This window comes from Neltuma alba, unplaced genomic scaffold, assembly GCF_004799145.2.
Source record: "Neltuma alba isolate B1F8T4 unplaced genomic scaffold, ASM479914v2 tig00010554_pilon, whole genome shotgun sequence".
Classification (NCBI taxonomy): domain Eukaryota; kingdom Viridiplantae; phylum Streptophyta; class Magnoliopsida; order Fabales; family Fabaceae; genus Neltuma; species Neltuma alba.
In genome coordinates this window covers 6,816-76,326 of record NW_021635421.1, presented here as the reverse complement: position 1 = coordinate 76,326, position 69,511 = coordinate 6,816, and the positions used below count along the sequence as shown (strand labels likewise).

The window sequence follows — 69,511 nt, the reverse complement described above, 5'->3', positions numbered from 1 at the left end:
ACTCAACAGCTTGTGGAGGTTTATGAGAAGCTGAAAGCAAAAGGTGAGGGCTTTGAGATTGTGTTGATATCCGTTGGGGATGATGAAGAGTCTTTCAAGGAGGGACTGAAAAATCTGCCCTTCTTGTCATTGCCCCTCAATGACAAGAGCTGCAAGAAGCTTGCTCGCTACTTTGAGCTATCCACCTTGCCCACTTTGGTTATTATTGGGCCAGATGGAAAAACCCTTCATTCCAATGTGGCTGAGGCCATTGAAGAGCACGGCGTTGCTGCATACCCTTTTACTCCCGAAAAGTTTGCAGAGCTCTCTGAGATAGAGAAGGCCAAAGAGGCAGCTCAAACACTCGAGTCTATTCTTGTTTCTGGGGATCTAGATTTTCTCATAGGGAAAGATGGAATCAAGGTATGATTCTTGAAAGCAATTGAACCACTTGTTTTTCTCCGTTGTTTCTTAGATATTTTCGATATCTTGTAATTACTCATCTTCATCCTCATGTCTTGGATGTCATAAAGCATTAAGATTCTTGATTGCATGATGCACTTATGTTTTGATATTACTTGGAATAGAAATAACTGTGAGAAGTTATATCTCTGAAGTTTTAGTTTATTCTCTTAATAAAGGATTAACTATGTTTTGTATGACGGCTTTTGATTTGCCATTCCAGACAAGGAAAATTTGAAGTACACCGAGATATTTGAAGCTGATTTTCATATGAACCATGCTTCAATTTTGCTGTTTCTCCCTTATCCCTCTGCTGTCACCATTCTGTGATAATGACAGTCCGTTTCCTTCTTTTTCAGATTCAAGTGTCAGATTTAGTGGGAAAGACCATACTGCTGTACTTCTCAGCTCACTGGTGCCCACCATGCCGTGCATTTCTACCAAAGCTTATTGAAGCATATCACCAGCTCAAGGCTAAAGACAATGCACTCGAAGTGGTGTTCATATCCAGTGATAGGGACCAAGCATCGTTTGATGACTTCTTTGCTGGAATGCCATGGCTGGCTCTTCCCTTTGGTGACTCCAGGAAGTCATTTCTGAGCCGCAAATTCAAGGTGCAAGGCATCCCAATGTTGGTGGCAATCGGACCCGGCGGCCAGACCCTGACGAAAGATGCAAGAAATCTTGTTGCGCTTTATGGTGCTGAAGCTTATCCTTTCACTGAGGAAAGGGTGAAAGAACTTGAGGCTACATCTGAGGAGATGTCAAAGGGGTGGCCTGAGAAGGTGGCACACAAGTCTCATGAGCATGAACTTGTGTTGACTCGCCGGGGGATTTATATTTGTGATGGTTGCGACGAGGAGGGTCACGCATGGTCATACTATTGTAGCGATTGTGACTTTGATCTGCATCCAAAATGTGCTTTGGAAGAAGAGAAACCTAAAGAAAGTACCAATCAAGAAGAAGAGAATAAACAAGATGGGCGGGTTTGTGATGGGGAAGTCTGCTCAAGAGCTTGAAGAGTTAAGATTCTTGTTTGTTGCATTGAAGTTGTCTGATGGCTTCTTATTATGTGTATTTCAAAATATGTCTGATAGTGTGCTTGCTGTCTAAACAAAATAAACATGTAAAATACAGTATGTTGGATTTTAATATTATAATCCCTTTTATATCTATTTTATTATGCATAATCGGAAAGTAATATATTGCATAATCAAAACTCATTACTCTGATCAAATCTTTATAAAATCATCAATACAAAAAACTATGATTTGAAACTGTGGAAGTGAAAATAAAAATTCTATCAAAATGTAAGAATTAATAATAGTATTAACCTGATTTTGTAAAATGATTTATAAACAGGAGCATATAAAATTGAGAAAGTGATTTATAAATAAGAACGAGAAGGTAGTATGCTTTTCCGAATTTAAATGGCGCATTATAGTTGGCTGCAAGAGAAAATTTATTTGATTATTTCATCAAATTGAGACAAAGCTTTCCTAAATTTTACCTTAAGAAAAAAAACGTTAAAACTGGATCGAAATTTTAGTTTTTGAAGTTAGTTGAATTGAATCAGTTTAAATTATGAAATTAATTAATTTTATACCATAATCAAAGTTATATAACTTATAGTTTAAAGAACATAATTATAATCAAGGGTTAGATTTAGTAGAAGGGATTAGTTTCTCATAATGTGACGAATCAAAATTTAAATCCCTGTCAAAACAAATGGGTTATATGTGATGCATTTGAGTAAATTCTAAAAAGCCCAACAAAAAGGGTCGGCCCATCACTGCAAGAGAAAAAATGGAAACACAAGCAGCCAACACTATAAACAACTGAACAAACGGACATAACGAAAATATAAAGGGGGAAAAAACTTGCAGCTCCATGTTTTGTAACAAGAGTCCCAAAACTTAAATATGCTCAAATTAAACATGCAAGACTGAGGAATTGATGAACACGTCAATCTAACAAGAGTCCTTCATACTAGCTCCCTGAAGAGGACGTTCCTATAATGATGATAAAATAGAGGAGCAATTGCTTTGTGTTTTTTTTTTTCTTTTATTTTTTTTCCCATTCCCAAACTATAAGCGGAGACTGAGATTTGTGAGCTACAATATCATCCAAGTTGCAGAAACTAGTTAAGATGCTCATCACTTCAAATTCATCGTATTTAAATCATCTAAATTTTATTTAGATGGTCTAGATTTAATTTTAATTTTAATTTTAATTTTTTTAAGATAATTATTTTAAGAGGTATAAAATATAAAATAAAGATAATCTCTTAACTATTATTTTTTTCAAAAAATAATTTTTCTATTTAAAAATAATTAATTAAAAATTTAAAATTTGAGCCATTCAAATGATATCTTAATGGTCAAGATCTAATGAGTTTAAGATGTTTATCAATATGATGAACACTGAAACTGGTTTCCGAGTTGCAGAAGTGACACTCATTTTTTTTTATATTTATTTTTGTAATAATTTCATAATTCATCAAACTATTGTTATTCAAAACATGCACGAATATAATTGGTCTAATAATTCAATTATTTTTTTTTAATTGTCACATACAAAGCGTGTAGATTTTTTATTTGTCAATAAGGTGTACATATTGAATTTTTTTGACCAGGGTTGTACATATTGAATGATAGATCCACATATCACATTCAAAATATCTTGCCCATAAAATTATTATTTTTAATTAACTGTAAGATACTTAGAACTTATCTTTCCATTAGATCAAAACTCATCAAACTAGCATCTGACTTTTGCCGTGTTTTCCCTTTTATTCCTCGCACGAATATTTAAGAATCAGTTAACATCATTTTATAGAACACTAAAAAGATTAAAAAAAAACAGTAAATTCCGAGTCAACTCGCGAGTTTTATAGTACTAATTGCAACTTAAATTAAAGAAAAATTTATAAAAATATTTGGAACTTAAATTAGAGAAGGATTTAGGAAGGACAGTAGGATACTATCGAGTTTAGGTGTTAAACCACGTTGCCTGGTATCTGCCATCTGGGTTGCCAGCCACGGGATTATAAATGACCGACGTCTTTTTAATTATATACGAATAATTATATGACATAAGATTAATTATTATAGTTGAATGAACGTCAAGCCGGTAACTTGAGCATTATTATATAATCAAATTGGAATTAATTTCTTATATCAACGTCACGTATAATCTTCCAAGTTTCACCCACGATGAGTGGTATTTGAACATGAAATAAGTAGACCCGGGAAAAAAAAAAAAAGGTACAAAGTTTATATACTAAAAAAATACAACCAAAAGAAAAAAATTTCTCCCTCCGATGCATAGCTAGTTAACTAGTTTGGATAAATTAAAAAAATATTAAATAGATTAATTAATTATGATAAATATGGCTTGATCCCTCTAATACGTACCTTTTTTTATATAAAAAAATTTAAGTGAGTTAGGTCCTAAAAGTTCACTAGCGTTAGGACATGTATTCAGACTCAGAGAACAATTATTGAGGTACTTATAAATTGCCTATTAATAAAGCCTTTACATTAACAACAAGATTCAAATTTAGAACTTTGTAGGTTATAAGTTGATTTCTTATCAACTAGACTAACTCTTGACCTCTCTAAAAGATGCTTTTGTCACATGCTCACGTTATATTATATAGTACCAATTCATAAACTTGGTAAATTAGTTGAAAAAAATAATAAATATAAGAAACAAAATAAATTAAAGTATTAAGACCAAATTTAACTCCCAACAAGTTTACCGCCTCGCTTCCCATTATAAGTCATTTGTAAATTATTCTTGCATGTCAAAGAATTCATTAAATTGATACAATTTTTTTTAAAAAAATTTGTCCTCATTATCTCCTTTTTAATATTTACAAATTATTCTCATCTTTTTCTTTTCTTTCTCTCTTTTCAATAAAAATTAAAAAATAGCTCATAATAACCCTATAAATAATTTATATTTAAAACTAAATTTTTTTCTGCAAATGACTTGCAATAAAATTTTTTTGGACCTTTTGGCTAAAACCAAAGGTATCATTTTCCCCCCCCCCCTTCCTTCTCAGTTTAACATCCGGCTCACTTGATAATATTGAAAGAGTGGAATATTAAAAGTGGGAGGAAGTGACGTATGTTTACGCATGTCACACTCAATACGTCATCTTGTCCGTCATCGTTACAAAAACGACGCGCGTTGCATGGATCATGGACACATGAACGACATTTCTAGTTCGCCCGAATCAGGCTGCTTTGTCCAACGTGCAAGATTTGTTTTCGCTTTCTTTTGGTGCCTTGTTGGTCGGCCTCGATTTCTTGAAGAGCTACTTGGCCTCCAAGGAAATGACACGGCGGCTCGAACCTTCCAGAGATCGTACGGAGAGGAAACCAAACTTGAAAGAGCATGCGCCCCGCATTAGTAGATCTTATCCTCTTTCCTACGCTTTTCTTCCTTTCACACCAGCAGATCAAATTAGATTTAAGTTTTTATAAAAATTTAAAATTAATGATAAATTTAAATTGTTAAAATTTGATCTTAACAGTTTATAACTGTTGTGAAAAAAATTGAAAAAAAATCCACTTTATAATAATGGTCTATAGTTGTGAATTATTTATCATGTTTTGTCTAAAATTATAGTACTTTCCGGTTTTAAATATAAGACCTGCACTATAAAATGAATCTTATATTTAGAATCAGAAGGATAATATTTATTTTTATAAAAATTTAGATCAAGATCATTACAATTTTGATTTAATGGTTATAAAGGGAAGAAGAGAGTAAAACGGGGAGGAAGAGGATAGGCAGAGAATCCTAATATTTTCTTAGTCCTTAATTCTTACATAAAGACTTAGGGGGTGTTTGGATAGAAACCAAACCATGGTTTCAAAAATGCTTTTACGGTTTACGAAGTAAATATGTAGAGGAGTTTGTCTCGTTTTACAAAAAAATACTTCTGAAATTATTAGTTTGGAGGTTGCCAAACACCACCTTAAGATTTTTTTTTACATGGGATGCAGAATACCTAAAAAGGGCTTCTTTGGAATTCTGTCTTTCTATAAATAGCCGTTGGGGTGCGAATCTTTTCCTTGCTCATCGCTACTTCGAGTTTTGTACCGTGTGAGCTTCGAGGTTAAGCAGTCACGAAAATGGCTGGTGGTGAAGATGTTGTTGTTGCTCACGATATTCAGTCTGTTCTCTCTTCTTCGGAGAGGGACTATCTCGTTCGGAACAACGGCGATCAGGTACTTCTTTTGCTTGGTTCTTTCGTTTAGCGTTTTATTCTCTCGGAAAATTATCCTAGTCTGTGATTTGAAAAGCTCGAACTCTGTATTTATTTGCGGATCCATCTTAGGTCCATAAAGACTCTTAACGCATCTGGGGTTTTGATCAACTGCCCTTGCGCTGAATTTTTACTGAATTTTTAGTTCTCTGGGGGAATAGGGTGTCTATACTGGCTGCCTATCTTATTTGATTCCTGTCTATATTTATTTTCTATCATGTTTGATTGATGAATTTCTTTTAATTATGAAACTTGTGAACTATGATACGCCAGCTTCCCCTTGGGAATTTTCTGATGGTCACATCTGATGGACCCTACCATTAGATGTGACTATAGTTATTTTTGGCTCATAGTTATTTTTTGATATGATTATAATCGCATCAATGAAAGATTGAAGAGGTTTTTCTTCGTGCGGGAAACATTCTCAGGTTAAAATCGAGAGCTTAAAGGGGAAGAGGGTTGGTTTATATTTTTCAGCATCTTGGTGCGGTCCCTGCAGACAATTCACCCCTACTTTGGTGGAGGTGTACAACGAAGTCTCTGCTAAAGGTGATTTTGAGATAATCTTTGTGTCAGCTGATGAAGATGAAGATGCCTTCAAAGGTTACTTTTCCAAGATGCCGTGGCTTGCCATCCCATTCTCCGATTCTGATACAAGGAGTCACCTTGATGAATTGTTCGAGGTGCAGGGGATTCCCCACCTTGTAATCCTTGATGAGAACGGGAAAGTTGTCACTGAAGATGGAACAGAGTTTGTACTTGAGTATAGAGCTGAAGGATACCCTTTCACAGCAGAGAGGATCAAAGAGTTGAAAGATCAAGAAGAGGAGGCCAAGAGGAACCAATCTTTGAGATCTCTTTTGGTCTCCAAGTCACGTGACTTTGTTATTTCTTCTGATGGAAAGCAAGTAAGTTTCTGTAACTTCACCCTCTGCGAGATAGACCTGAAGAAGTATTTCCTTTGCTTCAAAAGGCTGTAAACCTTTTGGGGCTGAGTTAGGAAAATCTTATTAACATTTTAATGAATCTATAATTATGGGGACACATGTAGGACAGAGTCTGAATTTCATCTTCCATTTACTTGCAGGTACCTGTGTCTCAACTTGAGGGGAAGACCGTAGGTCTGTATTTCTCATCTTTTTCATTTGTACCATCCGCTGAATTTACTCAACAGCTTGTCGAGGTTTATGAGAAGCTGAAAGCGAAGGGTGAGGACTTTGAGATTGTGTGGATATCCGTTGGGGATGATGAAGAGTCTTTCAAGGAGGGACTGAAAAATCTGCCCTTCTTGTCATTGCCCCTCAATGACAAGAGCTGCAAGAAGCTTGCTCGCTACTTTGAGCTATCAACCTTGCGCACTTTGGTTATTATTGGGCCAGATGGAAAAACCCTTCATTCCAATGTGGCTGAGGCCATTGAGGAGCACGGCGTTGCTGCATATCCTTTTACTCCCGAAAAGTTTGCAGAGCTTGCTGAGATAGAGAAGGCCAAAGAGGCAGCACAGACCCTTGAATCAATTCTGGTTTCTGGAGATCTTGATTTTCTCTTGGGGAAAGATGGGGTCAAGGTACGATTAAAACAATTGAACCTTTTTCCTTAGATATTTTCAATAGCTTTGAAAAAGGTCTTCTTCATCCGGTTGTCTTGGATGTCAATAAACATTTTAGACGCATACATCATACATGGATGTTTTGATATTGCCAGGAGATCGAAATAACAGTGAGAATTTGTCTTTGATGTCCTTGAAGTTTTGTCTTTTCTAGTATAATATTAATATGCTCTGTATGACAGTTTTTGATTTGTCATTTCAAACATGAAATTCTTATATGATATGAAATTTGACACTTGAGTTGATATGAACCAGGAAAAATAACTATGTGAATTTGATATCTGTGAAGTTCATTTTATTCATTTGTATTGAAAGATTAATATGCTTTGAGTGACAGCTTTTAATTCGTCATTCTAAGCATGGAAACTCTGTACTGTTTTAGTTGACACTGGCGTATCATCTGAACCATTCTGCTGCTTCTCTTCTATCCTCTTTTGCCTCCATTCAGTGATAATGACAGTAATTCTCCTTTATTTCAGATTCCAGTGTCAGATTTAGTGGGTAAGACGGTCCTCCTGTACTTCTCAGCTCACTGGTGCCCACCATGCCGTGCATTTCTACCAAAGCTTATTGAAGCATATCACAAGATCAAGGCTAAAGACAATGCACTCGAAGTGGTGTTCATATCCAGTGATAGCGACCAAGCATCGTTTGATGACTTCTTTGCTGGAATGCCATGGCTGGCTCTTCCCTTTGGTGACTCCAGGAAGTCATCCCTGAGCCGCAGATTCAAAGTGCGAGGCATCCCCATGCTGGTGGCCATCGCACCCGGTGGCCGGACCCTCACAAGGGGAGCCAGAGAGCTTGTCGCGCTTTATGGTGCTGAAGCTTATCCTTTCACTGAAGAAAGGGTGACACAACTTGAGGCAGGTACCAACGAAGAAGAGGAGAATGAGAAAGAAGGGTGGGTTTGTGATGGAGAGGTTTGCTCTAAGGCCTGAGCAAAGTGAAGACTGTTTGTTGCATCATTTCTATCTCAGGCATCTTATTGTGTGTATTTCAAAATTTGTGTAATATTATGTTGGGCTTGAATATCATAAATAAATAAAAATGTAGTTACCAAAAAAATAGATGCGATCCTTTTATCTTTCTTATTATGCATTATGGATTGTGATTTCTTATCTTAAGAAGTGAGGGAAGCTCAAGTTAAACCAAGAGGTGTGTTTTTATTAAGTGTGATTAGCATTATGAAATATTTTGTAGTTTATTTAACATCTTGAAATATTTTATTGATGCTTTCAATACCCTAAAAAAATACTGAAATAAATACTTTGTGGTGGTTTAATTGAACAGATTTTTTGAGGAGTTAATGACAAATTTAAAATTACTCATGAAATAATATTTTAACAGTACAATTGCTTTTGAAAAAAAATTAATACTTTAAATAAAAATTATGCTACGAAATATTTCAGAATATTAGATGTATCTAAAAAATATTTCGAGATTTTTCATGTATTATAAAATATTTTAGGATGCTGAATATATTAATAAACACTTTAAGCACCGTACCTTAACCCAACTAAACATTGTAACTGCTGCAACACAAAGTGAACAAGTTGTGTTAGACGGCTCCAAAGTAACTCAAGTAATGTGAATCATATATACAATTTTATGGTTTTTCAGTACAATGGCAGAAATTTTCGTGAAGCTAAGAATTGTGTTTTAATGAAGAGAAAATTTGTTTCATTATTTGATAACTCAAAGCTTAAGTGAATTTTAGTTAAGGAACATTTTAAGAACTTAAGTGAAACATGAGTCATTTCATGAAAAAAAAAATCAGTTAAAATAATTGTGTTTAATTTAATCAATTTCGTATGATCAAAATTATGTCACTTTTTACTAACAAGTTGTTGATTAAGGTGATAAGTGGCATCACTCACTCTTGTTAAAAAAAGAACACAAATTTAAATTTTAAAAAGTACGTGAGATAGACGAAATTTTTTTACTTTCTAAGACTTGAGAGGAAAAATCCTTGATTAACTAAAAAAAATTACATTATTTCTCTACCATGTGACTTTTATGTTCCATTTTATTCATTATTCATGTTTTATCTTTTACTTTTAGCCAGAATTCATGTTTATTTAATTATTTAAGAACTATTCAATTTCAATTTTTCCCCTTAATGATAGATTTTGATTTGTACGTGTTTATGTGGTGGTTATTTCAAATAATTTATTTTATAACTACTATTCTTATATATGTGAAAAATTCTTGTAGATAAGCATCAAACCAAAAATTCTGACACCGTCGTAACACTTACCTTCCCCTTTTAATTGGGCAATCACAGTCAAAAAAGCAAAGGGAAAAAGGGAAAAAGGAGGGAAGGAACAGAAAAAAGAAAAGAAGCCTCACGCCTCTCCTTCCGTTCTGCTTTCCCCAAACGCATCTTCGTCTTCCTCTGGTTTGTTGTGCGCCGTAGTGTATGTGTGTCCAAGCTTCACTAGTTCACCTCCTCTGCTGAACTCCTCTTTTTCATTTCTGCTTCTGGACGTCTGATCATTGACCAAGGAAGGAGTTTGAGCGGATGAGTGATTAAAAGGTTGAAAGAAATGTATTTTGTTTAACAGGTATTATATTTTAAATTTTTCTGGGCCGTTTCTCTATAATTAGTTGAAGTTATAGTTGATTTTTCCAGGCTGAATCATGTTAATAAATTAGGGGTTTTCGCTTCATTAATGAAACTTTGAATGAGGAAGTCTTGTGAAGCTTTGTTGAGATATGGAAGTGGCTTGGATATCGATTTGAGAATCTAAGAAGGTTGTTGTTTCTATTGACTTCATTTTTTCTTGCGAACCGCCTTCTTGTCCGAAGCTACATTTAATTCGGTGCTGTAAGGCCCGTGGCTACGCAGTGACAAAAATGGCCGGTGCTGATGATGTCTCCCATGATATTCAATCGATCCTCTCTTCTTCGGAGAGGGACTATCTCGTTCGGAACAATGGCGATCAGGTGCTTATTTGGTTCTTGCATTTAATCAATTGAGCCGCTATCGGATTTTTTAATTTCTCCGAAAATTATTCAAGTCTGGGATTTGAGGGCAAAAACACTGTATTTCTTCACGAACCCATCATAGGTCCATGGATTCAAGAATATCTGAAGTTTTGATTGACGGCCTCCGCACTAGATTTTTAGTCTTCTAAGTGAATAGGGTGTGCAATTTTCTATTTCCTTGTCCGTACTTGCTGCCCATCTGATTTTATCACTGTCTCTCTGTATTTTCTATCGTGTCTGATTCCCGAATTTCTTTTAATTACCAAGCCTGTGAATTATGATACACCAGCTTCTTCTTCAGAATTTTCACGGGTTAAAATAGGCTGGTAAATCAAAAAATGAAATGCAAAATGATCTTTGAGCGCGAATGCTGGCAAACTCTACAATTAGATATGATGTTTCATTGGAAATTTATAGATCATAGGTGGTGTTTCAAATGATTAACTTGTATCTTGAGGAAGTCATTGTTTATGCTGTAAACATTTTCAGGTTAAAATTGAGAGCTTGAGTGGGAAGAAAGTTGGTTTATACTTTTCAGCATCTTGGTGCGGTCCCTGCCGACAATTCACTCCTACTTTGGTAGAATTATACAATGAAGTCTATACTAAAGGTGACTTTGAGATGATCTTTGTGTCGGCTGATGAAGATGAAGACGCCTTTAAAGGTTATTTTTCCAAGATGCCATGGCTTGCCATTCCATTTTGTGATAATGACATACGCGATCGCCTTGATGAATTGTTCAAGGTGAGGGGGATTCCCCACCTTGTAATACTTGAGGAGAGTGGGAGAGTTGCCACTGAAGATGGAGCTGAGGTTGTACGTGAGTATGGAGCTGAGGCATACCCTTTCACAATAGAAAGGATCAAAGAGCTAAAAGACCAGGAAGAAGCGAAGAGCAACCAGTCCTTGAGATCTCTTTTGGCCTTCAAGTCACGTGACTTCGTTATATCTTCTGATGGAAAGGAAGTGAGTTCCTGTAACCTTACTCTCTGCTTGAGATGGAACTGGACATGTGTTTCCTCTCGTAAAATGTCAAATATGGCTGCTCCAATCCTCAAAAGGCTATGAGTTTGTTGTTGAGGCTAAGCCAGCCAATTCTTATTTTAAATTTTAATAAATTAATTCTTTAGATACATGAAGGATAGAGTTTGAATTTCACCTTCCTTTTATTTGCAGGTGCCTGTGTCTCAACTTCAGGGGAAGACTGTGGGCCTGTATTTCTCATGTTTTTCATACAATGCATCTGCTAAATTTACCCCAAAGCTTGTGGAGGTTTATGAGAAGCTGAAAGCAAAGGGCGAGGACTTTGAGATAGTGTTGATATCCATTGGTGATGCTGAAGAATCATTCAAACAAGGACTAGAAAGTGTGCCCTGGTTGGCATTGCCGTACAAGGACAAGAGCTGTGAGAAGCTTGCTCGCTACTTCGAGCTATCGACCTTGCCCACTTTGGTTATTATTGGGCCAGATGGGAAAACCCTTCATTCCAACGTGGCTGAGGCCATTGAAGATTATGGCGTTGCTGCATACCCTTTTACTCCTGAGAAGTTTGCAGAGCTCTCTGAGATAGAGAAGGCCAAAGAGGCAGCCCAGACCCTCGAGTCTATTATGGTTTCTGGAGATATGGATTTTGTCTTGGGGAAAGATGGAGTCAAGGTATGATTCTTGTAACAATTGAACCTCATGCATGTGTCCTCTGCTTCTTAGATATTTTCAACGTTGTGTGCATCGTCATCTTCACCCTCATATCTTGAATGTCAAAAGGCATTTAAGATGCAGGAGGCGTGTATGTTTTGGTATTAACAATAGACTAACGTAGCTATGAGTTGATGTCTTTGGAATTTATTACATCCTAAAAAGACCGGCCAATCACAATAGGCATATTAGAGCTAAGCCCAAACAACCCATAGAAAGAGGCCGGCCCAATAAAAAAGAAAAAACACAAACAGAAAGCTGGTATTAACAATACTCCCTCCATTTCTTATTATAAGAGACATTTGATGTTTATGGCATGTTCTTATATATAAGAGACACTTAAAAGTTGTCTCTACTTTTTTGTGATGATTTCCTATTTTACCCATATTTATTGTCTCCAACTCACACTCTTTCTTCTTCCCACCTCTCTTTCTTTTAATAATTTACCATTGTTCTCTCTCATGCTCTCTCTCCTTATTAATGAGGGCATTTTTGGAAAAAAAATTATACTTTTTACACATTGATTGTTCTTAACTAATTTTAACAGTTTTTTTGATCAATGTAATTCGGTTATTCGTCTCTTATAATAAAGAACGGAGGGAGTAGTTAAAAATAACTGAGTTACTAATGGGATTGGGTCTAGCGGAAAGGGCTAGTCTCTCATAACATCGTGAACCAAGGTTCAAATCTATACTGAGAGAGGTGCTTACATTTAGTACCTGACAGTATTTTCAATAAAATTGCCTCTAGTAGAAGAATACTTATACTTTAACAAAAAAAAAAAAAAAACCGAGTTGATATCTTTGTATTCTAGTCTTTTGGAATAAAATATTAATTTAATTTGTCTTCTTGTATGATACTTTTTGACTTGTCATACCAAAGATGAAACTCTTAACTAAAACAAAATTTCACCCTTGGTATCTTCATAACCGTTCTGCTGCTTCTCTCCTATCCTCTTCTGTCTCCATTCTGCGATAATGAGGTCCCCCCCGGGGGGCCCTCTACTGATTCGAGGGACGTTCCGGACAAAATCTTAAATACTATGATATACTACCTCCGGTCTTTTTTTTTTTTTGCTTGCGCACCCGGTGTCCTGGCCAACCCCGCAGGGACGGACCACCCCTAGGGTGAATTCAATTACAAACCAGACTAATCCGGACCGAGGCATGACAGGAACCATTAAGGTTGGCACCCCTGGCCCCTAAGATGCTACGTTCCCAGGGCTCGAACGTGAGACCTCTGGTTAAGCTAGAACGACTCCTGCCAGTCGATCTAATCGTCGGGGTTTACTACCTCCGGTCTTTAATATAAGACCCCGTTTGACTTTTAGTTTGGTCTTAATTATAAGACCCCAATCCATTTTGTCTCTCATATTTATGTATTTTTTCCCAAGATAGTCTTTCTAATAATGATAGTTCTAACCAACACACTTAATTAGCAAGGATATTTTAGGAATGACAACACTTATTTGTTACAAATAACTAACTTAACTTACTTCCTTAATCTCCTCAAATTAATCAACTGGGTCTTATAATTAGGACCAGAGGTAGTATTTGACACTCAAGTATCCTGAACCATGTTCCAATGATACGATTCTCCCTTAGCCTCTTCTTTCACCATTCTCTGATAATGATGGTCATTTTCCTTCTTCTACAGATTCCAGTGTCAGATTTAGTGGGGAAGAATGTCCTCCTATACTTCTCAGCTCACTGGTGCCTACCATGCCGTGCATTTCTGCCAAAGCTTATTGAAGCATATCACAAGATCAAGGCAAAGGACAATGCACTGGAAGTTGTCTTCATCTCTAGTGACAGGGACCAAACCTCGTTTGATAACTTCTTTTCTAAAATGCCATGGCTGGCCCTTCCCTTTGGTGACTCGAGGAAGGCATTCCTGAGTCGCAAATTCAAGGTGTACGGTATCCCCATGCTGGTGGTCATTGGACCCAGCGGCAGGACTGTCACGAAAGAGGCCAGAGATCTCGTCATGCTTTACGGCACCGAAGCATATCCTTTCACCGAGGAAAGGGTGAAGGAACTCGAGGCGGCATCAGAAGAGATGGCAAAGGGTTGGCCTGAGAAGGTGACTCACAATTCTCATGAACATGAGCTTGTGTTGAGTCGCTGTAATATTTACAACTGTGATGGTTGTGACGAGGAGGGTCACACATGGTCATACTGTTGTGAGAAGTGTAACTTTGATCTCCACCCAAAATGTGTATTGGAGGAAGAGAAATGTAAACAAGGGAATAGAACAGAAGGGTGGGTTTGTGATGGAGAAGTCTGCTTTAAAGCCTGAGGTGAATACTGTTACATTGAAGTTTGTTTAACTGTGTGTATTGCAAAATATGTGTGTGATATGTATGATAATACGTTGGGCTATAATATTATAAAGTTTCATCTGTGTCATTATGCATTATGGATAGTATTATTCTTCTGCGACGTGGAGATAAAACTTTAGCTTGGAAAAGGCAAACCGAAAAATCTGCATGTTTTATTGAATATCACAGATGATACCAGGCGAACCATAAGCAAGTTGTATCAGATGTACCCAAAGGAACTTGAGTAACGAGAATGATATCTATAATGCTATCATGATATTTAATATAAAAGCTAGTTTGATTTTTAATTTGATTTTAAATATGAAGTTTTAATTCAGTTTGTCTTTTATATATATATATATATTTAAATAGTGTTTATAATAATTGTACATATTAAAGGTTTTATTAAATGGTAGTTTTAACTAATATACATTATTAACAAAAGTATTTTAGAAAAGATAATATGTATTTATTACAAATAACTAATCTAATTATTTTTTTAATTTTTTGAAATTAACTAACTAAATCTTATATTAAGAAACCGAGTTAGTACTTTTAGTTATTATTATAAGAGTTGGTTGACTAATTTGAGTATATTAAAAAAATTTATGAAGTTAGTTACTTGTAATAAATAAACATCCTTCTAATTTTCATATCGCAGGGTTTAATCTGCGCCTGCAAACGTTTCGGCATTTGCCAACTCGAGAAAAGAAAAAGAGAAAGATGAATGCTTCATATTTGTATCTACATGTGAGCTGTTCTGGTCACAACAAATTGGCAAGAGAGGTTTCCCAAAAAAAAAAAAAAGATGGTACAGAAAAATCAAAGCATAAAGAAACTAAATGGACTACTTTCACATGGTAAACACACATGAACTAAGCATAATTGCATTATATAAATGTACTTTCCATTTTCCATCTTTATTTATTATCAAACTAAGTGGACAACCATTTGTTTTTTGGGCCAGAACTAAATGGATAACCTGCACATTGCAAACACATGAAACTAAGCGTAGTTGCATTATATAAATGCCACATCAACGAGCATGGCAAATAAGTTGACAAAAAATTTATAAATGCTAGTCTTAATATGAGCTACAAATTAATGACTATGATTTGATCACGAAAAACTTCACCAAAGGAAAAATAATAAAGGAAGGCCAGCCATGAACAGCTCTATATGTTTTTTATTTAAAAAAAAACAGAAAGAAAATGAAGATTTTAATTTGTCCATTTAAATGTGTTTAAATTATAAAATTAATCGGTTGGCGAAAAAAATTTATAGAATTAATCGTTAATCAAACTTTACGATAGGATCAAAGTTATATCATTTCAGCAATATAACGAAGATGCTAGAAACTAGAGAGAAGGTGTTACAAAAGAAAAGAAAGAAAGTTCTTTTCTTTTGTTTTTTTTTTTTTAATGTAAACTATATTCATCAAAGTTTAGTACAAAAAACAACCAACAGAGTTAGGTCTCAATATCAAACTCCTCTTCTCCTTGCATAAGAGGCGAAGGTTGATCAAGAGTACAAAAATTACTCACCAAACTATGTGAGGATTTTGCTAAATAATCAACAATTCCTAAGTTTTTCCTTGAAGTGTGACAAATAGAAAGTTCTTATAATCAAGACAAAATAAAAAATACCTACTCTTCCGGTTCTTAATATAAGACCCATTTAACTAATTTGATTAGATTAAGGAAGTTATGTAAGTTAGTTAATTATAAGAAAATTGACACATTTTTCCTAAAACACCATAATCATCTTTCTTAATACTCCCCCTCTCTCTTTTACTTAATTATGGTTGAGGGAGTATCTATAGGGATAATTTAGAAAAAATTGATAAATATGAGAAATGAGTCTTATATTTAGGACCAAAACCAACTCAAGAATTGGGTCCTATATTAAGGACTGAAAAAGTATTATATTAGTTGTGTTCTTTTCAAGCCTACAAAAATCTTATACAAATAGTCGTACAATTAAAGAACTTCCCATCTTTGTTATAAAACTCATTTAGAGGAAATAATTGTTATTATAAGTCACTTGATGAGTACTAATTGAAAGAAAATACTTTAGTAAATTTTTTTTATATTTACTATGTCAAATTCGCCAATTACATATAGTTGTATGTCCTATTTATTTTCATATAATTTTATAATTAAATAATAGTATTTTAAAAATAGGACATATTACTATGTGCGGTTGAAAAATTTGATATAACTGATATAAAAAAACTTGATATAACTATTATCCTTAATTAATTTTTTTAATATTAATTCTTATTTAAAGTTATTAGCTATGAAGTGAACATATAAAAATTTTCAATTTAAATGATAGATTTATTTTAGTTTTAGACAAAACTAATGACTTAACTTTTTTTTTGGTTCTGATAAAGTTGTAAGTATGCTTTTTTGATTTTTTTCATTTGTTGCCACCAAAGTATACCTTTTTTATTTCTTCTTACAGTATGCGTATACATACATACATAAATATATATTATCTCATGTTCTAATTATAATATCTTATTTTTAATTTATAAAGGGATAATTAATCCGCAAATCCTTATAGTTTCAATCAATTTTGAATTAGGTCCTTATAGTTTTTTTTCTTTTTATCAGATCCTTATACTTTCACTTGTTTTTAATTAGGTCCTTGTATTTATTTTTCTTTTTATCAAGTCCTTATAAGTTCATTTTATTTTTAATTAAGTCCCTGAATTTTTTATTCTTTATTTTATGGATTCTAATAGTATTATTATATAAACATAAAATAGTATATATTGTTTAATATTAGTTTATAAACAATAATATTCTAAAGATATTGAATTATTATAATGATTTTAAATTTTTCAGCAAAAAAATTAATTGTTCTAAAAAATTTTCCTGAATTAATTAATTCTATTATTTTTTTATTACATAATTATTAATTTAATTTACTTATTAATATTTTATATTTCATTATTAATCTATTTAATTAAGCTTATATTTAATTAATAAATAAAAATTAAAACTACATGGACCTGATTAAAAATTTAATGAAATTATAAGGACTTAATTAAAAGAAAATAAATACAAGGACCTAATTAAAAAAAGGTAAAAGTATAAGGATCTAATAAAAAGAAAAAAAACTATAGGGACCTGATTCAAAATTGGTTGAAACTATAAGGACTTACGGATTAATTAACCCATTTATAAATAAGGTCTTAGAATTAAAATCAGAAGTAATATTAAATTTTAATATGTCGAGCTGTCTTAAATTTAGCGTATAAAATACTAGTATATAATTTTGCGTGCTACAGCCACCCAAGGCATCAAGCATAGTATAACGAAGAGGAAGCAAAAACGTGGGAAAATCCTGTGGTGGGCGAGTCCTGTACGTCTTCCAGAGGGCAAATCGAGAATGAGCTCCACGTGCTGTTCTTACTTCTCCCCCTCTACGCTCTGTGGGCAGGTAAAATCATATAATTACAAAGTGGAAAGATCACTTTTTCCATTCCCAAATCACGAGCGGAGATCTGGGATTTGCTCGCTGCAGGAGAAACATTCCGCGCGATTCAATTTGATCATCCCGGTAATTCAACTTTGAATCTCATTTTTTCGAATTTATCTTTGTTCAATTTCACATTTAATCGTTTACTGTTAAGTAGGCTTACCTTTGTTCTTTGTCACCCTTACCAAGTTCAAGCGCTCTGGTGAATCCCTTTTGCCGCTTATCCATTTCCTGTGCTTTTTCTGCATCGCATTTTCTCGTGGGTTTTGCTTGCTCTAGCTTTTTGGTTGAATTGAATGCCTTCAATTTTGTGCTGGAGTGGCTTAGAGACGTTATTTGTTAAGACCGAATTGTAGTTTCGTGTTTGTTATATGAATTTGTTTCACTCTTTTAAACATTTCCAGTTTTGATGGGCGAGTCGGAGGTGACCAAATCCAGCTTAAGTGTCAACAAGAACGAGAAAGATGGATCCCCCAGGGTTTTAAATCCTGCAATACCTACATTCCTTTTGCAGCTTCCGCACAAGTTTCATAATGCTCTCAAGGTTAACTACCTTTTTCTGACGCTTCAAAAGCTACTTAGAGCCTTCATGTGAGATTTGACAGTTATCTTTCTTTTCTGATTACAGTCACAGCTCCGTAAATTTGCCAAAAATGACGGAATCAATAGGGTGAGCTCTGTCCAGAAAAATCAGAGTGGGTCACTTAGTGCCTCGGAAGCTGAATTAGATGAGCAATTGAGAGCATGGAGAGAAAATCCTTCTTGGGTTGATAATCCTTCCAAAATAAAGGTGATATTTTGAGTTTTCTTTCCTAAGCGGAAACTTGGCTTGACAAGAAATATATGAGTTAAAAGTTTGCATTAATTTCTACTTTGTTTATCATGCTACTATAAACCTTCCAGATAGATGGTTTGTTTGCTGATGAAATTTGATGGAGATTTAAATAATTGTCAATTAAGAGTGAAAGAACTGCATCACTAGATACCATGTCAGACATTCTAGGCCAGAATGCTGATACCTTTCTTCATGATTGTGCAACCTGTTTCATGTTTTATATCTAAAGAATAGACATTTTTCGAGAACCCATGCATCTTTGTTCATATGGGGGTACAATATGTATATAACATGAAGTTCATTTTGGCAGGTGACTGTACCAAAAGGTTCTCTTTGCAACCTGAATGTGGAAGTCAATGTTGGCCTGCCGCCTGATGCAGTATACAATATAGTGATTGATCCTGACAATAGAAGAGTTTTCAAAAATATCAAGGTAGGTGACTCATTGTTCAGTGTTTCATCAGAACCTTTTTAGGAGGTGCTTTCATAACCCTTGGAAATTGCACTGGGAGAAATACTCTGTCTTCTATTTGAGATTCTACAGTTCATTTTGACAATGCATTTCTTGGTCAGGAAGTAATATCCAGAAAAGTATTGCTTGATGAGGGCCACAGGCAAGTAGTGGAACTTGAACAAGCAGCGATTTGGAGATTTCTTTGGTGGTCAGGGACTATCTCGGTTCATGTTTTGGTGGACCAAAATAGAGAAGACCACTCTGTAAGGACCTATTTCCTCTTTGGATAATGAATGAATTTGTAGTTGTTGATCTAATTAAATGGAGTATATACTTAGATCAATTGAAAATCATCTGGTTTATGATTTCCCTTTAAACTGAAAATCATCTGCTCAGGCACTATCGTTATCTTGGATCAATTCACAGTTACTTTCGTTTTGTATCATAGAAATTGGTATCAGCTGCTCATGGATTTTGTGATAGATTTTTTACTCTTGTAAACTGATCTTTTTTATATCAAATCACTCGATATCTGGAAGTTATATTGGACTTATACTAATCCAACTCTCCCAAGTAGATTTTAAATTGATTTTTGAAAAGGAAAGAGAATGTGTTTTAATTTACTTTCATATATGACGTATCTTATCACCCCAAGTTTGGAAGACAAGTCTAACACCAGAATCGTAAAAGGACACGTCGGTAAGCACATGGCTTCAATTTCTTGCATTGCACTTTACTGATACCAATTATGGGCAGCCCCCCCCCCCCCCACTTTACTAATTCTTGTATTTTTATGCCAGATGAGGTTCAAGCAAATTAAGACTGGATTCATGAAAAAATTTGAGGGTTGCTGGAGGGTAGAACCTCTATTTGTTGATGAGAAAACTTGCTATCCCTTTAAACCAATGAATAAGGAAGAATATAATGCATGTACCAGAGGGAAGGGAAGAATAGGGTCCAGAGTGAGCCTTGAGCAAATACTTCAGCCAGCCGTTGTCCCACCCCCTCCCATATCCTGGTATTTGAGAGGAATTACCACTCGGACGACCGAGATGCTTATAAATGATCTGCTCGAAGAAACTGCCAGGATCAGAGGAGGATTTGAAGCTGGAATGTCTAACGGAGAGATTCAGGGAGCATCTGATGAAATCCAAAATCTTGTCGGTGACACAAGTGACATAAAAGGGCGATGGCTTTTGCGTCGAAAAAATGCAAAGCAGAATCGGAGAAGACTTCATCCTGACAGCTGATTACTTCTTCAAAGTGCCAAGTTTTGTTTTCTAAAAGCAGCAAGGAGAGGGTTACCAAGTATTGTGAAGTGATAAGTCTAAATTGCTGCATTGTAGTTCGTTATAATTGACCACTGATATCTGATGTAATTGTCTAGATTTCTTGACGAGCCGTTTACATTAGAAGATGCTACTGAATGCATCTCATTACATGCTGACGCTGATCAATTTATGAAAAATTGGTCAATAATTTTCATCCCAGTCGGATAGTTTCTTGTGGGAATTGGAGCTTATGCATTTACCTTCAGATAAAAAATAGTTAATAAATAGAAGTGAGGAAGTTGGCCTTGTAAGGTTTTACTATGATGGCTTTTTGGTCGTACTATTGTAACAAGTGAAAGGAGACACTGAAATGAACGAGTTTTGGGTTGGCCTGAATGACTTCAGATTGATGTGACATTATAAAAACAATTAAGAACTCAAATTGTTCGTCCTAATTTGTCTCCTTGTAAAATGTTTTCGCGTGTGAATTCAGCAGAAGTCCTCCTTTTCAATGTTCCGCAAGTGATTTGTGATGTTAATTCCTTCCCAATGCTAGCTCATGAAACAAAAGGAATTAGTGCATGCTCTATTTTGTGTGCTCATTCACGGTTTCTTACTCCTTCCAGCGCTCCCATTTCATTCTTGCTCTTCTTTGCTTTGTTCAAGCATGTGATAAATGGACACATGTTATTGTTAATACTCTTGTGGCATTTGATAAACTTGATCGGACATCTTAGTATATACTATTTCCAGTCCTAATTATAAGAGCTAGTTAACTAATTTGAAAAAATTAAGAAAAGAAATTGATTTAGTTATTTGTAATAAATAGGTGTTGTCTTTCCTAAAATATTATTGCCAATCAAATGTACTGGTTAGAACCATTATTATTAAAAGGACTACTTTGAGGAAAAAAAACATAAATATGAGAGACAAAATGGATTGGGATCTTATATTTAGAACTAAAATAAAAGTCAAACAAAATTTTATACTCCTCCGGTCCTAATTATAAGACCCAATTGACTTATTTGAGGAGATTAAGGAAGTAAGTTAAGTTGGTTATTTATAATAAATAAGTGTTGTCATTCCTAAAATATCCTTGCTAATTAAGTATATTGGCTAAAACTATCATTATTAGAAGGATTATCTTGGAAAAAAATGCATAAATATAAGAGACAAAATGGATTGGGGTCTTATAATTAGGACCAAATAAAAAGTCAAATGGGGTCTTATAATAAGGACCGGAGGAGTATATAAAACCCGAGGTATTATAATGGTATAGGAGACATGACACGATAGATTCAATGTGTTAGTGTTAAATCATGTTAGTTGCATAATAAGTTTTTCTCCCTTTTGACCTATTCCATTGGTACTATTTTTTCTTTTTTATACAAAAAAGTGTCATGTCTTATATGGTACGGGAAGTATATGGGCTAATGATTAATTATCATTTAGCTTGCTCTAATTGCATTGAATATCTAAATCTTTTTATTTTATTTATCGGGAGATGTGGTGGAGAGATTAAGAATTGTTCTCTAGTGATGAATTTTGGAAACTTTTTACTATAAGAATTCTTTTTACGTCACTTACACCTGATATTGGAGAAATCATTCTTCAACGCATCGATTTTGTAAATCGTTACCAACGATTTTTGTTACAGAATTTTGGTAAATTCTCTCTAGAAGATAACATTTTAGTTTTTTTTCCCCTTGTTTATAATATATTGATTAAAAAAAGCCATTTGTTTGCTAAAGCATAAGTATCCTCCTATTGGAAGTAATCTTATTCGAGACACTGTCAGGCACTAAATGTGGGCACCTCTTCTAGCGGGGATTCGAACCTTGGTTTGTCACGTTGTAATAGATTAACCCCTTCCGCTAAACCCAATCCTCGTTGGTAAAAAAGCCATGTTAATCAAACACATGGTGCGTTATTACAACAGATTGCAAAAGATTACAATGTCCTATCTTCGGTCCTTAATATAAAAGTTAGTTAACTAATTCAAGTAAATTAAAAAAGTTTGTTAAGTTAGTTATTTGCAATAAATAAGCACTATTTTTTCTAGAATACCCTTACTAATTATGTGTATTAACTATAATAACTATTTGTTGGAATCTTTAAATGTGCAACTATTACAAGGACTGTTTTGAAAAAAATAGATAAATATGAGAGACAAAGTAAATTTGGGTCCGTATTTAGAACAAAATTGAAAGTTAAACCAGTTCTCATATTAAAGACTGGAGGTAGAATTTTACAATGTATGCGATGAAAGGATGAAATGTGATATCAGAAAGCAAGCAGGCTGAGGAGCTATTGCAATTTCTTATTCGCAAGCAAGCTTTTCCTAATAATGTCTGTTATACGGAGTATATCATTCAAATTTATTAAGTTTTTAGATATATTATTTATTATGAAATTTCATTCTATAACTTTTCAAGTATTATTTTATGCAGCTAAAAACACCACCAAACATAAGTACATGAAACAACAATTCCTATGGCATTTACGTGAGGTCAGCTGCACAGAATGTATGATACCATTGAATTATATTATGACTAAGCACGCAAAAATCAAATCAAATCGGCATACATAAATGAATAAGTTCATTGAAATATATCTTACATAATTGTATGTTTACTTGCGTCTTAAAAGGCTTTACTAACTAATATTTATAAGTTGATGTTTCTATTATTTCTTTAATTATGTATATCGTACGATTAGATGATATCAAATCAAATCAAATCAATCAAAGATTATCTTAATATCTTATCATATCTTATATCTCTTAGAAACTAAATCTAAAAGATATTAGAATCAAGGATTCCATGGTTAGCTTCAGTTGTAGTGAGGATGTAATAAAAAGAACAGACCGCCTTCTCTCCAAACCCATTCAGACACAGTTTTCCTAATGCCGTCGTCTCCTTCAGTGGGACTCTGTCCGTGGCAATCAAGGGTAATCTAACCAGTGATGAGTTGTTAAACATGTTGTAAGTAATGTGTGTGGGTACGTGAAAAGAAGAGTTCCATGTTGTTTGGGACCAAAACATTCTTCAAAGAATGATTGGCTCACAAACAACCAAGTCCGATGATAGCCTCACTATTGCGGCTTGTACTGCTGCTCGGCAAGGCAACAATCCCAAACCAGATTCTTGGATTATTGATTCTGGTGCTACTTATCGTATGACAAGTAATATGTTTCTCCTTTATGACTTTACCTATAGCCCTTCTCGTTCCTTTGTGAATGTTGCTGATGGGTCAAAAGCAGAAATGGTAGGAATTGGCAAGGCCAAACTTGATGATGATTTGTGTCTTGACAATACTTTTCATGTTCCTACTCTTGATTGTAACTTAATTTCTGTAAGTAGTCTCACCAAAGCCTCCCAATGCCCCACTAAATTTGATGAATATGGTTGTGTAATTCAAAGTTTGGAAATGGGAAAGATGATTGGTAGTGCTGAAGAGTGCAGTGGCCTTTACTACTTTATGGGTTCGAGGAGTTTTGCTGCTGTTTCATTGATTCAGAGTAATGACGCTGTCTTATGACATTTTCGGTTAGGGCATCCCAGTTCTTCTTATCTACGTAAGATGTATCCCCTTTTGAGAAATAGAATTTCAGATTCTATTCAATGTGATATTTGTGAGCTTTCCAAGCATATCAAAGCATCATATCCTCATCGCTCCCACAAACCATCTAAACCTTTTACCTTGCTCCATAGTGATCTTTTGGGGCCATCTAGTAAAAAATATCAATGAAGTTAGATGGTTTATAACCTTTATTGATGATTATACTCGACTTGCCTGGGTGTATCTATTGAAAGAGAAGTCTGAAGTACCATATGTTTTCCGGATATTTCATGCACTCATCAAAAATCAATTTGAAACGAGAATTCAAATCCTACAAAGTAACAATGGGAGAGAATTTGTTAACTCTACCATGAACACCTTTCTTTCACAACATGGCATTATCCATCAAACTTCTTCTGTTAACACCCTTCAACAAAATGGGGTAGCTAAAAAGAAAAATGGACAAATTTTTTTACAAGTTGGCCGATCCTTATTATATGCCAATAATGTTCCCACACATTATTGGGGAGAGGCCATCCTTACAGCCACTTATCTAATCAGTTGAATGCCATCCTGTGTTGTGTTTTGTTACCCCATTTCAAAAGCTCCTTGAATGTTATCTACCTCAAAACCCATGGGTTTCCTACCTCCTAAAATCTTTGGGTGCACACCATTTATTCATGATGAACTCTCCGATAAACTAGAACATCAGTGCCCTAAATGTATTTTTATAGGATATCACCCATCTCAAAAGGGGTACAAGTGCTACTATCCAAAATCTAACAAGAAACTCTATATTTCTTTCAATGTTACATTCCATGAGAACTTGCCCTTTTATCCCCAGGCACCCATTCAGTGGGAGTACACATTCCAGGAATGGATGCCTAGGCATCAAGAACAAGTTGAAATCTTACCTATGGTGCCAACCATGCTTGAAACAATGCCCAATCAGCCTGAAATAGTGAGGCATGGAGATTTTCATTGACGCTAATTATGGAGGTTCGATGCCAAACATTAGATTTAGGAGATGCTACCTCTATGTGGGGAAATTTGGTGCCTTGGAGAAGTAAGAAACAGGTTGTTTCAAGAAGCAATGCACAGTCCGAACCTAGAGCATTGGCATGGTGAAGATGTTTTGTAATACCACATCAACTTTAAAGATGGCTAAGAATCCTATTCAGCATGACAAAACGAAAATGTGTGGAGATCTATCAGCAAATAGCATACTTACCAAAGACTTTGAAAGACCCAAATTTGTAGAGCTCACATCCAAGTTGGGGTTCATGAACATATACTCCCCAGGTTTTGAGGGAATGTTGAAAGGTGTTATTAATTAATATTTATAAGTTAATGTTTCTATTATTTCTTTAATTATGTATACCCCAGGATTAGATATTAAAATCTAGGATCCTAGGGCTAGCTTCAATATTTTCTGCCTACGTTAAGGCCATGTATTTAAGAGTGAGAACTAAATAAAAAGAACAGAGGCACTTTTTCACCTCCGCTTTCAGTCGCCAAGCATGTAAAAATCAAATCAAATCAAATTAGAAAATGTAGATGAATAATTTTATTGGATATGTCCAATTGTAATTTTGATAGTGATTGATTTGATTTGTGGATATTTTTTTTGTCAGTAGGAATAATGTATTTTTATTGAATTGTAATTCACCATTGCCCAACTGTCCAATCTTCATCAGAGAAGCAGACAGAGAGCTCGTCCAAATTCAGAAAAGAAAAGGAAAAAGAATCCGTTAGAAAGTGATAAGGTCACAGTCAATGTAGTCAAATAATCTTAAATATCATTAGCTTTTCTACAAGCCCTCTCCATCATTCTTATTTTCTATGTTGCTATAATTTCAAGTTTCGATTGTCTGTCACATATGGTGTTAGACCTGACAACCATTCTACAGAATACAAACTATACAAAGTCAGAAACTCAGGTCATGCAGAGACAACGTAGAATTGCCTCATCTAAGCTTTATAGAAAGTACACTCTATGCTTTGATCTGCACTGGACTCCCCATCTAGCGGAACTTGTGTTTTACTCACAGCAGAGCATGCATTATTGGGATTTGGTTGCTCTGCTTGCTTCACCAATAATTCCTGAAGGCCATGCTTATCAGAACTCATGAAAGCACCCATCGCTCCAAGAAAGCCTTCATGCCTTAAGAACATTGCTTTTGCCTCACCTTTGGACCTGTCATGATGAAAACAGTTGTATATTCTACTTTTTGTTAGTTTCTTTTTTGTTCCCTGATACTAATTATGCAGAAAGACAGATGCGAAACAGCAAATCGGCTCAGAGATCACACCCAAACCTTCCATAGGTTGAAAAGTTAGATGGATCTAGCTAACTAGACATACAAGCTTTTGGACACATGAGCTTACAGTAAGGTCAGCCTTAACATGCTTATATACATATTCATGACTAACTTGGTCCATCTGTTTCTGTAAGCTAGGTCCATCCCAGAATTTACAATTCAGTCTCCCTCAACCATCAACCCCTTGTTGTTTCTGAAAACCGTACTTGGCATTTTGTGTAAAAATTGGCAACATGGATAAATACTAGTGTTTGCCCGAATTGCTAAAGATCTTCTCATTTGATCATTCTGAACATACCATTTCTTGCCTATAGTATATCTTGAGAACTATATCACACAAAGTTTTACGTATTAAGAAGTGTTTTATACTTCTATCTCAGAGAAAGCATTAAATCTCTGATGTGTTCTGTGATGGGTAAAAACAAATTAATATGGCTTACTATAGCCAGTTATGAAGCACTAAATTGGCCGGGGGTGCAGAGGGAGCTTCACGCACTCACCAGAAATTAACAGCAACAGATAGTGTGTCCATTGTAAATGGATGGCTCCGAATAAAAAATCCAGCAAAAAAAATCCTCTTCAGCCCAAATAGAACAGCATTTAAGTAAGAGATCTGAGATACAAAAGAAAAAACGAATCAAATACCTCGTCTACTTAATTTGAAAAGCGTGATATATGGGTGTCACTTTCCTATCTGTAAAATTGTACATTGATTCCCCAAGCAAAACAGTTTCTCTATATTTTCATCCAAAACAACTTTTACAAAACCCTATAGCAACAGAAATTAATTTTTTTCCCAAACATATCCATGTACAGCAAGTATAACTGACCTGTCCAATATTATTTGAGATCATTCTTAGAAGGGATTGAGCAATATCTTCAGGTTTGCAATCTTCAACATCCTTATCATCAGAAATAACCTTCCCAAAACTAGAAGCTATGATAGTTGATGAAAGGCCTATCTGTTATCAATCAAAGGAAAATATGGTGCACTCAAGAACCATTAGAAAGCGTATTTTAGACTGCACAATGTCAACTTACCATAAATCTTTAAAATGGATACTCAGGTTGAGCTTAAACTTTCATTAATCTTACCTTTGAATAGTCCATTCCTCCATAAATATCTCCAACAAGCATATCTATTGCTCTGTTGTTCCCTCGGTAACTTAGTTCCAGCAAGTCATCAAAACTGAACCAGAAAGTGCATTACTGGCAGTCGAATCTTTATAGCAAAAAATAATGAATTAAGTCAGGAAAATCAACCTTTTGCACTTAGTTAAAAGCTTTCCCAAACCCCAGAAAGTACCTCCACCAATACTTGTTCCACTTACTCGCTCAAACTTGCCATCTCCATCCACCTATGGCAAAACAATGAAAGCTTAATTTTAAGAGCTTTTAACAAATGTCGCATACTTGGAATTGGAGCTGGGATTAATGAAACTTGCTTGATAATAACCTTATACATTCCAACTCCAGACCCAATATTAACTAGAAGATAGGGATACAGATCATTGTCGTCGATCTGCACAAATTGCTTTTGACCATCCATGCAGGTGAATGCTTCCTGGCGAACCACCTATAGAAAGAAAAACCAGAACAAAGATGAGATCTTCTATGGAGAAATTCTCATGGCGCACAAGAGGGAACTAGCCTTAATAGCAAATTGAAGGGACGGAGTAGAAACTAATTCCCTGCAAAACCAAAAGGAAAAAGAAAAAAGAAAAAAAATATTGTGGTCCTTAAAAACACTGATTCAGAAAGATATTTTGATGAAATACCAAGTGAAAAATCCAAGCAAGCCAACTATGTTTGTCAAATATGGGATCCCACGAGAGAAGAGAACTAAAAGCAAAACTTAGGATGGACCATCTAAGATATAAGATTTGTTCAAACAGCACTAAGGTTAGCAGGAACCGAGATCTGAGTTTGAGTGACAATGAACTGAGCACACTTAAAAAATTCTAGCTTCCATTTAGCAATGGAAGTTGTTTTAGTTTTGACCTCGTACCTTGAGCATTTTAAAACACACGGACACACACATCATTTGTAATCTCATGAAGGTTGAATTGTTTCCATACAAAGAGTTCATTCACATAATCCGCTTCGCAATATAAGAAACTCATATCCAAGCAAAATCAAAGACAATCATTTCTCAAAAGATAACCAATGACATTCCTAAGAGTCATAATATTAACCAAGATTCAAGCACTGCTGAGCCTGATTACATATTTTTTTAAAATAAGAAGTGGTACTATGTTCAAAAAACAATGAACCTCACCTAAGAGAGTTATTGAAATTGCAATTAAGTAGCATATACATGCTTTTGATTGACCACAAATATCTTGGACCTGAAGACTGAAAAGATATTTATGCATACAACTCAAACATGGGATTAGATTGTTGAAAGGTGTATTAACCAAATGTCTTAGATTACAGGTTCGACTTGCGACGTCGTACATATTATGTAATGTTGGGATTTCACAATTGGCCACACACACATATACTTTAGTCTTTGGGGACAAAAAGAACTCTTTTTGGACATGAAAAAATGATTTTGAATCATATAATAGGTTAAAGTTGATAACTAAAATTAAGAGGATGTTTGACTCCTTTTTTTTTTTTGCCAAGAGGATTTTGAATTATACTTTATACCAACCAGATATAAGAATTTGCATATGGTTCAAGGATCCCACCTTAAGCAGAAAATTTGCCCCTGCTACTAGACAATCCATTTCATCTTCCTTTTTAAGACTGATCCCAAGTCTCTCCTTGAAAAGATCAGCATATTTGTATGCACCACCACCTGTTGCCTTCTCAACAGTGGTTTTTCAATTTTGAGAAGTACGTAACATTAATTTCAGTTCCTTAGGAAATAACGTAAATATATGGACATTAAATGAAACAATTACATTTGAAACATCACTTTAGTGGAGAAACTACTGATTTTATTTAAATGTCAAATCACTTACCTGGAATGAATTATAATATTACACTGAAAAAGCCATGAACAAGAAGTAAGGATTAAGATTGTTTATCTAAACACGGAGTTCACAGCAGAGGCAAATTTGCGTTATTGAGTAGTTTTCAGATTATAGATCTTTCTCAAATCATATCTGCTAAATCAAATTGGGAACTAGTGATAACTCTTCATGATTATATTCCAATATTTCCTCTTGATTACCTTAATAGCTGTTATCTGCCTTTCAGGACCATCCTGCTGTTGCTTCCCTGAATTCATTATAAGTTAAAAATTGTTTGCCTCAGGTAGCGGAGAGATCCATGGTATTAAGAAAAAATAGCAGACATAAAAACATTCCAGGTGGACTTGAGTCTTAAATGCAAATGAATTTAATGTTTTTAGTCTTTGCTATTTGCTACAACAAGAGGATGGAAGTTCCAACTTAAGACTTCCAACAAAATACTCAAAGCCGTCGCCACTAACCCATTCGTGGTGGCTTGTCAAGAAACAAATAATGACAAATTTTCTAAGAATCATGTTAGTACAATCAGATGGAGATGAACAATCACAACATCTTCAACCAGAGAGATAGAGATGTACAGAAAAAAATATCAAAATTAGGGAAGAAAAGGAAATCAGATTTTGTTCAAGTTAGCGAGAGGAAATTAGAAATTCCATTCAGCCAAATTATGACACTGCAAATTTGAGATCAAACCAGCAGCCTTGTGAGGGGATTCTATTTAACCTATGATAGACCGCTTACCCAAGATCAGTATGATTTCATAACAAGTCAGAAAGATTCAAGGATCAAAGCATCCCCAAATTTTGCTTACATTGAGATAAAGACTATCAAGAGTTGCAAAAACATAAACACAGTCCTGCAACGGCACATACCTCCAGGATGAAACTTCATGGATTTGATAAACCCCAAACAATCATTTATCTTGCTTGTTTCAAACTTCTTAAAATTGAGCTTCCCTTTGAGAACAGGGCAGCTTCCACTAGCTTCGGATTCTGCCAATAATATTCAAAAGGTCAAGTAAGTTGATTGAAAAGCCCAAAGTCTAGTGTAAGGACATCAACCACTTCAGGAGATATATCCTACTCACCATCATCAGAATGATCATTATTCTTTGTTAAGTAAACTAGCTTGGTAAGAGAACCTGCCAACAAAGGCAACAATATTGTTTTGACAAGAAAGGTAAGCAGAAATTCTTTTCAGGAGTTTCAATATTTATACACACATCCACAACGAGCAAGTTAGAACAACAGTTGTGGCAACATCACCGCTAAATACATGGACATCATCTCTTCGAAGTGTCATTTTCATTTTGAAAGCCCGGAGATAATTAGGAGGATAAAAGTGAGGTTCAGGTTTTAAACGTTCATTATTATGTTTCTACTTCCCATCATCACGTGCTTTGATTAAACAAAACATTTGAAGCCAGGTGGGATCCCCATTTAATAGACTCGAGGAACTCAACACATTCAAACGATCAGCAAACTTGATTTCCGAGCAAAATAACAGCCTCCAAGAAACTTATATGAAATCCACCAGTCCAATAACATATTAAATGATTAAGATGCAAAAGGGCTCACTACACAACCATGCAAGGAAAACCAACCAGTAATTGTCTATATGCATCACGAGAGAAACTTCGAATCAAGCTTTTAATTTTCCAGGTAAGCGACTGTGGCCCAGAAAAACGTTGAAGTAGATACTCATAGAAGAACACAAATGAAGAAAACCAAAAAACATATGATACTCAACTCTGAGAAAGAAAGCAGCAGAACAGAGCTTAACGGGGCAAAGTTTGCGGCATAACAACAAAAAGGTAGGCAGTGCAAGAATTACCCCCAATATCCACAGCCAGATGATATATACACTCAGAATGATTTGGATCCACGTTTCTTCCGGCTTCAGCCTCTCTGGGATCCATAATTGCAGCTGCAATTATAATAGTGGATGTGCTATGCTTCAGTGTGCTGGTAACGGAGTTTTATAGTTCAACGGTTTTACTAAGAACTGCACCGAATCCCTCCCTCGTCACTAAAAAGTAAAAAATAAGAAGCTAGTTCGATAACTGATATATTATTCGCTTTCAAGATTCGTGTGGAAAGATAAGATTATGTGATGGAATTATTCAAGTTTTCTGGAGAACACTGGAACGACCCAAAGTTGCGAAGGAAGAATCAAGAAAGGAATGCACTTAGCTTATTTAATTATCTATTAGTATTAATGATCTCTTATCGTATATATTAAATCCAATCCCTGTTTTAAGGAAAACATGGGATGGGAGTAAGTTTGACTACATCGGTGCCTCGGTCAACGGCGCAAATGAAGCGGCGGCAAGAGAAGTGAAATAAGCAGCGTACTTTAAACTGTGTGCATGGAGTGTTACGTTCTCTTAAATAAAATTAAAATGTTTGTAAGCAAGTTGCATTTTATCAATTGTTTTGGGAAAAGGATTCTCAAGTTGATTGAGATTGAATTGTATTAACAAGAAAAGCTATCCCATGGAATCAATTCCTTCCGCCCTCAGCGAAGTTTGTTCCGTTTCCTTCGTTAGCTCTCATGCAACCATGTGCGCTTGTCCCCGAGTTTCTATCAATTTTGGGGACAAAATAGCCGTCCAATCATACTGCACGTCAAATCCCAGACCAGCGAGCATACTTGACTAGGATGAATTGGTGTATCGGAAGCAGAATAAAAAGTCGGCAAATTTAAGTATTTTTACAAATGGAATGCTCCGAATTATCATTTATCACATTGGGGTCCCTTAACCCGCCCCCATCAGGAAATAGAACTGCATCCAATGCGTACCAGAGCACAGCACCATTATTAGCCCCAGTGCTTCCATCCTGCAACCTGAAGGATTGAGGATGTTGTTCTAAACAAGTGAGTTTTATGGTCCTTTTGGCAATCCGGAGTAGCAACATACTCCAATGGAGTGAGTTTGTTGTTTGGATCGAAATAGACTGAGACAATAACAGAAGTGAGTACACAGCTGAAAACAAGTCCGTCGGCCTCAAGTGGCGTGTGAGAATGAAGAGACAATAGATTTCACTTTTCAGCCATGAGCGGGTGGGTGAATTGCGAGATTGGGAGGCGTGTATAAAATAAATTTTAGATTGAGATGGCGCAGCGAATTAGTTTCAAGTTACATACCTTGCATCCAAATCCAATGAAAATCTCAAGTACTACATATCACATAATCCACGAAATAAATTTCCACTACAATTTTAGCCTCCGAAATATCCTAAACCGCTGACAAAGAACACAAATCGAATTAGTCTCTCATGAGAGGACCCAAAAAAACTAGATAATATTCACCCCTGCATCCAGAATAGCCGTTCCAAAATGTAACTCCCAAACAACATTAAGCCTGAAATGAAAGAAAAATCAACGTATGAGCACATTGCATGGTGCATTTTCACCACCACCTAGAACGAACTTTACAATTTTTATGTCAATATCTACAAGAAAGAAGAGTCGGATCCAGTAGTTACCTTGTTGGCAATGTTGTTGGAGAGCCAATCCAGACCTTCGTAAAGGCCTTCCCCAGAGGTAGCACAGGTGCTCTGGATGTACCTGGAAGAACAAGGAGACCTTGTTAAACCATATCAGGATAGGCGGTATTTACACCAAACAAGGGGATCATGACTAGAATATATACCAGTGGCGCTGCCTGAGAGAGTGGAGACCCAGCTTATCAGTGATCTCAGCAGCATTCATTGCATTAGGAAGATCTTGTTTGTTGGCGAATACAAGCAATACTGCATCTCTCAATTCATCCTAAGATGATTAAGGGGGGAAAAACAAAAATGAAATTTAAACATTGTTATTTCACGGGTTATATAAAATAATGAAAAAGGATAGGAAGCTAACGATGAATAACAATATCCCTATTTACATTATGTGGTGCAAAGGAAACCAATCATTCCCAGAAGTTTCACAAGTAAAAAACATGTTATTCGCAGCATAGTCAGATACTCGAACTACGACAAGACATTGAAATAATGATGAAAATTTCAGATGGAAGCATGTCTTATCAGTAAAGCCAAGGAACAATTTCATCAGTTCATAACCAGGAACAAATTCAAACATGTCTTATTAGCGACCATCCATAAGGAATTATTTGGCATTAGCCAAAATAATTGTTAGACCTTTCTACTTTCATAATTCCCACGAACCAAAACTCCTTTGAGCCTCATATCAAAGATCACTTCTCAAATTTCAGAATATATACAAACTTCTCTAGAATACAAGTTACCTCACGCTTCAGTCCAGTCCAGTTTTAGACTCCCTCCATTTAGTAGGGAAGGGAATTTTAGCAAATAAATTTAAATTTGGTCCAAATGCAAGATTACTTTCTGTTTTAGGAAAAATCTGGGTATATTTTGGAAATAAAAGAAAATCCACACAATTTCTCAGCAGAACTTGAGGGAGACTTGCATAGTATACCCTAAATATGAATTTACTTCATAGACATCAAACCCAAATTAAGATTGAAGTACCTCATTCAACATCCTATGTAACTCATCTCTGGCCTCAACAACTCTATCTCTGTCATTGCTGTCTACAACAAATATAAGACCCTGTGTGTTCTGGAAGTAATGCCTCCACAGGGGACGAATCTGCAGAAGAAAACATATAATCAACCACTGACCTCCAATACAAATATCTCAGAGCAAGAATGATTTTGTAATATATATATATATATATATATAACACATATTAAGTTGATTTACAGCGAAGACAAATGGAATATACATTAAGCATCTAGAATCTAATAATACATAAGAATGCACAAAACGTCAAAATCAAAGTTAGCACCTTATCTTGGCCACCAACATCCCAAACAGTGAAGCTAATGTTTTTGTACTCCACAGTCTCCACATTGAACCCTGAAAAACAAGGCATTATGTCCTAAAGTCAGCCTTACTTAGCGGTAAAACAAAAACTTAACTACCAAAAATATTGACAAGCATAATAGCTCCATAAAATGTCAAGATCTGGCAATCTGTAATTCAGTTCAATTCAATAGTTAAAGTTAACACCTTGAAAAGTAAGGAATCAAGAGAATAACAGAAAACCCATGAAAGGAAGATCAAAGGGAAAAAGCCCTGCAGCCTCACTACCTCACTATGCAGCATTAACTACACTCTCCTCTCGACTTATTAAAACAAAAATGAAAAAAAAAACAAAAACAAAAGTTCCATTCTCTTTTAATATAAATCATAGAATTGAATAAGTTCTATATTCATTACATTCAGATAATGTCATAGTATTTCAAGTCAAATCATGCATTCTCACAATTTCATACCAAATAGAGAATCTATGCCTACATGAAGAGATATAAACCAAAGCTCTGTTCGTTTGTTCTTTTTACAGTGCTCTTCCCAATACGAACAACAGTATTTAATTACAAGGCCAAAACTCAGTCTCATCACAAACTAGTAATTCAACCTAGGAAATAGCATTCATGCGTGAAGAATCATGTTGGAATACTCATTCTTTAAATTCTACCAAATATGGAGGACAAAATATAGGTATAGAAATAAACTTAAGAAAAACGAGCATACCCTAAATTTAATGCAATGATGTAAATTTGCGTGTGAATAAATTGTTGAGTAATATTATAACCCATTGACATCATGTGCCCAATGGTTACAGCAAGCTCTCATATTAATCATCGACCATTAGGTCATATCTAAAATAACCAACATCATTTGGAGTCTCAGTATTCAATTTCAAATGAAGGATCCTTCATTCATATTAGCAAGTTGTAGCTCATCATGACGGATCATTTTACCTAAGCGCCTAGAAAAACTGTTACTATTAATCTGATATGACTTGCAGATGTATATAAAATGCTTAAAGATCGACGGTGAAAATTTAAAACCATATGTTCTGTTTTATTTTGGGCCAACCATAGAATTTGCAACATATGTTCTTGTTATTGAAATTATTAACCAATAGACATAACATAGAAACCAAATTCGAGGTCTTATTAGAAGACGAGTCCAGAAACTTACCGATAGTAGGGATTGTAGTGACAATCTCACCAAGCTTGAGCTTGTACAAAATAGTAGTCTTACCAGCAGCATCAAGACCAACCATCAGAATTCGCATTTCTTTCTTGGCAAAAAGCCGACTGAAAAGCTTAGTGAATGTCAACCCCATTTCTCCTTCAGCCTTTGGATCCCTACACATTCAAATTCCATTCAACTTTAACCGACCTTAATTTATTTTGGGAAAAAGAAAACTCCAACCAATAGCCAATGTTAAATGAAACAGATATCGCACAATAACTTATTGCATAGTCGAGAAATTTCCTCTAAAACTCATCAAACTAGCGGCGATCAGATAAAAATTGAGTTAGTGCCTTGGGATTTGGCCAGATCTCGAGCCAGAAGAAAAAGCGACTTCATGCAAATTGAATCGAATCAAACAATCGTTCTCATGACACCCAAGATAAAACGCACCAAAAAAGTAATAAAAGCAAATTTCTTAGATTTCCGATCCGATGCGACACAAAAACAGGAAAAACCGAAACGATCTGAAGAGCTCGACCCCAAAATGCTCAGATCAAGAGACATGAGAAACAATAAGATACAAAAACCCAAATCGAATCGCAATTCGAACAGTTATTCCATGATGATCTCCAAATTTCCACAGAAAATAAATTAACAAAACGCTAAAAGCTCTGATATAATTTGAAATCCGAAGGGAACAGGAATTAAAACCAATATAGAACATATTTCATGAACGCATCGGAAATAACCGATGAAACAACGATCTCAACTTAGGATTCACCTCTGAAGAAAAAGCTTGAGAGAGATCTTGCAACAAAAACCAGAGAGGGATACGAGAGAGGAGAAGGAAGCTTCAGACCAACGCGAAATGAAAGGCAAGAAGCGTTAACAGGAGCGATTTTATAACAAGGACGCAGGGGGTACCTCAATTGTTTACCGCCTTTTGCTTAGAATAACGAAAACACCCTCCTGCGGGATTATTCACTGTGTGACCCCGTTTGGAAGCTTCTAAAACACCAACTGTTTTAAATTTTAAATTTCTAAGAAGTTAAAGTGTATCTAATACTCTAAAATATTTTTTTAAATACATCTAACACTTTAAAATATTTTTTAATACATTAAATATCTTAATTTATTTTTTAAAATATTTTAAAGTATTTTTTAAATATATCCAACACTCTAAATTTGTCTTAATACTGAATGTATAAAAAATATTTTTAGATAGGAAACATATCTAAAAAAAATTTTAAGACATTAAATGTACAAAAAAAATATTTTAAGATATTAAACAAATTTGAAAAAAAAATTAAAAATTAAATATATCATAAAATATTTTAAAATATTGGATATCTTTAAAAAAATATTTTAAAAATATTGGACTACCCTCTTGTTTTTTTTTTTTAATGCTAGGACATTAGAATCCGCCCGGGTGGCCTTCTAATACCGAACGGTGAACCAATCCGCCGGTGGGATCAATAGCTAAGCGGTCGATCTGTTAAACTTACATTCTTTTTATTGTTAAACTTAAAATAATAAAATTACACTGACATGGTTTTAAGTTAAAAAAATAGTGTCAAATTTATTCTTTAATAATTATATTTTATTAGAGTATATGGAGTTTATAAATGAGTGTTATATTTACTAGAGTATTAATACAGTTTTAATTTAAATATTAGCTTTTTAGGCTTATATATAAATGTTTTTATATATTTTTAAGAGCAAGCACAATATTTTTATATATTTTAATTACATGATATTATCTTGTTAAAATATTTGTTTGTTTATCTAAGTTTATATATTTTAAATTTAAGTTCAATGACCTAGCATTTTTTGTTAATAAGATCAACGTTATTAAGATTAAGAGATCGAAAATATATTTTATAAATTGAAGTAACTAAATTAGAATTTATTATAAACTTAGAGAACCAAGATATGCTCTTACAGTATTATTTTAATCTAATTGATCCTAACTCAACTGTAGACAAACTGATCTAGATTTTGGACTCATTTAAAGACCTTGCTGGGACAAATGATCAAGCGTCTGACAATGTTTCAAATATTTTTACTTCCTATAAAAAGATATATATTCTTTAAAAAAAAAAAAAGGCCTTGCTAAATATATACAATTATCATTATTTTATTAGTTTTTATCAAATTATAATTTTCATTCCTTCATTTTATTGATAGGCTAAAAAACTTTATAAAATATTTTTATAAAATAAATTAAAAACATTTTTAAATTTATAATGTTATATAAAGTATTTTGTTACTCATATTTCTACATCTTTAATAAATGAAAACTCATGTAGATGTTAATTCATGATTTTGATGATTCATCAAATGATATTTTCTCACAGAATAACATTTTAACACATTTTTCCAAAAACAACGTTTTTCTCGTCTTCATTTATAAGCATTCGACTCGAAGTTGACATATATGTCATTTATAAGGAAAAAAATTCATTCAACAATTTTAAATTACGAGTCGTTCGTATAAGTTCTTATTTATTAATTGAAAGATTAAAATTAATTATCATTTTAGTTATAATGAAAAATGAATAATTTTATTTTTGAAAATCATATTTAAAGCAATCTCTTAAAAATTAGGGAATATTGATACTTTTGTCCTCATACTTGATATTGATTTTTAAATGGATGCTTTTCAATTGACCATTTTCAAAGTTAGCATGGTTCATTCATCTCTTTTATTTTACTCTAATTTTATTATATTAAAAATAAGATACGTTTTACTTTTGTCATAACTAGCGCTTCCATTAAAAATTAAATACGACTAATCTTTGAGCTTAACATAATCAAGATGCACCTCACAGTTTAAAGAGCACTTGTGAAAATACTCACATGTTACTTATTAATACTACTTCTAGTATTTAATATAAGAGCTAATTGACTAATCTGAATAAATTAAAAAAACTAGTTAAGTTAGTTATTTGTAATAAATATGTATTATCTTTCCTAAAATATTTTTGCTAATTAAATTTATTGGTTAGAACTACCATTATTAAAAGAATCATATTAGAAAAAAATAGATAAATATGAGAAATAAAGTATATTAGAATTTTATATTTAGAACCAAAATAAAAATTAAATGAATTTTCATGTTAAGAATCATACGTTTATGTTTATATTTAATGCTCAATGATATTTCAAAAAGGATGGCTTTTTATATGACCGCCCCGTTAAATCAAATTCGAACATTATTGGGCTTAACGCCTCTTAGAAACATTTTTTGTCTTCATGCAGTTTCAACCTTGAGACATATCAGGTCCAAAAAAAAAAAAAAACTTGAGACTTGATGCTTAAGGGGATGTTTGGATAGAAACCAAACCATGGTTTCAGAAGTGCTTTTACAGTTTACAAAGTAAATATGTAGAGGAGTTTGTCTCGTTTTGCAGAAAAGTGCTTCTGAAACCATGCTTTTCATATTGCCAAACACCCTACACCGTTAAAACTTCTTTCATTTAAACCAACACTTATTAGTGGTTATAATCAATTTCTCTCATTGCTATAACTATCAAAATCATCATAATTCAGCTCTCAGTTGATTAATATCTTTCTAGGCATGCTTTTGCCTTTGGCTAGCTATACGTTGTTACAAGTCTCGCATCCAAAGTAGAATAAGGATTGGAGATTTCAATTATGTACTGCCTCCAATCTTTAATATAAGATCTTGTTTGATTTTTTATTTTGATCCTAAATATAAGACTTTAATATATTTTGTCTCTCATATTTATATATTTTTTTCTCAAAGTAGTCTTTCTAACAATAATAATTCTAATTAATATACTTGATTAGCAAGGATATTTTGGGAAATATACATCTATTTATTATAAATAACTAACTTAACTTCTTTCATTAATCTTCTCAAATTAGTCAACTAAGTACTATAATTAGGACCGGAGGTAGTACTCCTTTAATTCATTTTACCTCTTATTTTTTTTAAAAAATATCTCTATCAATTCCAAAAAGTTCTCATATCGGGATAATTTAAATAATAGACAGATTAACACATATTTATAACAAATAACTAATTTAACTAATTTTCTTAATATCCTCAAACTATTTATCTAACTCTTATATATATATATTACTTTCAATTCTTAATATAAAAGCTAGTTTAACATTTCATTTGACTCTAAATATACAACCTCTAATTCACTTGGTCTCTCATATTTATATATTTTTTTCAAAGTAACTCTTATAATAGTTACACATGTTAAATGTTCTATCAAATGATAGTTCTAAGTAATACACATGATTAGCAAGGATATTACAAGGAAGATAACACCTATTTATCACAAATAACTAATTTAACAAATTTTTTTAATTTACTCAAATTAGTTAACCAACTCTTATATTAAAGATAGGAGATAATATTAATTATCCAAGGTAGCATTATGATGAAAAAATTTAATCAACAAACAACACTACAAATATAGTATGTTTGCTCTCCTAACAATTAATGTGCTACTTCGGATGTTGAATATAAGACGTAGATAAAGAGTTAACTTTCATCCTAAATATTATTTGTTTTATTAACTTTGGTCCCAAATATTATATTATATTTTTTCAATTTACTTTACCTTTCAAATTTATAACTTTTTACCTAAAATATCTATATTGATTGCACATATCAAGAGGCCTCCTAATCAAAAAATAGTTTTAATACACAAGATCAAAGAAAATAATTTAAAAAAATCAAAACTCATTTATTAGTAATAACTAACTTAACTAATGTTTTTAATATTTTTATTATATTAATACTCTTAAAAATTAAAATACTATTTGCTATGTATGCATGCCACTACGTGTATACGTTGTACGTATCGTTACCAGATCCTAACCTGTTGATAGGTTAATAAGGGTGTGTTTGGAATCACATCTGAACCTTCAAACTGACTTCTCTACTGGCAAAAGGCGCTTTTTTATTTGGGATGTGTTTGGAATCACATTTTTGCAATCTGACTTCTATCACTGAAATGGACTTATACAAGAAGCTCAAAAAAGCTGCTTTTATCCAATCTGACTTCTGTAAAAGTTAGATTGAAAAAAAAAATTACTTCTCTACAGCTAATCTAAACACACCCTAAGCCGGCAAAGACCAAGACAAAAATGCTAGAGGAATCAACGAGCCACCTTAATGCTGTTTCCACAATCTCCGCAAAATTTGTAGTTTCCGAGGCTAATGCCAATCAGAAATGCATGTAAGTAACTCTGAAAATTCACCAATTAAACTTTGAAAAATCTAGACTCCACCCGACTTCTTTGTATATGCTTCCTCTTCAGTATAAAAACTAACTAAATATTAAATTTGATTTTAAATATAATATATTAATCTACTTTCCTTTTAACGTTTATTCATTTCTTTTAAAATAGTCTATGTGATTATTACGCATATTCTAATATATATGATTACCAATAGTATTTCATAAAAATAATAATTATTTATTATAAATAACTAACTTAACTAATTTTATTAATATTTATAAATTAGATATCTATCTTTTTATATTAAGTACCGAAATTAATATATACAAGTTGTCAATTGTCATAACCTCTTTAACTTTCTGGGTGCTATAAATTCTCTCAAATTATTGAAAGAGATATTTAACTTGTGTCCTTCTGGATTTTCGTCTTAATTATTTCCCTTCTAATTGTCCTTCCATTTTTCTTCTTTGAATCACGAATTTTCATTTCATATTTTGAATGTAATGTTTAGATTTTATGCATATTTGTACTGATGCGATCAACATGAGAGATGACAATGGAAGTCTTATTTTTAATTAGCAAGGTTGCTTGTCTTTTTACCCTTTTATGCATTTAAAGAAATAGTTTTTATTCATATCTTTTTAAAATCATACTAAGCAAATTGATGGTAAGTAACAGTACATTGCACTGCATCACATTTCATTCCATTATACAGAAGCATGCAATCGAACCAAAAGGGTATTAAATATTATTCAACCAAAACTATTAGGAAATGTTTTTCCATTGAAAACGTTATTGATAAAAAGAAATTTATGAATTTTTGTACATAAAAAAATTTTATACACAGAATATCGATACTTTAATTTATGTTTTTCTCACCAATAAAATTTTTAATAAGAAGTTTTTTTTCTAATTTTTTTAAAAATTATCCTCACCTACCCAATAGAAGTTACAACAGATCTGCTGATGAAGATCTCCCATGGAAACAAGCACGATGGTTAATGGCCGCACAAGTGGCAATGAATGCCCATTCTTTTTTTTTTTTTTAATGCAAAAAGACGAGTCTCATTTTACACAGTGCCCAGCTAAGTAGGCTTATCCCAGTCGTTTCTTAGAATGACATTTAAATCGTCCGGTGGCATACCAACAAAATAAAAACCCGGAGCAGCATCTAACGCTGATTTAGCAAGGTAGTCTGCTGCTTTGTTAGCTTGTCGTGGGATGTAAAACAGTTGGACATTCCATGACAGCTTCAAAAGCTTCTGTGCTTCAGTAATGATATCTCTGTTAACATGTGTAAAAGGATTATTCCCACGCAACATCGCAACCACATCTGAAGAATCAGACTCAATCATCAACTGGCGGATACCTAAGCTCCAAGCTACCTTTAGACCCGAAAGGCAAGCCCAGAATTCAGCGTCAACATGAGCCCCCATCTCCAAACGATGCCTAAATCCATGAACAAAATTGCCATCGGTGTCTTTGATTAATCCACCACAGCTAACTCTGTCATGGTGTTTCGCGAAAGCCCCATCCACGTTAAGCTTGAACCAACCTTCCGGCAGTGGAGTCCATCCCTCGAAACGATCAGAAGAAATCGTCCCCTCCCAATTTATATTTCCAGTCTGCCGAGAAAGTATCTTCATGTTACCAAGCACCACTTTAGCTCATGCCACTAAGGAAGAGTTCGTTGAGTCTCTGCCCTCGAAAATACGTTTGTTCCTTCTCTTCCAAAGCAGCCAACAAATAACACTAAAACCCGCATGCTAGTCATCAAAACCAGTGCTTGGATGCGCCTTGAAATTCCAAGTGAGCCACTCCCACAAATCCAGTGAGAAAAATTTATGAATATGTTCCGGGTCCACTAATGTTCGCCATACAGCAAAAGTATCAGGGCAATCCCGGAGAGTATGCAAAATAGATTCAAGTTCTAAATGGCACCATGTGCAGTCCTCATTTTCACAAAACCCTCGACGTCTTCTTTCCTTATTTGTAAGAAGTCGATTATTCCCCACCAACCACATGAACGACTTAACACGTTGTGGAGTAGGAAGTTTCCAAACCTTAGTCTCGTATGGAGTATTAACTGTGGAATTAACTCCTTGTAAACACTCATAAGCTGATTTTACTGAGAAATCACCATTCTTGGTCCACTTCCACCTGTATCTTTGAATGGTATTGTCCCATTGAATCCCATTATTAACTTTCTCCCAACACTTAGTAATACCTGACCAAAGATTAGAGCTAGGTCTTTTAGAATCAATTTTTGGCAACATGTCCTGACCACACTTATATTTATCTCTGATAACTTTTGCCCAGAGCTCATCTTTTCTCTGACAAAGGTTCCATCCAACCTTCATTAATAAGGCATTGTTATGAGCTCGGCGTGTCGAAGTCTGAGCCCACCATCATGCTTGGATTTACACACATTATCCCAACTAATCAAGTGGACCTTCCTTTGATCAGTACTAGAGCCCCACACAAAATTCCTGTTACACCGATCTAACTCGTTCGTAATAGGAGCCGGAAGAGAAGTCGTTTGCATGGTATATGTGGGAATCGCTAAGGTAACTGCCGAAACAAGGGTAGTACATCCAGCCAGTGAGAGAGCGTTGGTCTTCCAATTCTTGACTTTATCAATAACCCGTTGGTAAGTGTCCTTCGTAACACGTTGGCGATGAAGAGGGACCCCAGGTATTTACCCAAGTCCGCCGTCATTGTAAATTCCAGAAATTCACTCAGCTCTCTTCGTCTATTATGATTCACATTATTAGAGAAGAAAATTCTGGTCTTCTGAGTATTCACTTTCAAGCCTGAGCTTTCACAAAAGGAATCAAGGCATTATTTAATTGTTTCAGCTTGCCTAAGTGAGGCTTCTGAAAAAAGAATGATGTCATCCGCAAAAAACAAATGTGAAACGGGTGGCCCTGTTTTTGTCAATCTAATCGGCTTCCAAGCCCCTCCATTCATCCGAGATTGAATTTTAAGTGAGATAATTTCCCCATGCAAATGACAAATAAGTAAGGAGATAAAGGATCTCCCTACCTTACTCCCCAAGAAGAGAGAAACTGGCTTGCTTTATCACCATTCCAAAGTAACTGGAGAGATGCTGAAGACACTTATAAATCAATAATTTGTCTCAAGCAAAGTGGCATATTCAGTTCTTAAAGACAATTGCTCAAGAAGTTCCAATTAACACGGTCATAGGTTTTCTCAAAATCAATTTTAATCGCCATATAGCTTTTCTTTCCAGACATGGTTCTCATCGAATGTATCACTTCTTGGGTGACGATGATATCATTAGAGCTAAGTCTCTACATGGCCATTCTTTTTATTGGGTCCTAAAGGAAGAGAATTTTAATTAGATGAGTGCTCCCATGTCCCTTTGACTTCTATCTTATTGGGCCCTCAAGATATTGTTTGGTGGAATATTGGGCTTCACTCAAGCGCGTGTAGTTATAGTAAATTCATTTTCTTAGTGTGAAGAGTCCTAAAAACAAGATTTTTCATGCAATAAATAGAATTTGGAAAATATATTATACTTTTTTCCAAATATAAAAATTAGTTGGTTTGGATGACAAAAAAAAACATAAAAAATGAATCATTCGGGGATTTCTTTTGGTTTCTTGAAAATTAATCCTTTTGTTTTTACAATTTTGACTCGACAATTTTGTCTTTATAGTTTTAATTCGGTTGTAATTTAATATCTAAATTTTGACTCGATACAACTCAACTTCTATAATTTAATCATTCAGAATATTAGTATCTATATTTTTTTAAAAAAATTATATATTTCATAAAGTTTAAGGACTAGCGTTTTAAATGATTAAAATTATGAGGAATGGGTATGTTAAATTTTAGGCACCAACTTTCAACTGAGTTAAAATTGTAAGAATTGAGTTGTAATGAGTTAAAGCCTAAGAATCAGGTTTCTACTGAGTCAAAACTACAGAGATCAAAAAGTTAAATTTTCCTCTCGTTTTATATGTAAGACTCCATTTTTATTTCATTTCTCATATTTATTATTTTTTCCCATACATTGTTAGATTCCTATATCATGTGTAACAGTATAAGTTCAAATATTTCAATGTAAATGGTCAAAAAGAAGGTATTTCAGAAAATTGGCATGCATTTTTAAAGCATATTTATTTTTCTTAATCTGTATAAATTAGTTAATTAGTTTCTACATTAGGAGACATAATAGACTATAATGATTTGCGAATAATACAAATTATTTTATTTTTATTATATATAGATATTTGAAAGCAAGAGTTATAATAAATACTGTCTGCACATAACTCATTCTGATGTTGTAGGTCATATGTGTTAACTTTATTTGATATCTGACTAAATTTAGCGTCTTCCTCTGTTTCTTTTTCCTGCCAAGGAAATTTGGTGTCTCTTTACGTGTAAACAAATCAGGAATTTCATACTTACACGTGTTTCTTATATAGATGAAGAAATTTGGTGCCATGTTTATTTCTTTTCTGCCTTTTGATTTGAATCCCACAGATCTGAATCTGTATAGATGAAGATATTTTTATTAAATAAAACAAATGGAAGAACTAGTATAAAATCTCACTATACAAGGCAAGAACTCACTACCCTTGGCCTCCAACTATAGGGAGGGCCAGTATACTGATGACAATAAATCAAGGTGAGATTCTAACAAAGAAAAATTCCATCTTCTATATATATAATTATATATATAGTATACATATTCTTTATATCTAACTGGCTAACGCTGTGAGGTGGTGGCTAAGATTAACACAAATCATGATCAGTCTGAGCATGATTTTGGGTTGGCTTGCCAAACTGAAGACAATCAATAGGTGGGACAGTGGGAGTTTTCAGTTCACCATAGGCCTCCCAGCAAAAGGGATTATAAAGACGGTATTGTTCTTGATGAGGTTGTAGTTCAATGGTGGTAAAGGAAACATCTACACATGGTAGACTATCACTACAAGCCAAGTGTACTGGTTTAACTGTGTATGTCCCTCTTATTCTTTCATAGTTGATTCCTGCAAGAGCCACTGCTGATGATTGGTTTGAGCATGTTCTCTTGTCACAGTAGAACTGATCAATCACTATTGGAAGTTGCACTTCTGATACTTGGATGTTTGAGAAAAACACCCCTTGTACTGATCCTGATCCACCCTGTAATGAAGTTTTATGATTTATAAGACACAAAGTTTGTTCATCAAACTAAGTACTCCTTCTGCTCTTAAATATAAGTCACTTCTAACTAATTCACACGTATCAATAAGAACAGTTAAAAGCATTAAGTTTGTCATAAAATTCAAATGATTTCCAATATCACTCTTATTAACTATGCTGAACTTTGAAGTCATATTAATTTCTACTCTCTCTCTCTCTGCCCTTATTGAATATGGGCACATATAGAAAAAAATGTTTGAGGACCAGAGGGAGTACTTGGATAGAATGACAAGGCCAAGAAAACTCAAATGATCAGTTGCTCATGTTTGATTTACCTGCCATGTTTTGATTCTGACACCAGTCATCGTGTTGTGAATGTTGATGTCTCTGACAGTAATGTTTGAGACACAGGCTCTGGTGTTATCCTTTCCTAGACCTCCAATGCTGATTCCATGCCCTGGCCCACAGTTTATATTGTGTACAAATACATTTGAGCACCCAGTTTGTATGGAGATACAATCATCCCCTGCACAACAGTTAACATGTAGGGCTTAGCTTCACTTGTGGCACACTGGAAACTATTCATATATTTAGTCTCCCATTTTAGTTTTACAATATATGTTCGACCTTTAAGTTCTAATGTGAATTTAAGTACTGTTTAAGAATTTTCCTTTGCTTTGTGCCCATCATGTGCTTTTCTAAGTAGGGCCTCAATTAAAGAGAGGACAAAGAGGAATGAGAAGCAGAAGTTCTAATAAATACAAAGAAGATAACAGAAGATATGCAGAAAAAGACAAGACCAAAAGAAACATTGGATGATGCAGTGAGGGGATTTGGACTTGACACGTGTCATATACTTGATGGCTATAAGTCTTTGAAGCACTGGAACATTATTACCATCGATAGGATAGGATAAGATAATGTCAAGCAGTTTCATGGATCATACAATACAATATGCAAAAACTGCTTTCATGAATCAGCTTTTGTTTATCTGTGTTCACTATTCATTTGGGATTTTCAGTAACATGTGCTTAAGCCTACGAACATTCATTCTTAATGTGTCACTAAAATTACCACAAGCTAAGCTGCTGGTGTGAATCAGAACATCCTTGGAGTTCTGAAGGTGAATTCCATCTGTATTTGGGCTGTCTCCAGGAGATGATACAGTCAAATCATGGACCAAAACTCCATTGCAGTTATCAAACTTGAGGTGGCACTGTTGGCTATTCTGAATTGTTATTCCTGTAACTGTTGGATTAATACTCCCATAGAACCGGAGAGCCTGAGAAAAAGAGACAAACATCATGTTAGAGAACAACCCCCATAGAATTCAGCCGTCTTTTGAAGGGTTAAAGGTTGTCCTCACAGTTGGTTTCATGCTTGGCATTTTCCCACCCATCTCACTCTGAATCTGTTACAATTGCAGAAGTATAAACAATTAGAATCAGTTGTAGGAAGAAGGTTGGGAAGTGAAGATGAAGAAGGATAAATAGTTACCGGCATTGGTGGGCTCACTGTTGTGTGGTTTAAAGGGACTATGAGCTTTTCTTCATTATCTATAGGATCATCAAATGGTTGGTCCTGCCACCAAACTGAACCTTTTCCATCAATGATTCCCTTTCCTTGAATTGTGATTCCCACAAGTTTTGAGAAGTCTAGCCACTGGAACAATCCTCTTCCCCAGGCCTGTGGGTCTGTTGGGGCAATAATTGTGCCATCAAGCTGTCAAAATATCACCTCATTAGTCTCACAACTGAAGAAGGATTAACATTGCAAAAAATTACTTTTATAGAGTTATCTAAATCTTGACGAGCCTATAATTCTTCTACCATAGAGTTACTGTATAATAGTAAATTATCATGATGGGTGAGGCAAGCTTTTCTGACCACAATACTGTAACTGCTTCTGATATGTGATCTTTCTGCATTGGTGTGTGAATGATATCGAGTTTGTGAAGATTGAGATTCACATTACTGCTATCTTGTTCTGAGGTTGCACGTTACCTGGAAAACTATCTTGGGTTTGCAGTATGGACCAGAAAATGAAATGGGTCCCACTTTGAAAATGTAATTAGCTGGGACCAGCATGGTTGACGCCTCCACCTTACAAGCGGCTGCCCATGTGTCTTGGAATGCCTGCATTACACCAGGGTTAATTAAAAAAAACTTAACTTTGAGTATTAACTAAAATAATGAGGTAAAAAGACAAAAGCTACTTACTTTAAAACCGTAAACTGTATTTACAGTTAAGAGTAACAGGGATAAGCGTTAGGTGGTACGTATGTGTGTTATTTATAGTTGCTGTGGGAACCAGGATGCAAACGTCTTAACGAGAATCCTTTTTCCAAGTGGGCCCTATCTCCTTAAATTGTTCTTGTGTCTTTACCTTTAGGGATTTCACAATCATGAGCTCTCACCTGTAATGAACTCTGCTCGGAGTAACCTTTCTTTAATGGCAATTATTAATTTCATGGTGACATGGATGGGAGAAAACGACAGAAAACAGAACATTGATGGAAACCTTATGCCACAATGGCATATTGGCTCATTATTCTGTCTCTGCCAGAAAAGATTCTAGTCTTGTGATTTTGAACGCCCTCCCTCTCAAAACAAAAAAAAGATGAATGCTTTCTGGGTCAAAGAACATGGGTGCAATTATCAAAACCTAAAATTTTCCCAACTTCTAAATTTTCTCATCCAATTCTGGTTCCTGTGTCAGTTTCATGTTCTTAACAATTCGGAAGCTCATTCTGCTGAATTCTGATGCTAAAAGATATTCTGTAACAGCTTAAGAAGCTGACAAACATTAGAACAAAACCAAATATGAGGTGTTGTTCATGTTGCATCATCTCTGATATGATTGAAGTATCATTGGTTCATAGGTAATAATATCATGAAAAAAATGCAAACCTTTTCGTCCCAATTCACATACCTAGTAAATTCCCAAGAGTTATCAGAATGAACAGAAACAGAACCATGTTTGAAAGCAAAAGATTCATTGATTTACCTTTGTATCATCTGAACTTCCATCACCCTTAGCTGCAAAGTCAAGGACATTAAATATAGTAGATGAACCGCCGCCACCATTGTAAGATTTTGGAGGAGTTGGATTTGATGGCAATGGTGATGGTGATGAAGGCTTTGGTTTTGGTTTTGATCCTCCTCCATTATGGTAATTGTGATTATTACCTCCATGACCCTTCCCTTTCTTGTACAAAGAAGCAGAGAATCCTCTGTTTTGCCTCCAATGCTTGCCTCTTCTTGCAATGCAAGCCTCAAAGTTGAAAGACCAGATAAGGAAACCAGTGAATATCATCAGTGTGAAACTCCTGAAAGTAAACCCACCCATTTTCTTGTTTCTATATGGGGAAATGTAATATGAGAGAAACAGAGAAAGAGAGAGGGAGAAAGGCAGAGAGAAACAGAGAGCTTCTTTGTATTGCCAAAAAACAAGACAGTTATGTTTATATAAGGAGCGCATTTGATTGCATACTATAACTGTGCAGGCGTACATGTAAAAATATTCCCAATAATACCGGGCATTTAATTCATCATTCATTCTCCATTTTTTTAACCTTCCAAAACTGAAACTGTATAAAAAATTTTATATTATTGTCTGACACAAACAACAATAATATCAAATATGACACAACCCTTTCAGCTAACAGTACTCAGCTTGTTTTTCTTTTGTGAATTTTGGTTAGGATTGGTTCATGGAGCAGTAGAAGTTAAAGATTATTGGCCTTGCCACACGTCAAGAAGAAAGCAACACGACATGTGAGTAATCCAACTAGTTGTGAGGTTATTATCATTTTTCACTCAACTATCCACACATGCCCTGCATTATTATACTCATATTACACTATTGAATGTCAGCAGAAGTCCAAATCTACCTGTTGTCCTGTCCTAAGTTCAATCAAAATCAAGAAATTACCGGTAGTTTTAAAGGTTAAATTGTATCCAACACTTTAAAGTATTTTTCTAGTAGCATTCAAAATCCTTAAACTAATTTTTGGTGTAATCAACACTTTAAAGTATTTTTCCAATAGCAACAAGTTTCCTGAGACTTATATTTAGCGTACTGGTTTATTTTAGGATATAGTAATTTTGTACTGATTTGATCATGGGGTTCAAGTAGGGGACTGGGAGCATAAAATAATGGGGGGTTTTTGCAGAAATCATGCAGAGTTAAGCAAGAGATTTGGATGGAGAAGCCAGAAATGAGACACGTGAGTGGGTCAAGAATTGTGATTATAACAGCTCTTGATCATCACATGCAAGCTTCACGGGTCAAGCGACTTTTTTGTGAACTTTGTCTTGTTAAGCCACCCTCTCATATGTATGGCTTCAATTTGCCCCTCTAATTTCGCTTTTCTTGATCCTCCTCCATTATGGTAATTGTGATTATTACCTCCATGACCCTTCCCTTTCTTGTACAAAGAAGCAGAGAATCCTCTGTTTTGCCTCCAATGCTTGCCTCTTCTTGCAATGCAAGCCTCAAAGTTGAAAGACCAGATAAGGAAACCAGTGAATATCATCAGTGTGAAACTCCTGAAAGTAAACCCACCCATTTTCTTGTTTCTATATGGGGAAATGTAATATGAGAGAAACAGAGAAAGAGAGAGGGAGAAAGGCAGAGAGAACAGAGAGCTTCTTTGTATTGCCAAAAAACAAGACAGTTATGTTTATATAAGGAGCGCATTTGATTGCATACTATAACTGTGCAGGCGTACATGTAAAAATATTCCCAATATACCGGGCATTTAATTCATCATTCATTCTCCATTTTTTTAACCTTCCAAACTGAAACTGTATAAAAAATTTTATATTATTGTCTGACACAAACAACAATAATATCAATATGACACAACCCTTTCAGCTAACAGTACTCAGCTGTTTTTTTCCTTTTTGTGAATTTTGGTTAGGATTGGTTCATGGAGCAGTAGAAGTTAAAGATTATTGGCCTTGCCACACGTCAAGAAGAAGCAACACGACATGTGAGTAATCCAACTAGTTGTGAGGTTATTATCATTTTCACTCAACTATCCACACATGCCCTGCATTATTATACTCATATTACACTATTGAATGTCAGCAGAAGTCCAAATCTACCCTGTTGTCCTGTCCTAAGTTTCAATCAAAATCAAGAAATTACCGGTAGTTTTAAAGGTTAAATTGTATCCAACACTTTAAAGTATTTTCTAGTAGCATTCAAAATCCTTAAACTAATTTTTGGTGTAATCAACACTTTAAAGTATTTTTCCAATAGCAACAAGTTTCCTGAGACTTATATTTAGCGTACTGGTTTATTTTAGGATATAGTAATTTTTGTACTGATTTGATCATGGGGTTCAAGTAGGGGACTGGGAGCATAAAATAATGGGGGGTTTTTGCAGAAATCATGCAGAGTTAAGCAAGAGATTTGGATGGAGAAGCCAGAAATGAGACACGTGAGTGGGTCAAGAATTGTGATTATAACAGCTCTTGATCATCACATGCAAGCTTCACGGGTCAAGCGACTTTTTTGTGAACTTTGTCTTGTTAAGCCACCCCTCTCATATGTATGGCTTCAATTTGCCCCCTCTAATTTTCGCTTTTCTTGTCCCTCTTTCTTCCCCCCCCCCCCCTCTTATTGGACCAAAAGTGAAGTATTGCTTGTGATCCCCAATCCATTTTTATCCCAAGAACAAAGCGGGGGCATACTTTAATTCTGAGTATAAAACAGAGAAAAAGTGGAATAAGAATGAGAAGAATCTAAATGCTTCTTTAGTTAATAGAGAAGGATTTGAGAGAAAGCCTCCTTTTAGTTTCAGCCACAGATTTTGCAGTGTTGTTTTGTGCCTATGCTGGACAAAGCTATATTTTTGTTGTGCAATGAATAAAAACAAAAGTAGTATAACTGACGGTGGTGTGAATGGATAAAAACAAGAATAGTATAATTAACTATGGTTGGGTTTGTTACAAACCCGGTATTCTTTAAGCAGCATCCTAAGTTTGAATCTTAAAAATGTAAATGTGTGTGTGTGTGGGGGGGGGGGGGGGGTTGTTTGGTTACTCACTTGAAGATCAGTGTAATTGAATAATATCACCTGATTTTGGCTGGTCATCCATGTTAACCATTTTTAAACTTTTGAATAAATCAAAAATAAGATTAAAAAGACCAAAATACCCTTCAATGGACGGCAAAGTATGTTGCCAGCTACTAGCAAATAGATGAAGGCACGCGGAGAAAGGGCATTTCAGGTTTTTTCTCCTGGCATAATTACATTAATGTAATTATCTTTCATCTCAAATTTGGATGGAAAAAAGCAAGATTTGATATTATCATCATTTACAATATAAAACTAATTACCATATAAAAACATCACTAGAAGCGTTTCATGTGAAAAGATATAATATTTGAAATATATTATTTCCCAAGGGAACAAACCAAATAAGCATTAGGATTGAGAGGGGGAAAAGGCACAATCCTTTTATTAGTAAGAACAACTATAAGGTCTTTAAAAAAAATAATGTAATTAAAAAAAAATCTTATAATAAATAAGCAGCATGCAATAATATGTTTTAATATAAGAAATGATAAGATTAGATCCATGTTACTTACTTGTTATCACGATTTTTTAATAATTACATTTCTTCCTTTTAAGACCTCATAATGATTTTTCTAATTTTTTATAGCACAAAATTTACTGTGTATGAGATGTAAGTGAAGTGATGAGAGGCCAACATCACAATGATGAAAATTTAAGTTCCGGCCTGAGATTAAATGAATGATTAGGGTAATGATTTTGAAATAATCATTGCCCTCTAATATCATGGTACTCTACAAAACATAATCCTCATCAGTAAATCAAGCTATCAAGAAAGCTAGATTAATGATTTATGACTAAGTCTTCTGTTGTTTTATTGGCTGACACAATTTCCCATGCACAACTTGTTTATAACACCACCTTGAAATTATTTATTGAATCCCCATCTTTATCTTTCTCTCCTCATGCTAATAGATCCAAATTTGATTGTGACATATCTTTGAACTTGATTAGGATACTTTTAACTATTTTATGCATATTAAAAAATTTATTTTACCTTAATCTTATAGAAAAATGACATATGTTTCATTTTTTCTGTTAACCATAAACATTGTTTAATACTGCATTAACTTCATATACTGTATTATTTAACTATATTAATCAAGATCAAGAGAGAGGTAGACTTGAAAAAATTGTTAAACCTACATGTTTCTCAATTTTGGATAAAAAAATAACTTCTAGATTATGTTCTACATTTAGGATAGAAAGAAATACTCCATCCCATCATCTTTATTATAAGGCACCCCCAACCGCTTCATTGAAACCAAAGAAAAATCATTGAGTCATTAATTTTATCTGGAAATAATTAAAATAAATATTTGATTTTACCTATATTCAAATGAAATTTTTTTAAATGTGCATTACAGTGTCTCTCATAATTAATAACTTTAAATAGGGATGTTATCAAGTAATTTGTAATAAGGATTATCAATCTCTTCTAAAAAAAAGTGCCTTATAAAAAAGATCAGAGTGAGTTTTAATATATCATACTCTTCACTCTTCCGTCCTAAATATAAGATCCTTTTTGTAGTGTAAATTACACAACAAAAAGGTCTTATATTTAGGATCGAAGGAGTATTATTTAATAATATTATTGTAAATCACTCCTATTAACTTTTTCTAATAATAATCAAGGCAAAACAAACATAAACTTCCCGGCCAAAAATGAAAAAAAATAAGCTAAAACATACTCGTACTTATAACATGTATTAGGCCCTAATAAAATAATGGCCAACACATAATAATGAGTTCTTGTTGAGCAATTATAATAACAATATTTAACAGTTTGAATTTTTATATATCTTATTGGCTAGACATTTTTATTTCTTTATTCACATCTTTTTATTTATTTATTTGTAGATGAAAGCAATCACGCTGTGAAGGATTCATGACAACCTTTAATAAATCCCAACATGCTAACATGATTTCTAGATTTTGCACAAACAACTTGTTGGTCGTGTAATGAGTACAATTTACAAATTATACATGAACATTTTATGCACCTACAGACACAAAAACCCAGATGTTCACTTTATATATATATATATATATATATATATATATATATATGCAAACACAAAACCTCTGAACCTTAATATAAAGTTACTAAATTACTCAATTATAATATATGTTATATGATCTCTCTATATAATACTTATGTGTATCATTAGATTATATTTTTTTTGGGTCAAAGTGTATCATTAGATTATATACTCTTTCGGTCCTTAATATAAGACCCATTTAACTAATTTGATTAGATTAAGAAAGTTAGGTAAATTAGTTAATTATAATAAATGTGATAGGTTTTTCCTAAAATATCATAATCATCTTTCTTAACACCCCATCTTCTTTTTCTATTTGATTATGGTTGAGGGAGTATTTATATGGGTAATTTAGAGAAAACTAATAAATATGAGAAATTGGTATTATATTGAGGACTAAAACCAACTTAACAATTGAGTCATATATTGAGGACCGGAGGAGTATTAGTTTATAAGTGGAGCAAATTAATTTTAAAAAAAATGATAAAAATAAATACTTTAGAGTAATTTAGTAACTTTTTTAATATCCCAAAGTCAGTCAATTATGTTATATTAAGACTTTACATAATATAATATATGTGTATTCATACATTCATATATTGGCATGATGATTTGGCTTCTCATATGAAGATCTTATTCTAGTAATTAAAGTAAGTGCCTTGTAAGTACTCTACTCTCTAAGTTATAATAATACTTTCTCACCTTAATATAGAAGTTAATTGAAGGATGGATTGAATTTGATCTTAAATATAACTTCTCAATCTACTATTTCTCATATTTGTTAATATTTTTAAGTAATTTATCTAACTTATAAATTAATATACTCCCTCTGATCCTCAACAGATGAGATACAGGAGCAAGTATAATTTAAAATCATATCATATTTATTATAATTAACTAATTTATCTTACTTTCTTAGCCTATCAAAATTAATAGAGGAGCTTTTATACTAAAGACATGAAGTAATGCTAAATTTGAATGAGTTGAACATTATCAAATACCAGATCATTCTATTAAAAAATATACTGCGTGATTCACTATTATTTTCATGGGCTGGCTTCTAGTATATGTTTATTTATTATTACTTTTTAGTTTACATGGTGACAAACAGATTATTATAGACAGGATTAATTAATATATAGTGGGGGTATCATTTATGTATAATTTAGTGAGAGAAAGCGTCTGAGCCGTCTTTTTGTTCTTCTTGTGAACTTTAAAATCGTCTCGTGAACTCCATGCATGCACGCACAAGCAAAGCAAATAGCTATTATATATATATTATATAATATATATATATATATAATTAAGCTTTACTTTCTTCTGCATTATTTGTTTGACAGTGTGTCTCACTTACCAACTGAGGCATATAATATTTCATGCTTCATAGGTGATCATCTGCCGCTTGTGCATGGCTTTTTTTAAATATGTACATTTAGGTACGATTCTTATTCATATTCTAATTATTATAACAAGCCCACGGTTCCCTATTATTTGATAAACATAATATACAAGCGATTTAATTTGAGGATATATACATATATATATAGAGAGAGAGAAATCACACATATCCTTGGGGTGTTTTGGTCGGAAAATTTTCTAAAAAGAAATAAAAAAAATTATACTAGTTTACGATTTTGTCTTTTTATCAAAACTAGAACTGGTCCCCACCTATATGAAGGGGGGAATTAAATTTTATGTTGACAGAAATCTAGATCAAGAAACATATAAAAAAAGAACATATATATATATATATATTTACATATATTAAGCAGCCTTAAAAAAAATAGCTAAAGTTCTGGCAAAAAAAAAAAGGGTAGCTAAAGGATCACCTCCATCAAATCATATATGCGTTTGTGTGTATGCATGGGCAAATTATTATTCTATAAAATTTGTCAAAGTTGTTCAGATACTTTTATTTAAAGAATACACAAATATTCCTTGAAAAAAAATTTAAAATGAAAGTGAGAGAAATACACTTTTAGTATTTCACTTGACGTAAGGCTTTGTTTTGATTATATTCCTTATTTTTATAAAATGTCTCTTTACTCTCTAGTGCTTTGACTCCATTAACAAAATATTGATGACATTAAGATTTTAAATATTTAAAAAATATTATCAAAATATTGGTTGACACATGTAGCTTACTTAGCTTGTTTGTTGAGAGTAGACATTATATTTAACTAAGTTTGGATTTTGCATTAAAGTATAAGCACTATATGTTTCTTGTTTATTATTATTTGGTGAGTAATGCCAAGACAGATAGTTATGAGATGGAAAAGGTCTACAGTTCACTTTAGTTATTTATTACAATTTGTTGCACTGTCATTTTTCTTTATTTAAGTCTACAACTCACAATTTTATACTATCATCTAATTTTTAATATAAGATTTATTTTGTAGTTTAATTTAAACTACAAATTAGATAGTATGTTAAGAACTAAGGGTAGTACTTAATAGGCGCTTTAATTTTGGCCAAGAAAAAAGATGACCCGAATTTTTACATTACATTCAAGGATAATATGTTATGTTATTGACTAATATTTATTTATTTTTATTTTTATTTTTATTTATGCGGATAACCTTCTCAAATTTTGAGTTACCTAGGCTAGTAACCTTTCTTGAATTTTAATTCTTACGTAAATAACTCCTGATGCCATATTTATCATTTTTATAAAATAACTGACAAAAGAAGAGCAATAAATCTAAGGAAATTATCTGCATATATATATATATATATATATATATACCCCAGTTAAGGGCAATCATATATAATTTATTCAAGTAAAGAACTCCCATCCATCTTATATCTTTTTTATTTTAAAAATTGATGGTGTTATCGATTTAGAAATTAAAATAAGTTAAGATCCATCTATAGTTTCAAATAACTGTGTTAGTTGTTCTCTTCCTGACGAAAATATTGGAAAAAAGAAGAAAGTTAAATGCTTATTTAACTTGGAGGTAATTCTGGCTATAATCACGTGTTTAAGTTCACGGATCGCCTTAGAGTTTTGACAATTAATGTACAGAATCAAACCTGAAAAACAAGTTCACACTTCACAATGACTTGTGCAAATGTAATCTATAAGATTTTCAGCCAGATGATGTGGACTTTTTTATTAGCCGTCGTATGGGGAAAAAAAAAGACTGATTATGGTGGTCCCATGCATATATTATAAGAAAAAAATTACTTATGACTCATAAGAAATTCAGTTTGTTGGAATTATCCCTTTTTGAATTTCACAAACTTCTTTTTCTTTCTCCCCCAGCTTGACCAAGGTTTCGCTTTAGTTCACCATACTTTTTTTTTCCCTCAAGCACTAAAAGAAACTTGTTTTAATATTTTATAGACTTAAGTTTTAAAAAAGTTGATTTTTTAAAAAACTAGAGGACTAGGCACTGATATAATATGAGGGTTACAAGTGGAATTGAACTTATTATGGGGAAAACCAACCAATGATGCCATTATGTTACGAGTTCAAAGGCATAAGAAATGTGAAGTTGAAACTATTTATAAATTATGATTTGTTTGGGCTGCTTGCTATTCATATAGATAGACATAAAGGGCTTTTCATTGGTGTGGTGGTCCGCAGGTGATGTGGTAGTTTGTGGATGGAAGCAACATGCATGTGAATTCCCAGTTAGAAAGAGACCCATTTTGCTATCTGTATGTACCTTCTTTTATTTCTTCCCTTTTTTTTATTGTCCTTATATATGTTCATGAGACAGACAAAGACAGAACTGTATTTCCCATCTCCATCATTTTTGTTCCATCCTCTGGCTCGTCCTTCATTTCATATCCCATACACACACGCATATAGATGTTAATATTATTGAGTAGTTCTTAAAATTCAACTTCATTTTAGTTCTGTTCATAAAATTTGAAGCAAGTTGTTTTGGGCCGTTCAAACCTTGTTCATGAACTAAAACCATTGCAGAACAAAAAATTGTTAACTAGACCAAAATGAAATTAAATTTTAAGGACCAAAATCACTGGTTTCAAATTTAATGGCCAATCAATCAAAATCAAAATAAGATTAAATCTCAGGACTAAAAGATGCCTTATATAAAAATAAAAGCCCACATTTCAGCTATATACTTGTGGATACTCACGGATTTGCTTTAAGCCCCCAAGGTAGTTGCTTTTTCATTTTCATCTCCCTTGAAAAACAAAAAAAAACATTTCCTTGCAACCCCCTTATCCCATACATACTCTTTGGCCTGTAATTTGGACACGACCCTTATCTCGGCACACACACAGATAACAATATATATGGCACAATCACACACGGGACACAAATTTTGGGTATGATGATTAGTGTTCTGCCATGTGAGGTTTTGGTTTTTACTGATGTGGATGTTCATCAGAAAAGACCCAACTTATGCAGAAGAAGAAGGATGAGGATGTGATTAGTTCATGTTGAAAGAAGCTGCATAATCATCAGTTGGTGCTTTAATAAAACTAAGAATGAGATCTCAACATAGTGACTGTTTGTTGATTATCACTTTTAATTTATTCCTTCCAAATGACATCTCAAGACTTCACATCCATCAATCTTTTCAGAGAATAATTCTAAATGCATAAAAAGTTTCTTCATCATATCATAAGATTTTCTGCAGTAGTCTATTGTTTTGATGTGTGTATTGTTAAAGAAGGGGATCATAGTTTATGTTATCAGGACTTATATATAAATCAAGTGGAACAAGATCCCAAAGCTTTTGAGATAAAGCAGGTAGGCATGTTTTTGGGGTACCAGGTCCAGTTGGCAGATTCTGATTTTGAGTAATACCTCTACCTGTCTGTACTAAATGTAAATCTTTTTATAGTGTAAAGTATAATTATACTACAAAATAGATTTTATATTTAGAAACAGAAAAATAATAAGTACTGTTTATTTTCTTGTTTTCAGTTTTAATTAAGGATTCATGTTTTGCAATGTTGTAATTTTTCAGCTTTGTCTCTATTAGTTAGTTCATGAGTGTTTGTTTTCCTACATAGCTGGATGATTTTGTAATGGTCCCAACAAGTATTGGGAAGTTAAAATAAGATGGTACAAATCAAAAAGGAATTTTATCTGTTTTCAATTCCTTTCTTTCTTTTTTTTTCCCCCCCTCTTTGAAACTCTAAGGTCATGTTTAGCACGTAGTATTGATTTTGATATAATAAGATACTTAAATACCTTGAAAGCATATATGAAGAAGCATCCAGCACTTGGAATTTTTTTGACTCTTATATGCTCTGAAACTTTTATTTCATAACATTTTTACCTTAAATTGTTATCTACTGTTAAATTGACCGTTAAATATACTGGTCAAATCACAAAATTCAATGGTCAGACTTAATGATAGATAACAGTCAATATATTTCTTGTACAAAAATAAATTTTCAGGACATATAAAAGTCAAAAAACACTTTCAGATGTTGGGGTGTTTTTTCACAAGTACTTTCAAGATATTTAAGCAATTATATCCCTTTTCTATGGATGGGAATAGTTAATGGGATTGAGAATGGGAAGGCGGCTTTTATTTTATGTTTGCTAAGATGTAATATGTGGAGGGAGTACATACATTTATTTATTTTATAAGATTGATAAGATTAAAAGAGTATAATACCCTTGGCAATTTAGAACTTGGGACACCAACCTTATGCACGCCTGGGAATGCGAGACCACATGATCATGTATTTTTTTCCTGAAAAAATAAATACATTAAAATTTGTAACGAGATTGTCCGCTAGAATGTATTCCAATACTTTCCATCAATAACGTTATGTAAATTTATTAGTATTTATTCTTCCGTCATTAATATAAAACCCATTTAACTAATTTGATTAGATTAAGGAAGTTAGGTAAGTTAGTTAATTATAAGAAATGTGACATTTTTTCCTAAAATACCATAATCATCTTTCTTAATACCTCCTCTCTCTCCTCTACTTAATTATTGTTGAGGGAGTATTCACATGAGTAGTTTAGAAAAATTGATAAATATAAAAAGTAGGTCTTATATTTAGGACCAAAATCAACTCAACAATAGGTCCTATATTAAGGACCGGAGGAGTATTATCCTAAAACATCCTCCATTAATAATATTGTGACTAAAGTATATATTTGGTCTTTTAATTTTATATAAAGTTTCAGTTTAATCCTTACTTAAAAAAAATATAGTTTTAGTCTTTTAATCCTAAAATCATTAATATTAAATTAATGATTTTTGTAACAATCATGTTTGTTTTAAAAATTAAACTTAATATGTTAATATTTAATGTTTTATTAACTTTACAGAGCTTAATATCATATTTTTTGTTAACGGCTTTAGAATTAGAGAACTAAAAGTTTGCTTTTAAAGTTAAAGAATCAAAATAAAATATTCTGTAATTTAAGAATAAAACAAAATATACTTATAACCTATATTATTATTATATTTTATTTTGAAAAATTGATAAGAAGCACTTGACTAAAAGTTCAAGATTTGTCCTCCAGAATATCTCGTAACGCGCAGCACCCATTTTCAAAATTTATTTAAAAACTTCCTTAATGGAGAATTAAAAGACCGTCTTATGGCAAATTTATAGGGGTAATTTGTATTTGTATTGTCACCAATATACAGAACAAGTTATCAAATAAACATGTTTTTTTGTCTTTTATAGTCCAATTATAAACAAGGACATTTTTGTCAAGTCATCCCAGGAATTAAAAGTCGTTACCATGGGGGAAAGTGGGATTGTATAATCCCATCTATATAGCATTGTTTAATCCCCAGTAATCCTTAACATCTCACACCAAACATTACAATTTGCCCAAATCCTTAGTCCAATCCCAATTCCTCTCCCTCAGTCCCCTTTCCAAGCATGACTCAGGAGTATATTTTTCAAAGTACAAAGGGCAAATGATAGATATTACTAACTAGGTTTTTTTTCCATACAAAAAGAAAAATTGAGAATTGAACTCCGACTACTTACTTTTAAAAAAAAAAAAAAAATCCGACTACTACTTTTGATTCAAAATTTAAAAGTCAGAATAAGTATTTTCTATTAAATAAGATCTTAATTCATTTTATTTTTTAAATTTATATTTTTTTTCTTAACTATCTCTATTGAGTATACATAATACAAACAGGTACTTTAAAAGTTAACATATTTTTTTTTTAAATAACTAAATTATTTTTTTCGTCTCTATAAATTAGTTATTTAACTCTTACATCCATATAAGCATTTTTTTGGCTTTTGTTTGATTTCCTTCTTTCTATCAGACAAAACATACCACATCATGAGCTTTACACTGTAGTTCTACATATAAATGATGTGTAACACAATTATTGGTGAGTTTTGTAAAGTGACAGGCTATCACAATAAAATATGTATATGTGTGTGTGTGTGTGTGTGTGTGAATTTATATATAAATTGTAGCTCATATAAAACTACTTGGCATCAGAGAGTCAAAGAAGGGAAGGAAAGATGCAGCAGAAGACACATGTAGATAAGTGATGATGAGCAGAACTGATGGTGACTTGTGAAATACGAATACATTGTCTTTATTGACAGACTCTATCCAATATGATCCTACATGAATATGCTAAGATACCACACATATGGTTGAATCCCATGTGGCTTGTGGATTGGGCAATAAGTTTTAGATAGAAATGGACAAATTAATCTACTCATATATTTAAATTGAGTAAGAGAGGCAGATATAGAAGTAAATTAGGAACAGATAGAACTGTTAGAGAAGTTATGATAATTATGCAGACTTTTTTAACTCAAACAGAATTACTAGAGATGAAAGATTGTAATGTCCAAGCTCTGTTTTTTTTTGGGGGCAAAATTTCGTTTTTGGAATGAGATGTAAAAGAAAAATGATGCATAGCATTTCTTTTTCTTGTGTTGTTTTCCATTTTCAATGTAGAATAAAAGTTACCAACAAAGCAGCCTCATCTCTGTAAAGAGAAAAACACAAATTCAAATCTTAAAAAGTGTACTTGTTGGAAAAGGCAAAAACCTTGCGCTCTAAGCCTTTAATCTTAATTTAAAAATATGAGGTAAATATATGAAAAGAGTTTATCTTGAGTTACATATACCATATTTATAAGTGATTTCGATCGTGACCTCAATAAAGTCCAAAATAGTCTATGAAAACTCTTCCCATTTTGTATTCCATTTTCAATGTAGAATAACAGCCTTTTTTTTAATAATTAAGTTAAAATAGTCTATGAAAATTGGTTCCATTTTGTATTCAGAATAACAGTTTTCTTCTTCTAATTAACATAGTCCATAAAAATTGGTCCCATTTTGTATTCCATTTCACTGTAGAATAACAGTTTTCTTATAATTAAAATAGTCCATGAAAATTGGTCCCATTTTGTATTATATGTTACTTTAGACAAAAATGTCAATATTTTTACAGTTCTGCACAACGCTTAGGTTTGTCAGCTTTTGATGAGAAGGCAAGACAAGCATCAACAATTCAACATGATTGTTTTGTTTAATGTAACAATTCAATGAACAAATAGGAAGTAATTAATTTTTTATTTATGAATATTTAATCAATGCTAATTACAATTATGGACAGCACAAATTATTTATCTCGCTAGTCTCATATTGTCTTTATTTAACTGATTGCCTAACCTTGTTTTATTCCCCCTAAACATCAATTAGCAGAAGGTTCCATGCATAAAGAGGGGAAAATTATTGCTAGTAACATAATTCTAACATAATAAATCAAGTAGTATATTAGTTTTTAGATATAATGTACTTGAAATTAAATTAAATGACAGACATTTTTTTTGCCAATTCACACCTGGATAAATGGATTTCTGCATATAGAAAAAATAAAATATTATTTGATTGTATTTATCTTTTATATTGTTTTTCTTTTAATCCAACCACCTAGTATTTGATTACTATTTAGACCCGACTAATTCGGATCAACTTCTCCAAAGAATTATTTAATGCAGCTGCAAACTTAAGACCTGAAAGTTAAATTGAAGAAAATTTAACTAACAGTCTCCCACCCATTTTTTAAGATAAGGACGGAGAAAGTTAAAAGTAAAACAAAAATTACAGAGATGTAGGATTTTTATTCTATCCAGTTTAACAAATCCCATTACAGTCTCTTACTTGTTTCTCGTGGGTTTTAATTAGGTTTTTTTTTTTTAAAAAAAATACTTTTTAAAAAATTTTGTTCCAAGTTTGTGGAAATTATTCTCTTTTCCAATGCGAGGTTGGCCCATTACACGAACGGAAGTTTGACCGGCCCAATTGATCCAGTCAGCTTGAGGCCTCTTGGGATAAATAGAATGGTAAGACCCAATGTATGTTATTTTATGATTTTTTTTTTGACCAGATGTTATTTTACCATTTATATATTTTATGAATCATTATTCTTGAACAGCAGACTATTAATAGATTATTTCTATTTTGCATATAAATATTTTAAAGTTAAAATATATTAACACATGCTAAGATTATCTAACAAATCCGGACCATCCGGATTGATTTTGGATAACATAAATTCTCTATATATCATCACTTTGTGGATTGGAAATGCAGTAATTTTAAGCGTTAAAAGGCATAGAGAAAACTAATAGAGAGAATCCCATTAAAAGAAGTTTGAAATTATTAAATCTTAAATCAGATTTGATTCACATACTTTGACAAGTTTTAACAACACTTGACTTAGGAATTTCTCATCTGAAATTTAATAATTAAAAAAAAATTGTGTGATTTTCCCAAACTAACAAGTGAAAGGAAAAAAACTTAGTCCGTACTAAACACCATCCAATCATACTTAGAGAGGCGAAAATCTATCCACACGAGAAAGACGAAAATGAATTAGACATGACTGAGGGGATCAAATATACCCATATGCCTTAACCATCCATTTCTTCAACGTTCCCTGGTCACTTGATGCTCTTGCCACTTCTTTTACATTATAATAATTTGCCCTCTCAGACAAAATGCATCGCAAACCATTCACAAGCTGTGATTTCTACATTAGATATCTTTCATTCATGGAACAGACGGATAAGTACGAACATGCAAATTTAACAAAAGTTGTACATATTTTTCTAGCATTTAAAAGGGTGAAAAAGAAAAGAGAAGTACATAGCCCAAAAAGAGAAACACCATTTATATTTATAGTTTATTAATAGCATGATGACTCTCCTTATATTTTTTTTTATATTGACTGATTTATCTTGCAGTGTCTAACAAAGCCATCTTACCACAAAAACAATAAATAAGAAAGTTTTGAACCACCATGTCTCAAACTGTTAACAACCATACCATGCGTGAAACTCCGTATATATAACGTGGACAGATATTTGAGCAATTACCAGAAATTTACGCAGTGCAAGAGATGATTCAAGTCTTGGAACATCAATGATTTGCTTTGAATGGTAAGCACAACAATGCATCTCACTCGAAAAAACACAGCAGCGATTCCCTGGTTCATTTGTATATTATTTTACAATTTCATTGATATTGATATTGCTGATACAGATGGATGGACAAGCACAAGACGACATGATAATCCTTATAAATATCAATCAAATTAATAAAATTATAACGCAGAAGCGATGGCATCCAAAAGAGAGGCAGTGAATCGCATCTGGGTTTCTTCATCGATTCTTGAAAAGAGGGGGACATGGACAAATAGAGACTTGTTACCGTGTTGTTCTGCAAATCGGAGGGAGTTGTAGTAAACATAGTTGCAGACGAAGCGTCCCGCATCATCTGATATAATCACATCAAAAGCCTCCTTCTTCAAGAATTTGAAGATTGCCTCAACAGGCATAGAGGTCTTCAATAACATAGGAAAAGAGAAATGTCAGGGAAAGCCAGAGGTACAAGTGATAGCTCAGCAAGTAAACTACATAGATTTTATTGCTAATTACTACCATATCAAATGAGCGGGAAGCACACGTTTCATGTTTATGCGTTCAAGCAAGCATAACATTACCAGACATTTTGCTTACACAAATTTTACCACACAATAGCGTCCCACGCTGTAGGATGTTGACGAGAATCATGGAGACAAGACATTCATCGCTTGTTTATATTGGTTAGTTTTGTTTTGCCATCAACGGGGAATATTTACACTCACCCCAGATCTAAAAAGCAACATTATGAAAACAAGCTTATACGGGTGTCCTGGGTATTTGACTCTCCTAACAGAAGTTTAGTGCTTGGTGTTCTTTTTCCCTGTTTATTTGCATGTACTTCTTTATTACAAACATTTTTTTTTTTGGGGGGGGGGAGCTGAGGAAGGATATTCCTCATATAGAGTGAAATATCTCCAAGTTAAAAACAAAACTACAAGCTTTTCCCAGTCATCATAAGAACCAGCATCAACTTTTAATCCTCATCATTGAGAATAAACAATACAAGTTTTAAGGTAATAATCCCAAAACACCATTAAATGCAGTTGTCCAATGACATGCTATTTGAAAAGATATGGATCAAAAGATACCTCTCTTGTTCGGGAAATTCCTCCATCTTCAGGCACAATTGGGACTTGCTGAAATATAAAAGTTAGGTAAAGTAATTGATGTAGAAAAATTTAAGGTATTCCAATTTCCAACAAAATACCATGGAGAATTTGTAGCCTATATAATAAAAGAACAAAAACCATAATTCACCTGAGGTTGCCAGCCTAACTCATCTGGGCAGCGGAAAGTGGCTTCATTTACTGCCTGCCGCTCAATGGCAAACTTCAGAGCCCCACTATTCACCCCCAAGTGAAGCTAAAGCAAAAATGCAGGAAAAGTCCCTTAATTAAACCAATCCAGGACACAACACAGTCATATCAATGCATAGCACACCAATATTTCTATTCAAACATCTACTGCAAATTAGCATACAACAGAGGAAGGAAAAACAATATATCATCAACATATCAATATAAAAATAAAATAAATAACATGCCACACTAGCCAAAAGCTATGAATAATGCAGCTCATTCCTCAAATTTCATGCAGTGCACGGGAAAACATGTATAGTTAACTTATTAGAAGACACTTTCAGTGGAATCACAAGATTACCTTGCTACGGATGGCAAAGAGAAGATAATAGACAATTATTTTAGATCAACACTTCAGAAGAATACACATATTTATTACAAAGAAGGGAAAATATACCAGTAGGTTATGGGTAAGTTATCCTCCCCGAAAAAGAAGCCAAAAGATTCAGAAAGGGTGTCAAGAACTGTATCGCTAGAGCAATTAGCAATATTGCAATGCCCCACAGCAAATGCAGAGCATTCATGTGTTGATGGTAACAAAGTGCAACCTGGTGGGCGGTGACTTCCAGTCAAAAAAATTTTTTGAAAAAAAAAAAACCACCATTAAAACTGGACCAATATAAAATTAAATGTGTACTGTGAAGTTTTATCGACTTTGTCAAGACTGCCTGACACTTTACTATATAGCAATCATTCTGAAAACCAGGATGCTCCCATCATATCATAATTAAGACTAGAAAGTTAAACCTAACTGCAAAATATTAAATGGAATTAATGACTGATTAAGGAAAAACATTGTTCATTATTTCCATTTTTGTCCCAGTCAGCAAGTCCCTGACCCTTTTCCATGTACTTCATAAAGGCTACTTTCAGAAAAACTATGTTTCTTGCAATGCATATCTGAATTATGACATACAAATCAGGCGACATAACCAAAAATTCAATCAGTTCTACTCAATACTATAACTAAGTAAACGAAGAAAACTAACCCACACAATATGTGCATTGCTTGCAGCATCTTTTGAAATACCAGATTCCAATGTCTGGTTAAGCTGTGGAAGTTCACCTTCCCCAGCCGCCTCAAGCACAGTGCAGCTCCCAAGCGTAACTCCTGCAGGAAGACCTCTCTTTTCTACATAATCCTTCAATTTATTAACAATGGTCTCTGTTGGATTATCAGCAACACCTTGAAACTTTTTAAATCCGGTTACATGAATAGTGATGGCCTTTGGCCCTTCAGATCCCATTTCGTCGTTCTGAATGCGGATGCAGTTCCCAATTTTCGATGAACTTAGCAATTAACCGGTGTTTATGCCAACACTGCAAAAAAAAACAATTAGTGGCAAATTGCACTCCCTATAAATGCCATAAGCATCTAGGTTTGCCTAAGAGTCTCCAGTTAAAGGTTATCCAGACATTAACTTCAGGCTTAAGAATTTATTGCCCAAGGTCGCCACTGTCTAGACTGGAGCTCAGCCAATCACAGTTGACATAGTTTCATTGCTCTATCGAGCCATCAAACCACCAAGGAAAACCGATCTCCATGTTCCAAACCTTTTGATTCCACTTTTTTTTTTTCGCACTAACATTCCACTATCATTTTACTCCGCTTCATTTCAAAATAATTGCCGCATTGGGGTCTTTTACACAGACCGAGGAAATCATTAAATAACCAGATTATAGTAAAATGTAATTATACTTTACTAAAATATCCTTGATTCAAATACTTTCCAAAATACGCTATTGGATTAGATTGAGATATTAACAAAGGTTAACGTAGTAAAAACAATCCTGGCAATATTAAATTAAAAAAGAATTAAATGACATTTTTTGAAAAATACCAAAAACCAAAGTAACAATTATTTTGAAATAGATGGAACATATGACATGCCTATGTCAATGATCAGACTTATTGTCATGGTAAATGGTGCCTTCAATTGATTTTATTAAGAACAGGCGAACGGGCTTGCATAATCAGAGCATGGTAATAGGGAAAAATTGAAGCACTTCAGGTAATTTAGGTGTACTTGACTGCAAAACTTAAGAGTCATCGCACGCTTGTAGTTTTCACTTCAGGTGACTTAACATGTGATCGACGTAGACACAGAGTTAAAAGGCTAAATCATCCCGATAACATAAGCGTACTGCAGAATCGGAAACTAAACAGGATCTTCGTCTACACAATGGTTTGAAGTCATACTCTACTTACGTCCACTTCGTGACCCACAGTGATTTATTTACTCGAATTGTGAATTTCTCAGTACAAGAATAAATCATACCGGAAATCGACTCAAAACAGCCTTTCCTTCACAGAAGATAATGTAATTCTCAAGTTTCAATCCTACTCCAGCTAAAACATGCTTATTTTTCGCACCAGTTTCTACACAGTGATACAAAACACGATTGCCAGACATCATTTGAACACATATAATCGCAATCAGAAGGAGGTGAATTCAATGTCAACTGCAGAGAATAGTACATAGCAGTGGCGAACAGTGAACAGAATCAGAGACAAGGTAAATTAGGGGAGAAACGGAGACTGAAAGATACCTACCGATTAACGCTACTGTGAAAGGAGCCGTAGAAGCTCAAACTTTAGAGAATTGAGGTAGACGAAGAAGAGAGAGGAGACCAAAAGCATATCGCATCATCAGTTGCGTCGCTTGGTACTCGAAGCTGTAATCGTCATTTTGTGAAGAAGAGGATAGTAAAATGCCATTGGGTTGTCGTGTTATTACGATTTCTGCCACTGTTGCGTTCTGGTGATGAGTTTTGGCGTGGCTATACGTCATCGGCGGTTTCGTGAAGCGACAGACCACTGGTGACTTGGCGTCCAAACGACAAAGCGTTTCATAAGAGACGTTCTTTTCAGAAAGAGTTATGATAAAGTTCCAAAAAAAATAATTATAAAATATATCTTTAAAATGGTTATTTTTTATTTTAAAACTTGTCATTATTAGCTAGATTGTTATTGAGACTTTTTAGTACTACCTCTTATCTTTAATATAAAACTAGTTGACAAATTTGAATAGATTAAGAAAATTAGTTAAATTGATTATTTATAATAAATAGATTTTTTTTAAATATCCTTATTAATTAAATGTATGGACTAGAATTATCATTACTTCAAAGACTACCTTAGAAAAAAATAAATAAATATAAAAAACAAAGAGAATTAAGATCTTAAATTTAGCATTAAAATAAAAGTTAAACAAACTCTTATATTAAGTATAGGAGGTAGTAATTATTTTTCTTTGGTTAATGCAAATTTTGGTCTTTTAAGATTACTCTCATTTTGATTTTGGTCTTTCAACTTTCAAATCATAGGATTTAGTCCATTAAGGTTTTTTTATTTAAAATATTAGTCTTTATGATCTAATAAAAATTTGGAGATTTTATCTTTTAAAAATTTATAACTGAAAACTTGAGAAATTAAAATCAAAATAAGAATAAATTTAAGAAATCAAAAATTATATTAATTTTTTTTTCTTGCAACTGGATTGTAATTCTCCTTCTTCTTTTTACTCCTCCAGGCGCCATCATTTCTCCGTCGTTGCGTCATCATGTCCTTTTGATGAGTCCCACACCCGTTTAGGTTGGTGAAGGCGAGGATTATCGTCCTCACAAAAAACGCGTGGCTATTATAAAATCGCTGACCGAATGTTTGGTAGGAGTGAATAGGAGGGAAGAATTGATTTAAAAAATTAAAAAAATAGTGTTCTAAAATTTTGATAAATAAATACACAAAATTAAAAAGTAAGAAAAATTAATTAAAATTTTAACTATAATTTTTTAATTTTTTAAATTAAATTTATTAAAAAAACTTTCTCCCCTTTCTTCTTTTTAATTTTCCTTGCAAAAGAGGATTCTAAATGGAGTCTGTTTGGCAAGAGAGAAACAGAAAGGAATGAGTTCGATTAAAAAAAAAAAAAGAGGTGAGATTAAAATCAATTTTTTTATTTTTTTATATTACATTTTTTATTAAAATTATATAACTATAT

General features: G+C 33.4%; 8 protein-coding genes across 15 annotated transcripts in view; 4 read left to right on the top strand and 4 right to left on the bottom strand.

Moving 5' to 3' along the window:
• The window catches only part of LOC114756955 (probable nucleoredoxin 1), a 3,603-nt gene extending 1,991 nt beyond the window's left edge, over nucleotides 1–1,612 (top strand). Inside the window, exons 3-5 of one of the 2 annotated variants that reach the window (XM_028945937.1) lie at nucleotides 1–402; nucleotides 801–1,204; nucleotides 1,316–1,612. The exon at nucleotides 1–402 is cut by the window's left edge and continues 78 nt beyond it. In XM_028945937.1, coding sequence (XP_028801770.1) covers nucleotides 1–402; nucleotides 801–1,204; nucleotides 1,316–1,460 — 951 coding nt within the window. In that variant the 3' untranslated portion in view covers nucleotides 1,461–1,612. Of the gene's footprint in view, nucleotides 403–800 lie in introns of both variants that reach the window. The other variant, XM_028945936.1, reaches the window with a different exon arrangement.
• A 3,921-nt stretch (nucleotides 1,613–5,533) lies between these two features.
• LOC114756958 (probable nucleoredoxin 1) lies at nucleotides 5,534–8,399 on the top strand. Its single transcript, XM_028945940.1, has 4 exons — nucleotides 5,534–5,684; nucleotides 6,151–6,630; nucleotides 6,810–7,289; nucleotides 7,811–8,399. Exons 1-4 carry the CDS (start codon nucleotides 5,589–5,591, stop codon nucleotides 8,270–8,272), a joined length of 1,518 nt encoding a protein of 505 aa, XP_028801773.1. The 5' UTR covers nucleotides 5,534–5,588; the 3' UTR covers nucleotides 8,273–8,399.
• Nucleotides 8,400–9,657: 1,258 nt separating this feature from the next.
• Nucleotides 9,658–14,435, top strand: LOC114756957 (probable nucleoredoxin 1). Its single transcript, XM_028945939.1, has 5 exons — nucleotides 9,658–9,898; nucleotides 10,143–10,280; nucleotides 10,812–11,288; nucleotides 11,499–11,978; nucleotides 13,674–14,435. Exons 2-5 carry the CDS (start codon nucleotides 10,191–10,193, stop codon nucleotides 14,313–14,315), a joined length of 1,689 nt encoding a protein of 562 aa, XP_028801772.1. The 5' UTR covers nucleotides 9,658–9,898; nucleotides 10,143–10,190; the 3' UTR covers nucleotides 14,316–14,435.
• Nucleotides 14,436–17,690: 3,255 nt separating this feature from the next.
• LOC114756954 (uncharacterized) lies at nucleotides 17,691–20,651 on the top strand. Of its 2 annotated transcripts, none has more exons than XM_028945934.1 (6): nucleotides 17,691–17,907; nucleotides 18,231–18,370; nucleotides 18,455–18,616; nucleotides 18,972–19,094; nucleotides 19,235–19,378; nucleotides 19,916–20,651. In XM_028945934.1, exons 2-6 carry the CDS (start codon nucleotides 18,236–18,238, stop codon nucleotides 20,363–20,365), a joined length of 1,014 nt encoding a protein of 337 aa, XP_028801767.1. In that variant the 5' UTR covers nucleotides 17,691–17,907; nucleotides 18,231–18,235; the 3' UTR covers nucleotides 20,366–20,651. The 2 variants fall into 2 exon arrangements, with proteins under 2 accessions (XP_028801767.1, XP_028801768.1); XM_028945935.1 differs by having other exon boundaries at nucleotides 18,223–18,370.
• Nucleotides 20,652–25,682: 5,031 nt separating this feature from the next.
• LOC114756969 (pantothenate kinase 1-like) lies at nucleotides 25,683–53,013 on the bottom strand. Of its 3 annotated transcripts, XM_028945952.1 has the most exons (12): nucleotides 53,003–53,013; nucleotides 47,816–47,819; nucleotides 39,863–39,867; nucleotides 30,122–30,232; nucleotides 29,450–29,496; nucleotides 28,962–29,078; nucleotides 27,725–27,844; nucleotides 27,532–27,626; nucleotides 27,364–27,457; nucleotides 27,099–27,230; nucleotides 26,769–26,881; nucleotides 25,683–26,144 (listed from the first exon to the last, which is right to left on the bottom strand). In XM_028945952.1, exons 4-12 carry the CDS (start codon nucleotides 30,138–30,140, stop codon nucleotides 25,919–25,921), a joined length of 963 nt encoding a protein of 320 aa, XP_028801785.1. In that variant the 5' UTR covers nucleotides 30,141–30,232; nucleotides 39,863–39,867; nucleotides 47,816–47,819; nucleotides 53,003–53,013; the 3' UTR covers nucleotides 25,683–25,918. The 3 variants fall into 3 exon arrangements, with proteins under 3 accessions (XP_028801785.1, XP_028801783.1, XP_028801784.1); XM_028945950.1 differs by lacking the exons at nucleotides 39,863–39,867; nucleotides 47,816–47,819; nucleotides 53,003–53,013 and adding exons at nucleotides 30,337–30,390; nucleotides 31,083–31,344 and having other exon boundaries at nucleotides 30,122–30,241; XM_028945951.1 differs by lacking the exons at nucleotides 39,863–39,867; nucleotides 47,816–47,819; nucleotides 53,003–53,013 and adding exons at nucleotides 30,337–30,390; nucleotides 31,083–31,347 and having other exon boundaries at nucleotides 26,089–26,171; nucleotides 30,122–30,241.
• Nucleotides 32,343–36,180, bottom strand: LOC114756971 (ADP-ribosylation factor 2). The gene is made up of 7 exons (XM_028945956.1): nucleotides 36,048–36,180; nucleotides 35,267–35,436; nucleotides 34,065–34,135; nucleotides 33,746–33,865; nucleotides 32,905–33,023; nucleotides 32,738–32,819; nucleotides 32,343–32,613 (listed from the first exon to the last, which is right to left on the bottom strand). The coding sequence occupies exons 2-7, from the start codon at nucleotides 35,412–35,414 to the stop codon at nucleotides 32,608–32,610; spliced, it is 546 nt and encodes a 181-aa protein (XP_028801789.1). The 5' UTR covers nucleotides 35,415–35,436; nucleotides 36,048–36,180; the 3' UTR covers nucleotides 32,343–32,607.
• Nucleotides 45,016–50,293, bottom strand: LOC114756967 (polygalacturonase At1g48100). 3 transcript variants are annotated; one of them, XM_028945949.1, is made up of 8 exons: nucleotides 50,033–50,293; nucleotides 48,656–48,810; nucleotides 47,653–47,784; nucleotides 47,147–47,371; nucleotides 47,016–47,060; nucleotides 46,724–46,931; nucleotides 45,985–46,175; nucleotides 45,016–45,649 (listed from the first exon to the last, which is right to left on the bottom strand). In XM_028945949.1, the coding sequence occupies exons 1-8, from the start codon at nucleotides 50,217–50,219 to the stop codon at nucleotides 45,257–45,259; spliced, it is 1,536 nt and encodes a 511-aa protein (XP_028801782.1). In that variant the 5' UTR covers nucleotides 50,220–50,293; the 3' UTR covers nucleotides 45,016–45,256. The 3 variants fall into 3 exon arrangements, with proteins under 3 accessions (XP_028801782.1, XP_028801781.1, XP_028801780.1); XM_028945948.1 differs by having other exon boundaries at nucleotides 48,656–48,820; nucleotides 50,043–50,293; XM_028945947.1 differs by lacking the exon at nucleotides 50,033–50,293 and having other exon boundaries at nucleotides 48,656–49,084.
• Nucleotides 53,014–64,131: 11,118 nt separating the features above from the next.
• On the bottom strand, nucleotides 64,132–68,164 carry LOC114756970 (pyrrolidone-carboxylate peptidase 1-like). Of its 2 annotated transcripts, none has more exons than XM_028945953.1 (5): nucleotides 68,065–68,164; nucleotides 66,500–66,830; nucleotides 65,410–65,514; nucleotides 65,241–65,288; nucleotides 64,132–64,571 (listed from the first exon to the last, which is right to left on the bottom strand). In XM_028945953.1, exons 2-5 carry the CDS (start codon nucleotides 66,755–66,757, stop codon nucleotides 64,332–64,334), a joined length of 651 nt encoding a protein of 216 aa, XP_028801786.1. In that variant the 5' UTR covers nucleotides 66,758–66,830; nucleotides 68,065–68,164; the 3' UTR covers nucleotides 64,132–64,331. The 2 variants fall into 2 exon arrangements, with proteins under 2 accessions (XP_028801786.1, XP_028801788.1); XM_028945955.1 differs by lacking the exon at nucleotides 68,065–68,164 and adding an exon at nucleotides 67,790–67,852.
• Nucleotides 68,165–69,511: the final 1,347 nt, after the last annotated feature.

Bases quoted from the DNA above. Each gene is read 5' to 3' on its own strand.
- LOC114756957 (XM_028945939.1), top strand. From the start codon at position 10,191: ATGGCCGGTGCTGATGATGTCTCCCATGATATTCAATCGATCCTCTCT. The intron at 11,289-11,498 runs GTGAGTTCCTGT...TTTTATTTGCAG, and splicing joins TATCTTCTGATGGAAAGGAA to GTGCCTGTGTCTCAACTTCA. The intron at 11,979-13,673 runs GTATGATTCTTG...CTTCTTCTACAG, and splicing joins TGGGGAAAGATGGAGTCAAG to ATTCCAGTGTCAGATTTAGT.
- LOC114756971 (XM_028945956.1), bottom strand. From the start codon at position 35,414: ATGGGGTTGACATTCACTAAGCTTTTCAGTCGGCTTTTTGCCAAGAAA. The intron at 33,866-34,064 runs GTGCTAACTTTG...TTTCTTCTGCAG, and splicing joins ATGTTGGTGGCCAAGATAAG to ATTCGTCCCCTGTGGAGGCA. The intron at 32,820-32,904 runs GTATATATTCTA...TTGTTCTTCCAG, and splicing joins TCTCTCAGGCAGCGCCACTG to GTACATCCAGAGCACCTGTG.
- LOC114756970 (XM_028945953.1), bottom strand. From the start codon at position 66,757: ATGGGATCTGAAGGGCCAAAGGCCATCACTATTCATGTAACCGGATTT. The intron at 65,289-65,409 runs GTGAATTATGGT...TTTATATTTCAG, and splicing joins AGTTAGGCTGGCAACCTCAG to CAAGTCCCAATTGTGCCTGA. The intron at 64,572-65,240 runs GTATCTTTTGAT...ATGTTATTGAAG, and splicing joins GAATTTCCCGAACAAGAGAG to ACCTCTATGCCTGTTGAGGC.
- LOC114756958 (XM_028945940.1), top strand. From the start codon at position 5,589: ATGGCTGGTGGTGAAGATGTTGTTGTTGCTCACGATATTCAGTCTGTT. The intron at 5,685-6,150 runs GTACTTCTTTTG...AAACATTCTCAG, and splicing joins TTCGGAACAACGGCGATCAG to GTTAAAATCGAGAGCTTAAA. The intron at 6,631-6,809 runs GTAAGTTTCTGT...ATTTACTTGCAG, and splicing joins TTTCTTCTGATGGAAAGCAA to GTACCTGTGTCTCAACTTGA.
- LOC114756969 (XM_028945950.1), bottom strand. From the start codon at position 31,167: ATGGATCCCAGAGAGGCTGAAGCCGGAAGAAACGTGGATCCAAATCAT. The intron at 29,079-29,449 runs GTAATCAAGAGG...ACTGTTGAGAAG, and splicing joins GGCAGATAACAGCTATTAAG to GCAACAGGTGGTGGTGCATA. The intron at 26,145-26,768 runs GTGAGTGCGTGA...TCATCATGACAG, and splicing joins TCTGTTGCTGTTAATTTCTG to GTCCAAAGGTGAGGCAAAAG.
- LOC114756954 (XM_028945934.1), top strand. From the start codon at position 18,236: ATGGGCGAGTCGGAGGTGACCAAATCCAGCTTAAGTGTCAACAAGAAC. The intron at 18,371-18,454 runs GTTAACTACCTT...TTCTGATTACAG, and splicing joins AGTTTCATAATGCTCTCAAG to TCACAGCTCCGTAAATTTGC. The intron at 19,379-19,915 runs GTAAGGACCTAT...TTTTTATGCCAG, and splicing joins AAAATAGAGAAGACCACTCT to ATGAGGTTCAAGCAAATTAA.
- LOC114756967 (XM_028945949.1), bottom strand. From the start codon at position 50,219: ATGGGTGGGTTTACTTTCAGGAGTTTCACACTGATGATATTCACTGGT. The intron at 46,932-47,015 runs GTGAGGACAACC...TCTTTTTCTCAG, and splicing joins TGCCAAGCATGAAACCAACT to GCTCTCCGGTTCTATGGGAG. The intron at 45,650-45,984 runs GTAAATCAAACA...ACTTCATTACAG, and splicing joins TCAGAATCAAAACATGGCAG to GGTGGATCAGGATCAGTACA.